The sequence below is a fragment of the Amblyomma americanum genome, chromosome 6, assembly GCF_052857255.1.
Source record: "Amblyomma americanum isolate KBUSLIRL-KWMA chromosome 6, ASM5285725v1, whole genome shotgun sequence".
NCBI lineage: Eukaryota > Metazoa > Arthropoda > Arachnida > Ixodida > Ixodidae > Amblyomma > Amblyomma americanum.
In genome coordinates, this window is record NC_135502.1 from 121,719,670 (window position 1) to 121,791,758 (window position 72,089).

At 44.3% G+C, this 72,089-nt stretch overlaps 1 protein-coding gene across 1 annotated transcript; it reads left to right on the forward strand.

The window, feature by feature from the left end:
- The first annotated feature begins 35,135 nt into the window (after positions 1-35,135).
- LOC144094057 (BEN domain-containing protein 5-like) lies at positions 35,136-47,020 on the forward strand. The gene is made up of 4 exons (XM_077627921.1): positions 35,136-35,221; positions 39,406-39,614; positions 44,015-44,240; positions 46,881-47,020. Exons 2-4 carry the CDS (start codon positions 39,408-39,410, stop codon positions 47,018-47,020), a joined length of 573 nt encoding a protein of 190 aa, XP_077484047.1. The 5' UTR covers positions 35,136-35,221; positions 39,406-39,407.
- The last annotated feature ends 25,069 nt before the right edge of the window (positions 47,021-72,089 follow it).

Sequence of the window (72,089 nt, forward strand, 5' to 3'; positions counted from 1 at the left end):
TGGCAGATGATAAAAAAGATCGTCAATAAGCGCATTCACATCAGTCAATTGTTCAGGGAAGGACAAGAAGAGGAAAAACAGAAAAACAGCAGCTGAGCATGCGCGCACATCACAATTCCGACAACAGTGCTCGGAACTTTGCCTCGGACTGACATTAAACGATACTTTTAGGCAGCCTACAACATTAATTGATGGCATGCGGAAAGAAAAACAGTTTGAGCACATTAGTACGGCGCTTTATCTCAAGTATTTTTCAATCGTGATTGTGCTTTCTGGATACAAAATGACGTGGTAGCAGATAGGTTTTGGGGTTAATAGTAGTGTTCTTGAAATAAATGCGGTAAAAGAATTCTAAATTTATTCGTAAACGGCTCTTCTCCAGAGTCCCAGCTGTGATTCTGCTTGACACTGCTACTTCGGCAATTGAAAATTTATCTGTTGGTGACAAACCACGCTGCACGGTTTTGAATGCGTTCTAGCATATCACAATAGGTTCTGACGATGGGGTCCTAGACTTCATAGGCATACTTTATAATTGGTCTGATGTTAGTGAATTATAAAAGTGTCTTGACCTTCTGAGAAGCATCCCAAAAATACCTTTTAGAAAATTTAGCATTCTTGATGCCTCTGCCAAAATATATTGTCGGCTTTCTCCATCACTATTCTCGTTTTAGCAAGGCATTCTCCACACCAAAACGGCTGGATATTGTACTATCAACACATCGTGTGGCGTGCAAATGGCTTGTATTATGACGAATAGTTGTTAATATAGCCTAGCCAACTTTTCATACCATAACTACAGCGGCAGCCAGGAATCATTTTTTCGAGCAGCACATTGTCCTTAAATTTTACAGCGGTGAACTGTGCAGCATTTTGTTTCAAACATGCTTGTGAAAGGAAGACTGTTTATGTTGCATGAAAAGAAAGGAATGACAAGGATGCTGAAGTTTGCAAGAATGCCCTGTTGACACTACAAACACTGCCACCCTCGCTTTATCTTTGCCAGCTAAAAAACTTATTTGAGCACAGTGTACTAAGCCAAACTTCAGTACATGAATGTCTCACTATACTAGGCATATCTAATTGCAGTGAAGATCTGCAGTGTATTCCAATGAGTCAGTGCATCACAGCGAAGGCTATCACAACAAATGCAAGTTTAGGAGCTTCACAAGCGCATGAGCTTGCCCAATCTATTTATACATGTAACTTAGAAATTTGCCTTTCAAAGATGTTTACCGCTGCAGGTCACAGCACTTCTGTGCCACGTAGCCCATTACAAAAGAAATCTGCATAGATAGCGTAATATGTAATGTAAGTATGGTTCAATATAAAAATGACTATCCTTGAATATAGAACTTACTATCCAGCCCATAGCTCTTGGATCTAAGCTTCACATATTTCTGCATAATACAACTAACAAAGCAATAGAGCGAGAGGGTTTTTCTAATGAAATGAAAAACCGAATATTTAGCTGGCATTCAAAACCACTGACCTGCTGCTCAGGGAGGAAGGGAATAAGAGAGGCAAAGATGAAGGAAAAGAGGTGTAGAAAATGGTTAATGTTTATAAAATTATTATACATTTGCAGAAATTTTCAGAAATGAAGTAGCCAATAATTTTGTTTGGTTTCATAAGGTTTAACACCACAAAACGGCGCAGGGTATGTTAGATATTTGGAAATTGGATAAACCTTTAAGTGTGCTAACATCACATAGTTCTTGCACCTCTAGTATTTCGTCTACATCAAAATGCGACCACTGCAGCAGGAATTGAACCTGCATCTTTCGGGTCAGCAGCTGAGTACCATAACCAAGGCTCCCATTTGGGGTGACATGCTTAGTTTAGTTTATCTGGGTTTACCATCCCAAAGTGACTCAGTGCATGAGGGATGTTGTAGTGAAGGGGTGACGTGCAACAAAGTGGTGACTAACAGGCTTTACAAAGTTCACTACACAGAGAGTAAGCATTGATGACATTTTATAGTTTGTATAGTCTGCAAATGCCATATATTTGCACAGATCATTCATTACAAGTACATGCGACCTATGACAGGCTCTGAGATCTAAAGCACGAAGCAATATGTTCATAAAATGAAGGCAAGAGCAGTTTCTTGCTGCCAGCAACCACTCCACTACCCAAAAAGACGGTCGGTTTTTAAAAATGCATGCCCTGCCTATGGCTGTTCACGATTTCAGCTTATATTTTGTTTTGAATTTATTGCAAACTCACGCAGCTCTCTCCTCCCTATCTTAGTATTAACCTTGTGATTTTTTTTTCAGTGGTTAACTGCACTGTTCTCAATGTTAAACTTCTTAGTGTACCACTTTTATGTCCGAGAGATTTGTAGTAGCAAGCCAGTTTAAAACTCTTTTTGAACATACTGCAAGGTTCTGTTCGTAACTTCTGCATGCATGCCAAAAGCCTTAAGCCCCAATTTACTCGCAACCATTTTCTGAAATGCTCTGCATTTGTGGACGATCTGGCTTAGATGTGCGGATGACCAACCTAGATGTAGTCTGTTGCCACTTGCACTAACTCACCGCCTTTCGTAAAATGTTCTCTTTTCATATTGTCTAGTATTTTAGCTGTCTTCATTTGCGCACTCAGCATTTACATCGTCAGTCATGAACTACAATTCCTCATCACTGACACTACACCAAAAACATCACGAAATCTGATGTAACTAAGCCGTTCTCCACAAGTCTGCGTTTCCAAAACCCATCCATTGTTAGACGGAGAGGGTCATCTCATTTTGCATTGTGACATCTCATTCACTCTATGTGTTGTTATACACAGTAAGCAACAATTGATTTCAGGTCACTACTGCCAAAACAACACTTACGGCAATCTTCATACGCTAGGACTTAAGAATTCGCTTTCTACAATCATCATCACGCAAACGCACTCACGGCTTTTTCGCCACGGAAGGAGGCTGGCGCTGTGCTGTGCTGTTTATTTCTCGTCAGCGTTCACATATGAACACGTTCAAAGCATTTCTATAATGTTTCCGCTCGACATACTCACAATGACGAGAGAGGATACTCAGTTTATTGTACCGTTGGTGACACGTTTTCGCTCGTCAGCTTTCTGCCAAGGCATGGCTTGGCGACTGTCAGGGTCTCGTCGGCATCGCTCGTTATGAAGCCTTTCACACTACTGAACACCTGGCCGTCGTTAGTGCTGATGTACTCATTCTAGAGTGAGCGCAGAGGTTTTATGTGCGTGATCGACCGGTGCTATGCCAACAAGTTCTGCTAGTTAGCCCACAGGACCCCATCAGAATCACTAGCAAGCCGTGACTGTTGAGAGACGATACCAACGACGTTCCAATACTTGAGGCTGCGCCCCTTGTTTTCACTTAACGCGGATGAAAGGTTGAAGTCACTCCTAGGTAGGGCAATATTATGTTGCACTCAGTACCTATGATTGAAACTTGCTAGAATGTGCCTGTTTGCGACCAGTAAAAAATCAAAATTATTATTGTTTAAAATTCTGTAACCCTCCCATCTAAACAGCAAGAGCTCAGCTGCTTCTTCAAGAAACAGGAAGAGAGATATCTTGAATATTCGAAAAAAGAGAAAGTGCAATGCATGTGCAATGGAGAGAAGATATAAGCAATACAACACTAAACACTGGGAGGGTTCCTAGAGTACGTGATTGCATGAATGGATGGCAATCAGGTGGTCAAATGTTATTAGAAAACTTGAGGAAAATGGTGGTAGCAGGTGGCACAGAATACAGTTACCTAAGTTCAACTGGAGAACCATTGTTCTGCACTAATTTTAACTACAGATTCACACGACCGACAAAACCACCAGCTCCAGGAGCGGGCTGCGCATCATGCGACACAATGCCAATCACCATTGCAAATGGCACCAGCACTGCGGACTTCCCATGAGGAAAAGAAGACATATTTTCGCTATCAACCATGAGCGGCAGTCAGCCGTGTTTTTAAGAGCAAACCTCTAAAGTACGGAAACATTGGCACTTTTTGTTTCACTGACATGAAGGTCCTCGTGAGAATGCAAGTCCCATGTTTGTTTCGCACCAAATGTATGAATTGCGAGGTATGTTTAACTAAAGAGGGGGCATCTGACAAGGGCTTCAGCCCTCCGCTATGGCAGCTCTTTTTTAATTCCCTTCTATATCTCTCCTTTACATCAAGGTTGAAGAGTCCGCCAAAATGTGAGACAGTTATTGTTACACTTCCTTCAATTTTCCTTCAACCAATTTTACATTTTCTAAGATGCAGTTTTAAGAAGGTAGAGGTACAAACTGTGCAGTATAACCATATTCCGTGGCAATAAACCAGCATTAAATTTGTGCTGACAGCAGCTTGCCCAGTGCATTGCAAGGATTCTATGTAATACAAGGATTGATGTCATCGTGTAATGTTACATTACTGACTGACATTTTGATCTCAGTATCATAAACACCGGTAAACGATTATTGTTGAGCACAATGTTTTTACAGGAATAAGTGAACATATATAGTCTTTTCGAGGACACATGTATAGATCAGGCAACAGGTGTGCAATGTCAAAGCACCTGAAGCATGCTCAACTCCTTTATGTTAACAGCAGCTGCGTCAAGAGCTACATGAGCGACTATTTCTGTACAAGTCAACAGTTCCTGTAAATATAAGCTGAGGTACTGCTGTGAAGTGCATGTAGAGTTTGCATGCATTCCTACACCTAGCTGCAAGGCTAATTTGAAAATATATTTCTAAATAGACAGGTAAGATATGCATCACTGAAAAAGAATAACTACCATGAACAGCTCAGTATGGATCACAGAGCCGAAAGCAGGAATCACGCATGACCCAATAGATGCTGGCTGCTGGCAACTGCAAATAAATACATCTAGAGCAACAGCTGTCAGTGGCTGTAGCAATGTCATGAATGACAAGAGGGGAAATTGTCTACTGCTTTAGAAACTAAAATTAGACGTCATATAATTAAATAACCAACCGATGAGCTAGCTGATGACAAAAGAAATGAACAGATTTTGTTATGCACCCACATACATTCTTTGAGGAGAGTCAGGTTGACTGTCATAACCGAACTGAAAGATGAGCCAGAAGATATGCTGGACACCAATTTGAATATCGGATGCACAGGTTTTCATTATTTCTCATCATGGTGCCTTGTACCAATGTCTAGGTATTAAATTGGACGTTGCGACCACTCTGCCTGGGATAAAAGAGAAGAGAAATAGAAAACGCATGCCTTCACTAGCAAGAAGCCTGATATCCCACGTCACAGCTTAGCATCTTAATAAAATTGGTGGCGCCTTTAACAAATCTGCATACAATTGAAAACTACACAAATTTGTCGACTGGCAATGCAAGCAAGGGGAAGAGAAACAAAAAATACCAAAGAACACTGGTGAGCGCAGTGTAGGGAGGTCTGTGGGCAGGTTCCGGGGCCTGGGAAGAGTTCCGAGCTCAGAGAATTGCCGGCAGCACAGCAGATGGCACGCAACCAAAAATAAATAACAAAGTGGAAATAAGTAACAAAAAACTATCGACAATGGCGAACGACTTGTATGCAGGCCGCACAAACGAGGGATATGGCAGAAAGCTAGAAAACCTAAATAAGTGTGCAGTCGCATCCACGACAGCTCGCAGGGCTCAGAAGGAGACGAAGCATCGAGGCTTACAGCACAGGAGTGAGGAAAGATTTATCTAACGTTGACATAACACTGCCTCAAATTTTATTCCGTTAGGGAAGCACAGACAAGGATAGTAATGACATGGCGAGGAATATGCACCAGCTGTCCACATGCGATCACTGTCTCAGGTGCAAGCACTAATCCGATAAGTACCAACCCTGAGCAAAATATTGCGCTGTCTGGTCGCAGCTGGCCTTGTGCGAGTGCTCCGTCGTGCAGCACTTCTTGTTGATTGTCTTTTACACAGTGCAAGTCCATGCTTTCGCGCTGAGTGTCGCAGCGCTAGAAAGCGACAGTTTAACTCTGTGTGATATCTGGTCCCATTTTTATTTACGACGGCACAAGAGCCCTAAACGCACATAAAGACAATGAGAACAACACTTGTCATGCAGGATGTAGGCCCTGCGGCAACCGTATGCACACTGCCTCCACTCACATCCCTATATAGCCACATACAAATATCGCGTGTGAATACCGATCAGTTGCAAAGAAACGCTGAGCGGGACTCACCGGTTATGCGATTCACCCAGGCTTATTAAAACCGCGCAGGGGTCTTCGTTGCCTTTCCAGATGAAAACTTCGCAGCACTACCTTTCTTCATGGCTTACACGTTGAAACTCGCCAATGTTAACAGGGCGTAATTCTTGTCGTTGGCCTCCAAAACACACTCCTGGTCACCTTGCTTTTGAATGAGTTCTTCACACGTGTCCGCCGTACAAGCACTCAAGCAATGCTTCAAAGAGGCAAATAATACATAACGAGAAGCGTCGCTTTCGCTGTCATGGCGCCGACGGCTGCGCTTTCGCGTCATTTAGAAACTGCAACCCGCCAGCAATTTTTTTTTAAACCACGAATAATTAAATTTTGTTCGCAACAAAGACGCTATATTTTTTGAAATTTATTTCTGCTATATTTATGAATATCAAAGCACTTTCAGTTACTTTTTCTGGCATGTCGTTTGTAGAAGCTGCGATCCTGTGATCCCCTGATGTGCTAACAGACGACGGATGAGCCGAATGTGCTAGCAGACGATGCTGTTGACGGAATGCAATTTCGTTTGTTGCCAGATAAAATTACTAAGTTGCCAAAGCAGAAACCAGGTGTTTCAGGCCAAAGCAGAAACCAGATGGTCTCCCATCAAAATTTAAAATGGAAAGCTGCTCCTGCAGTCACCTCTCCCTTACTGCATGCCATATAGTAATGGGTTACAAACCCATATCTATTCGATTCGATACGCTGTAATGCACTACAGAGTGCATAGACATTGCTTCGTCCCAGCAAAAACAAGTTTTCATCATTAGTATAGTCAAACATTGTGCGATACATCTCTAAGCACAGTGGGGCAGAAAGTCCAAGATCACGGTTGTCAGGCTTAAAATGTGCTAAATGCATGAAACATTTTTATAGGATACTAACGCCTTCTAGTGTTATAATTTCTAAGCTGTACCTGACTGTAGCTAGTCTGTCAGTGAGAGCAGCATGATATCTGGCCGTAGTCGTCACTGGAGATATTGGCACAATTTACGATTAGAAGTGCAGCTCGAGGTTGGTGGCTAAAAAGTTAAGGCACCTTCTCCTTGGTTGAACAGCGCTGGCGTCACTACACAAACCAAATTGTTGGTTTTGTTTATTGGGTCTCAATGTCCAAAAGTGAGGTTGCATAATTTTAAGTTTGGTTTGGTTTATGGGGGTTTAACATCCCAAAGCGACTCAGGCTATGAGAGACGCCGTAGTGAAGGGCTCCGAAAATTTCGACCATCAGAAGTTCTTTAACGTGCACTGACATCGCACAGTACACGGGCCTCTAGAATTTCGCCTCCATCTAAATTCGACTGCCACGGCCGGGATTGAACCCGCGTCTTTCGGGCCAGCTGCCGAGTGCCATAACCACTTAGCCACCGCGGCGGCTTTGTGTAATTTTAAGTAAGCTGCTCCTGTTTTCTTACGTAAAAGCACACAGTACAGATGCAAAACTTACTTTCCTGAAAGCATACATATTTTCAAGCACTTTTCACTAAACTTTCCCAAGAACTGCTTAGTATATCTTGCATAGGTTACAGCTAAACCTCAATATATAGAACCTGAATATAACGAATTTCACTGCGCAACAAAGTTTGATTTTAGTTTTTAGTTTCCACTGAAGTCCATGTATTTTTTCCCTCGATTTAACGAAGCAGTTTTATGCCGAAAAGATAATTTGGGCAAATTTCATCACTTTGTAAACTTAAAAATGTAATTTTTCTCAAAACGTGAAGGTTGCTACTGCTACCATCGAACAAGCATTGGCAGCAGCAGCAACCTACAAGTGCACAAAATGCGAACACTCCTGAGCGTTCGAGCGCCCTAAACAACGAAGCCTGCCGCGGTGGCTCAGTGGTTAAGACACTCCACTGCTGGTACCAAGGACATTGCGGCTGCATTTCGGTGGAGCCAAAACAATGCGCCAATGTACTGTGTGACGTCAGTGCATGTTTAAGAGCCCCCCAGGTGGTAATTTCCACAGCCCTCCACTACGGCATCTTTCGTAGCCGATGTCACTTTGGGACATTAAACCCCTCAAACCAAACAGCACCATCACACCTTCCCATGAAGTGCACATAGTCGATGGTCGCCATATCGCTGCCGTCAAGCGCACACACACAGTCAACTACACTGAGCACAAAGCATGCCAAACGAGCCGCACTCTATTTATTGAACCTCCGGCCAACTCATCCCTCTCATCAGCACGTGAGGGCAGATGATTGGTCGCAAGGTTTCTTGACGCAAGTAATGAACTTTGCAGCGCCGCTAGGTTTCGTATTCAGTGAAGGAACTCGCTGTGTGGCAGTCACTGTAAGAACGCGTGAAGCTCGTGATCAGTTTTTAGTGGCGGCATTTACCTCCACCTATCATTGAAGATATTCGCAATCTGTTGAGAAATTATTTCAAGTTAAATGGTAATATAAATGCACGATGTCATGGGGAGCACCTCGGCACCCCAGAAAATTTAGACTAAACCTATATAGAGAGATATTTGATTAAGAGGGAATGAAGCTTCACTGAACTACTCTCGCCGCTAGTTATGCTAGCGTTTCTTCTAAAATCGCTTGTAATATCTTCAAAAATGCACGTGGCTTATGGTTTATGGAAGTTTAACGTCACAAAGTGACCCAGGTTATGAGAGACGCCGTAGTGAGGGGCTCCAAAAATTTTGACCACCTGGCATTCTTCAACATGCACTGACATCGCACAGAACACGGGCCTCTAGAATTTTGCTTCCACAAAAATTCGACCGCCGCAGCCGGGATCGAACCGACATCTTTCGGGTAAGCAGCCGAGCGCCAGAACCACTGAGCCACCGCAGCGGCTCACGAATGCATGTGGGCAAATAATGCACCACTGAAAGACAAAAACCTTGACGCAATGGAGTTCACGATATAACAGTTTTTTCTGAAAAGAACTATTTTGTTATACCAAGGTTTAACTCTAATTTGTACGGCTGTAACGGCATGGGTTGTAGCATGGTGAGCTCCTCTAAATATTGGCAGGCAAACTTGACTTGTCAAATCATACCTGCAGCACAGCTGCAATTCATAGCTGCAAAAGAAGAGATGGTTTATGTGGGACAAAAAAAGGAAATTACACAACTGAATTGGAACATTTTCCTGTGGACACACTACAAAACATTCCAATCCCTACCTCGTTGCCTGCTTCAAAACCTCGTTATTAGCAATGATTAATAGACAGTTCGATACAAAAACAAATGTTGCATGCCCACTGGAGTTAACCGAACTTTCCTTAAAGAAATTTTCTAAAGGTCCTCTTAAATTGCACAAGAACGTGTTTACTATATTCGTCGATAGCAATTGCAGTGCATGCCAGTTCATCAGCCTTGTATTGATGATAATGAAAACAAAAGCCAATTACCGTGTATTTTCACTCACCAGAAAACAGATATTGCACAGATAATTACCGCCGCAGGTCACAGCACTTCTGCGCTAAATACCGCACGACCTTCTTGTGCCGCTTTGAAAGCTCCTCGGCAGAGCACCCTTTCAGCATCAAATAGTACCGGAAAGAATCTGCAGAGTTTGGACAATGAGTAATGTCAGTGTGTTTATAAACAAATAATAAAATATTTTAAAAACAAGCTTTATCGTTCTTTTTGTTGCTGGTTCAGCCAGCGAATGGATAAGATGACGTAAAACACGAGCTCAGGTCATGTGAGGCATACAGAAATTGCAGCAATGCCACTGGTTTCTTCCCTTTATTTCATGCCACCTCTTACGCAAGCCTACACAAAGCTGAAATGACAAAACCATTATAAGCAAAGAGATCCGTAGTTTCAGTACACCTCGCTAGATATCTGCTCACCTTCGTCATTAGCTACCTCTGAGCTGCTGAAGACAAAATGAGCCAATTTTCGGACATGCTTGATTATTCAGACTTTTCCGCGGCACCGCGACATGGCCCATAGAGCCAATGTACAAGAGTGCCTGAACTTTCAGACGCACCGCAACTGATTGCTTGATTTTTCGGACCTCATTCGCACTTGCCGCCAATACTGAAGCTGCCATACACTGTGTGGAACCATACAGTGGAACCTCATTAATTCATAACTGCAAGAATGATCGAAAACTTGATCAAACAAAACGAAATTCAAGCTTAAAGGGAGCCTCTTACTTGCGATGCTGAAGTTCTTCACAAATCGGCACATTGCACCCGCGTGGTTTCGAATTTGTACTGTTCTTGAATGTCTTCCGCCACAAGGACTTGAACAGTATTCAGAGTTCAAGGAACTCATCTGTGCCGAGTCTTTCGTCTCGAATACGAGAAGAGGTAGCAGCGAAGCGGCGTGGGAGGCGTACGGCTTCCTGGACGGCGAGCGCAGGAGGAAATTGTGGTGCATTTTAAAGCGATGTCAGCGTACCCGCGTCAAAACGCACCACAAACCTGGGTTTCCTACCATAAAACCGTAAACAACTGGCGTTTTGATGACAGGCAAGACGCCACGCATTATACGCAAACCACCGCAGAAAGCATATCGCTGGATACAATGCCGATTTTGGCTCCAGTCGCTAGGCCTAATTACGAGGCCAATGCTGACGGAGCACCTGCTTCGGCTGTTTCTCGATTGTTATTGTTTCACCACGTTCTCGTTCCGGGCCCATCGTATTTCGGGCGCAGCGCAGTTCCCACAGCACCGTGTTTGCTTTGTCGTTTAAGGTTTGTCCCAACCGTGTATTCATCGGCGACATGCCGAGGGCAGCAGAGCCAGGCCGTGCACGTGAAAGCGGTCACCGCCGTCGTCTGTGCACGTCACGCGGCGAATTTTAGTCATGAGGAGCTTTATAATGTGCGCAATGCAACTGACCCCTTTCTCCGGCTTATTGGTAATAAGTTCATACGTTTTTCAGTAAAATTTGATTGTGCGAACTTCCTTATTTTTCAGTCTTTTAGTGGTCCCTAGAGAGTTCAAAAAATCGGTCGTCAACTGTAACTGGCACCACCAAATTCTACGCCACGACTCTGAAAAGGTGGCAGCAAGTGGCACAGGCACAGTTGACAAAAGATCAATGAGAGAGGGGGCTTCTGTCCTCTACTAAGTGTAACACCCGATTCACAGGAGTGATTAACTATTCCAGAATCTCGTTGCGTATCATGCGATTTGATGTCATTGCTCTGTATGAATTATGCCTGAACCATGGACAGCGCATGTTGAAAAACAATACATTTCTCTAGTTTTAGCAGCAGTCTACTCCGCTTTTAAATACAGCAACTTTATCACATTTTCTTGTTACCGGGGTGCTTGTGTGTCAACTTTTCGCTGCATCTTTGTTGTTTTGTATGGCGCTGCCATGTTCATTCCGGGACACGTTAATCTAAAATGGGGCAGCCGACGATACTGATATTTCCTTGTACCGGTTGAACAACACACACCCTTCAGTAACTGCTGTGACAGGAATGCAAACAGATTGCGTTTAGTCCCCCAGTCTATTTTTACAGCAGATAGAATCAGTCTGACACAAAATATCTTGCTATCATCATGCGCCAACGCAAAATAGACTGCAGGGAACCATACGTCATATCTTTACGACCTCTATTTTGACCTCTCAAACCACCTCCCTCGCAAGAAGCTTGGAAAGCAGCGGCTGCAACAGCTGCCGCCTGATCGCATAGCCCACTGCGCATTTTTCAGCTGCCACTAGACGAGCAGAGCATCACTCAGAAGACTTTCATATTCAGTAAAAGCTCGTTAATTCGAACTTCACGGGACCGGGAAAAGAGTTTGTATTATCATATGTTCGAATAACGAATGGCCACGAAAAAACTGACAAGACTCATTGCATTATGGTAGTAAACGTACCGTATTTACTCGTGTAACGAACTCACTCGCATAACGAACCAACGCACCCAGATTTTTTCCTAAAAATTTGAAAAAGAAACGTCAATCGTTAACACTTCCCTCTGTTTCGCACCCTCACGGTCCACAACGCATTTCTTGGCAATGCGTCAAGATGCTGCGCAGCGATAACATCCCGGTGTGTTTACCTTTCGACATTAGCTCTAGCAAAGGGAAGAAGCGAAATTTGCAGAGTGCCAGCGCTTGTCCGGTTGTGCAAGCCTCATTTTCAATACATTCGCCTTAAGGGCGACCCGTTGAAGCGAACTTGCACTGCGGATTTTGAGCGGCGCGGCGGAACGCCGACGCACCGCCGCCGTGCAGCACCACAAGCGGCGGAAAATGGCCGGCTGCCGCCAGGATCTAGAAACTGCGTGATTTCATGTGCTTAGCAAAAGGATGAAAAGAACAGCGGTGCATTTACAATTAAACTGTTATTTATTCAATGACGACAATGAGGCCGAATTATTCTTTTTGTCCCTTTTCTGAACCAAAATAATTAACCTGTTTGAACTTTCTGCGATTCCTGACATCAACTGACGCGTAGTGGCTAAGCCTAGAAGCCTTGAAAATCCAGAAGCATTCTGAAAATCAGGCGCGTTTCATCGCTAAAATTTTGAGCTGCGGACATCTTCAGACAAAGCGGAACCTTCGTGCGAATTTTGTTTGGCAGACTGTAGCGGCAACGACGAGTTCGTGGGGAAGTGAGAGGCCGCTTCGGCAGGCGCAGCCATGTTGTAGAAGCGGGCGGAAGCCTGACGCCGTCGCGCCCTGATTGGTCCGCGCTGATAGCCCACGTTGGCCGCTTCCGGCCAGCGGCTGACCGCCGGGCGATGCTAAGAGCTAGCGTCATGATCGCGGCTGACCGCGTGATTCCGTTGGCGACTGATGGGTGGAAAGATGGACGACACTCGCGGAAGGAAAAAAAATGTTTTTCGCAGGCAATCTGCAGCGCCCGTCCGAAGTCATATCCTTTCATGGGCGTTGGCTGAGACTGCGCCGACAGTACTTATCCGTATTTCCGTCCGAAGTCACATCCTTTCATGGGCGTTGGCTGAGACTGCGCCGACAGTACTTATCCGTATTTCCGAACTAACAGCGCTAATTAAAGAGTATTTAGTGGCTAGTTTTGGAGGCTGCGCAAAAATGAGGGTAGGCAGCCGCCACCGCGACCGTCAACCCCTACCAGTCGGCGCCGCCGGCCGCCGCGCCGGTGATGGCGCCATTTAGACTTTACCCGCTCTTCCACAGTTTTATCTGGTTTCGTCTTCAGTCCCTGTTTAGGACGTGCGCAGCCTCTAACTATGCGGAGGTGCTTGTTTTTGGCCACGTGCTCTGTGCCAAGCTGCCCAGACGCGGCAGCGCGTAGTTCGAATTTTCCATAGCGAAAGCGACTCGATTTCGAATTAGCAGGCTCTTTTTATACACAGACCTCTACGCAGCTTGGCCAGACAAAGAAGTGTAGTTCGAATTATCCGAAAATGTAAATTATCGAGGTTCAAATTCACGAGCTTTCACTGTAAAGTCCTTTTTATTGAGTGGATTGGCTCTCATCAGTCTGACAACAATGAGAGTAATGCAATTAATTATTTACAAACCCACGGAATCACAAATGGGCCACATTCTAAAAAAAGGGGGGGGGGGTTGATGGTCACCTGTAATAGTGACTAAATGCATGCAGCTATGCAACAAGAACGAGTGATTTACCTGACAATGAAGCCACCTTTAGAGGAGAAAGCGGTGGATGTATTTTCGTCATCCCCTTAGAGATGGCTTTATTTGACAGCGTACCTGTGAGGCTCCTCTGGGCGAGGATTTCGTTGCCCCACAGGCACACTGCCAACTGTTTGCAGAATGTGGAGTAACTGCCCAATGCCAGCAGGCGATTCCACGCAGCCACTGGCACACAACTCCCATGCCCAACATGGACCTGAAGATGAACACAGAGCACAGATTGTTTAATACTGTTTTAAATGCCGAACTCACCCGACATGAAATGCCAACATAAACACACTTGCTAGTGCTTTGACTTCTGATTGAAGATAAAAGCCACTAAAAAATGTTCAGATTAAGGAACCAGTCTTAGATGCGTTTCCTGAGAAGCACTTTCGCATTTTAATTTCCGCTCAAAGTAGCCAAGACACATTGCAGGGGAGCAGACAACAAATTTTTGGTTTTCATGTTTTTTCTATCAAATACTGCACACTAGTTGCTTCCAAAAGTATGATCCATGCTGCAGTACTCATATGTGTATGGAAAAAATGGTTTGGCTTGGCGTTACGGGGTTTTAACGTCCGAAAGCAACTCAGGCTATAAGGAACATCGTAGTGGAGAGCTTCGGAAATTTCTGCTACCTGGGGTATTTGTATATTCCATAATTACATCAGCACTGCAGAACAACAGCCCGGACTAGTTTCATGGGCCCCAACAGTCAAGACACACTGGCTGCTACACTGTCTGCACTCATTACGTGCGCTGTACCGGCGCCTTTAAAATATTAACACACATAGCCAGTACTGCAATATTTAATATCAAGGTAGCAAGGGCTAAAAGTGAGCTCTCAGGTCAAAGCGGGCTGCTTTGTTAGAAACCTAGGCACCGCACCTCGTGACTTGCAACCCTTTGGCAAAGAAGCCAGTCTCAGAAAGAGGCGTAAAATTATGGCAAGTTAGTCAAGTTGGTATTTATTTTTGGTTAGCGAAGGTCTAAAAATAATATATAGCACAGCACATTCTGCTTTACATATCTGCAGCTGTGTTCCATGCTGTTTACAATACAATGAAAGACTGTAAAAATTTTCTTCTGCATGCTTGGAATCCTAACTGCTCTACAGGCCTTGTGACCTGCCCAAATCATGCTGTGAAGAACACTGGTAACTTATTGAATACTCTAATATTTTTATTCAGTTCAATTAAGATTTACACACTAAGAAATTACAGGACTATTCATGTATGAAGTTGTCAATGTTGTACAAAATACATATGGCACGGTGTAAGTTATGTGTTTCACCGTGGAAGCCTATTACAGAAGTAAACACCAAACGACGTTGAGTATGAAGAAACACATAGAATCAAAACATTGCGTCTGCGCGTGGAATGCCATGAAATAATAAAAACAGTAAACTCAAGAATAACTTGTGGTAAAAGCACACATAATGACAAAGGAAAAATGACTGCAAAGGGGTGACACTACTATCACTTGTTGATCAAAAACAGGTCTCTTTTTCTAGGAGAGCCAGAGGAGGCTCACTAGCACGGGTGTCAAGGCCAAGTTTGTGCATGTGTGCAGCTTCTAAAATCTCACGCTCAAATCTATACTTTCCCCTTAACCTTGGGGTAACAACCATTGCATTCCATGCAATGTCTGGGGAGATTAGCGCCAATTTCATCCTTCAGAGAGCGCAAATGCGGTCGCAGTCTATCATTGATACATTGGCCAGTATTGGCGAACGTAAACTCTGCCACACTGCAGTGGAATCTGGTACACCACCTCAGTGATGCAAGCGGCGCTGCACGGACCGTCCGCCACACGCCTGCAAAGTTGAGACAACTTGCAGGGGGCGGAGAACACAAGACGGATTCCCTGCTAAGCAGCCACCTTCTTCAGGTTATGTGCCATGTTATCCCCATAGGGCATAACCTCTAGCTGGTCTTAGTGAAGGGGGCTGCTTGCTTCCGCCGGTGCGTCTTGTCCCGCAGCTTCCACATCAGCGATTCAGCCACTGCCTGGAGGAGGGGTGGTGGAAAACTGTGGGATAAGATGCGCGGGAGGAAGCGAGCGGCCAGTGCAACTGCTCGTCACATGCTTTTGAGGGTTTCTCGAAGTTTAATTTCAGATTTCATGACCGCACACAACGCCATACACTCGTGTCGTCGTAGCCATATGTGCGCGAAACACGATCAGCTGTTTGCTCTACAGCCTGCAGCCTCCCAATAACTTCACGTCGTTTCTTCTGCTTCCAAGGAGCCATTATCTACTGTACATGTGCAAGCAACGATTCGCAGTAGCCCGCAAAGCAAGTGTGCTTCCGTGATCCGTGGCCTCCATCCCTTACGAATATGATGAACCTTCCTGTGTAGACTTTTCTAGCGGCCAGCATGCTGCCCGAGCATGGTAAACAGAAGAGGTCCAGAGTCCACGGCCATTATGAAGTCTTAAGAAATGCTTTTTTCTCACCTCTGAATAACACAGTACGTAAACAAAAAACTAGCGAAATACCACGCACCTCTCCAGCTTCATTCGTGGTCCCCACTGTGTCATCCGCTTGTTCTGTGTGCCCTACAGGTGCAAACTAAGACAGAAAACAAGAAAGACAGGTGGATAAAATAAACAGCAGCCTACAATACAAGGTTACTGTTTCGATTTTAACACGTCAAATTTCCACCCAGTAGCATACGCGGATCAAAAAAATAATCAGCCCAAATTTGAAGTTCTGGTTGCATAACAATTTTGCACTACACTGCAGTGGGAGCACTTCTCTCCCACAGGATCAAACGTATAAATCACCCTATCAGATTCAAGTATCTCAAACTAAGGCAGAAACGAACTACTTGCAACTATAAAAAGAGGCTGTGACGTTAGTATTTGGTTTCAGTTTTGGGGTTGTCTGTATGGAAACCTGTTTATCTTAGTCACTACCACAAACATTTAGGACTATTTTGTCTACACAGAACTATTCCCCACCTTGCCCACACTGAATGACTGGCCTTGATGCTATGAAGTTATCAGGGTAAGTTAGAATACCAAGAAATCTTTGAAAGCACCAACGCACATGCCCTCAGTCGCCTGCCTTGGCAAAGAAAAGAATGAGAATGAATTTTAATGGCACAAGGGCATCTGTGACCAAAGAGCGCCATGGCACAAGGCTGTTTCTTCTAGTCAAGTTGGGGTCAAAGACCCATTTCCCAAGCATTTGACCCTAAAGACGAGCACCAGGCAGGGCAAAGCAGCTTGTATTCATTGCATCACTGGTGGGTAGCCAGTGGCACTGGGATTCGAACACCATACCACCTGCATGCGAGGCGAGGCAGATGCTCAAACGACTAGGTCACCGCTGAGGTCGAAAAGAATGGGTAAAGAGCCTGTGGGAGTCTTCAGATTACCATATATACTCGCGCAATGAACCAACTTTTTTTCCAGAAAAGTTGACATCAGTTTGGGGGAAGAATTCATTATGCGGGAAAAAAGATTTTAACCAATGTTCTTGGAAGAGTAGAGATTTCACGTACCTCCGTCCGTCCTACCATCATCAACAAATGCACGTGGTCAGGAGCATTTGTGCCGCTCGTGTTTAGCGTCACTCACTTTGACGCGATCCGACAATTTTGTCGTAGCCGGCGCCACCGGCCAACTGCAGTGAGATAACGCGAACATGCTGAACACCGGCCCCTAAGGTCAAGCACGCATTTCTTATTCGAGGTTAAAAAAACACACAGGGCGGTAACGAGTGTGTAATGCAATTGTTTAAACCAGCTTAAAGGGGCCATGCTACGATGTTTCTTCAATTGACGTCTTGTGCTTCAGTAATTAATGCAAGAGCTTATGATTCAATTTCCGAAATTTGGCTGCCCTGGACGCGCTGTAAGTTACAAAAAATGCGATAGAAATTGAGACGGGAAGACTCCTCCCTTCGGCAGCGACCGCCATATTGAATGCGGTCGTGACGTCACCAGGGCATGCACGGAGCAACATCGCCTGCTCTCGTTGCTGCAATACGCGCAGCGAGGTCTCATTCCGCCCTGTTTTTTCGCGGGCGATCGAAGTAGCAGTCGTCCCTCACATATGAGTGACTGGTGCCGCAAAATCGATAATAACAGTAACGCAGTTTTTCTTCGTTATAGGTAGGGTCCGGTTCCACTATAGGCCGATGCGACGGCGATCGACGGTCGGTTGGCTGGTCGGTATGCAAATGCCGTCGCTGACACAGTGGTCTCTCACGCTAGACCGACAACGACTCCAGCACGATCAACTACCGCCTTTCGTAGTAATGTTAAGAGTCAGCTTAGTGGGAACTGGCATAGTGTGGTGGGGGACTAGTTGGTATAACATTCTATAAACTTAAGAATTTTAAAACCTATTGGACCTCATGCTAGCCTCGGCGACATACGCGATGTGCGTGACCAGCGAAGGTGTGCTTTCAATCGGTGCCTGCGCATAGAACCTATCGGCGAGGAAAGCGACACGGGCAGAAATTGCCGCAAGACGGTGCCGCTCGCCGCCGTCGCCTAGGCCTGTGCGGCCGAGCGAAAGCTACGCCCGGTTAGGCGACGGCCAGAAAAACTGCGCTTGTGTACATTATCTGTATCAAAAAAAGCGATACAAGCAGCTACATATCATATCTTCACACTTTCTTACTATTCAATGAGGAACGTTTGCCATATTCTTGAATTTCGATCGACGTACCACTGGCCCCTTTTGTTACGAGGCCTAGCGAGTACGCTGGATTCGTGTGTGCGATTCCGGCGATTGCGGAGAGCGAATTCGCAAGTTTTAGCGCCTCCAAATAGCTGTCGAGCGTAGTTCTGGCTACAGTGCCCTCAAAGCGACGACTGCCTACATCGCAGGGTGGGAGTGCAATTAGGAGGAAGTGCCGATGTATGACCGGGTATGCATAGCATGTGCATAAGGCAGCCGTCGGCGTAAACTGTGAAACACAAATCTGTTGTTTTCAATAATTCAAGTAATGCCCGACCGTATTTTTAGCTAAAGCGATCTAAATTAAATTTTGGTTACATAAGAGAAATCAGATACAATTATCGGGAAGCGCCAGTATCCTACGCGAAGCGTTTCCCAAGCAAGCGATATAGCATCATCGGCGCTTATGGCAGTGTTATCATGGTGTGTAAATGAGTAAAAATGCGATTTGTGAGCAAGAGTACGTAATATTTAAGATAAGAAAAACCCACCTAGCGTTTTATGCCACGTAAAGGAGCTGTACTGTTTGCGCACAGCCATGCAAATAACCTCAGCGCGGGGCTGCAGTTGTAATCGTCGCACTCCTGGGGCAAAATGCGCACGCACAGCAAAATGATAAATGGTGTACTATTATTTTCAAGCACTCATATAGACGGAGGCGATTATTCATCGGTGCGGGCAGTGAAAGCATTAGAGTCGCGTAGGGTTTTGCAAGCGGTTTGGTTCCTACAAAAGAATTCTACGAGTTGAAGGAAATGTATTTTCGACTTACAAATGCGTACATGCAGCGTAAAAGTTGTTGCAATAGGCACTTTTCTCTGCTCTTTTCGTGCCTCAAGGTTACTCTAGTGCCATCTTTTGGTAATCTGAGTTCATTTATGGAGCCTATGAATAGCGGACAAGAACTTGGTAGCTAGCTGCAAAACTCCGCGGTTTTCACAGCTCACCGCGGCATAGCCATGCACGGCACGTGCCGCTTTTCACATACGGGAGCACTTGACTGCTCAAACGAGACCACACCCATAAGATACGAATAGCATGCTTCTAAGCATAAATAATAAAGCGGCGGTGCTTCCATTTCTGTTTGTTCAGCAATCGGAAAACGGGTGCCACGAGCAAGTCCGCTCGTTGGAGTGTTCCCAAAAGAACACGGAAAATGCATTTTATTTCGCTAAGCTAAAATAAAAAACTTTTCGAGCGACCGCTGTCTGCGGTGTGCATGCAAGCACGTCAACAGCTCGCAGAAGACAATGCGGGGCATATATGTGCTCGTGACGTCAGCGATCACAGGTTGCCAGACCAGCAAGCGGTTCCCAAAGGAAACGAAAAAAATTCGTTTTAAATATATTTACCGCACAGAATCAACTGATAATTTGGGGAATTGTAATTTGCCTTCTTGGAAATTAAAGGCAATAAGCAGGGAATGCATAAAAGTAAGCCGTCATGGCCCCTTTAAAGCACACAGCGTCTTGGCGCTCTGCGAAGTTCCCCTAGCGCTCCGCGCCCCCGCTCCCCCCACTTGTCTGGCAGGAGCTTCCCTCAAAACACAAACAAGTGGGGCGGCAGGCAGCATCTTGGCCCACTGCCATGGTCTGTGCTGTGCAAGGTCTGTGCTGCGGGTCGCACAATCGCACATGGGGCACAAGGTGGCTGTGCCAGGACCAGCCACCTCCCACTGCACTGGAGAGGTGCATCGCTTGACCGCTGTACCACTGTGCCAGTAGTACTGCAAGAACTTTCTGCCATCTATGAATCTTAGGTAAAGAATGACAAATTCTGCATGTATGAGCATTAACCCACACAGCTTTCACATTCATAGCATGTAAGGAATTAAGTACCCTGGGTAGTTTCTTTTTCATTGATTTTTTTTTTCATTTTCTTGATTTTGAGTTTTTTCCTATTGATTTCAGGTTATGCAGCAGGCAGATACATTTTCGCACAGACTAATAGATACTTAGCACCCAGTTTTGTTTTATTCTTTCACCTCACACAATTTCCGACCTTTGCTAATGGTTGAAACCTCATCTGTGCTTAGAAACATAGCAGGCAGTTTTACCTTTGAAGCCTAGAGCTACAACAAAATCGAAACAAAGATAACGCCTTTCGTGGAGTCGAGGAAGTTTCAGCATTGCATGCATTCCATGAGCATATGCCAACAAGTCACAAGTGCTTTAAACAACACACGCATGCTGCTTTCCATATCTTGGATTGTGAAAAGGCTGACTTCTTCAGAATACACCGCAAAAATCCCGACACCATAGTTCTCCAGTGCAGCAAGGCACTATTCCTGAAGGCTATGGAGTAAAATCATGTTTCTTGATGTAAATATGCGCGAAGAAAAATCAGAAGCATGGCTTCAGTAATACAAGGGCACAGTATTGAGATGGCCGCATGTAATGCAGCTGACAGGCACTGCAACTGCAGAGGAGGCCAACCTACAAGGCGAAAAGTGGGGTGATACAGACCGCCTTAAGACAATTTTTTTCAGAAGTGAGCTTGCCAACTGGCAGCCGACTGCCCAAGCTGGGTCAATCAGATTACATTCGGCATAATAAAGTATACCTGGGTTTTCACTTGCAAGGCATTGATAATGATGAAGTCAGTATTCAGCGCAGTAAAATAAAAAAGTTCCATGCCGGGAACACAATAAAGAATTGCTATTCGCGCAATGAAGAGCCCCCTTGCCAAGTTTTCTTCAGCTTGTGCCAGCATAAACATACCTTTTGGCAGCCTTGCTTCGTCTGCTAGGTTCAAGTCAGGAAATGATACAGGGTCCACTATTAACGAAATATAAACGACCCTTTTGTGTCTTGCGTCAAAAATTTCTGCCCAGAAAAATTTTTGAAACAGGAACATAACATACCATTCTCAACAACAGTGTTTCCCTTTTTATTGCCGCAAAATACCCTGAAATTACTTTACTTTCTCTGACTGCAGGCAAAGGTCAGCCACAAAATCGACCAAGCGGCTGCTTGACAAGCTGGCTACCCCTTGACAGGAGATATTCAGGGCCTTACATGTGAATAATGGCACCACAAAAATGGTGTCACCATGAACACTAGTAAAAATTTCTATCAACGTAGGCAGCACTTCTCTTTATAAAGTACTATCGCAATGGCAAGAAATGTTAACAACACGGAACATATGCGCTCCGCTGTTCAAATTTCTTTTGATCGCGCTTTTACCAAGTTGGTAAGAAAAAGATGTTAATGTAATTCAAGAATGCATTAGAGACAACTCCAGTGTCCACTGAAGTGAAAGTAAGATGAAAAAATGCGAACAGTGGAGCACCCAGGCTCCGCTGTTCGCATTTCTATTCATGTGCTTTTACCCAGGCTCCGCTCTGTTCGCATTTCTGTCTATCGCTCCTGCACATGCTACAATTGTAATCGCAATACCAGCTCCAGTTATATTTTACGCTTACTTTTTATGAATGAGGGCAGTCCTGCCTTCAAAATGTGCATTAGCCCATTGTCACAGCGCCTCGGATAGAACAAACTGCAGCCATGCCTCAGACGAAACGAGGAGACACTGCAATTCACCCTTTAGTTGAAGCACTTGCGCGTCCAGAAGCACCCGGACACCGAAATACATCCCAGACGCCTTCTTTCGAGGGGAGAAGCCGCCGCGGTGGCTGAGTGGTTACGGCGCTCGGCTACCGGCCCGAAAGTTGCGGGTTCGATCCCGGCCGCGGCGGTCGAATTTCGATGGAGGCAAATTCTAGAGGCCCGTGTGCTGTGAGATGTCAGTGCACGTTAAAGAACCCCAGGTGGTCGAAATTTCTGGAGACCTTCACTACGGCGTCTCTCATAGCCTGAGTCACTTTGGGACGTTAAACCTCCATAAACTAAACTCTTTCGAGGGGAGGTGCCTTCAAAACAAGGTGCTGCCTCAAGAAAAACTACAAAGAAGACTGCACTGAAAGTGTAACAGCATGCCAAACATTTACAAAGTCACATAGTGTGTACCATTGCGGGGAAAAGTAACAGACCCCATATCTAAGTTCTGGTCCTTGCCACTGTGCATGGAACCACCACCTGACGAAACACTTCTGGTGTCAAAACCGGTGCAGAGGGCACGTTTCGACACCAGAAGTGCTTTTTCAGGTGACGCCCCTACGCACAGTGGCACGAGTCTAAACTTGCAGGAGGGGAGGGGTCTGTTACTTTTTACCCCAATGATCCATATGTCCTACACGGGCAAACCGTCCATAATAGAATCCTAGGTCTAGGGGTGCGATAAGTGGGCATCAGATGCACACGTCAGTGATCCACAGCGGCCAACAAAGTGAAAATTTCAATATGGTATGACTCACCGGCTGAAGGTCCGAGTTGAAAAATACACCAAGATGGCTTGGAGTTTTCTGGTGTTTCTTGGTGTGAACACCAGACTTGGCTGGTGTGCTGTAGTGTGCACACCAGACCGGGCTGGTGTGTTGTAGTGTGCACACCAGACCGGGTTGGTGTGTAGTAGCGTGCACACCAGACCGGGTTGGTGTGTTGCAGCGTGCACACCAGACTGGGCTGGTGTGTTGTAGTGTACACACCAGACTGGGTTGGTGTGTTGTAGTGTGCACACGACTGGGTTGGTGTGTTGCAGCGTTCACACAAGACCGGGTTGGTGAGTTGTACTCTGCACAGCACACTGGGTTAGTGTTTTGGATGCACAACAGATTGGGCTGGCGTATTTTGGTGTCCACAACATGCAGTGTTAGTGTGTTGTACTGCATGTGTTGTGGTGCTGCACACTGTTGTGGTCGTCAGTCGCACTTAAGAACGGGTTGGTGAATTTTTGCATGCAGAACACTGTCAATATATAGGCATTAAATTTGGACACCAATCAACTACATTCTGGCTGGCACACACAAGAAGTTATTGTGCCGTTGTGCGCACGTCAAACATCTACGCCTACACTGCAAAACCTGTAGTTTAGTTCAGTTTGAGGGCATACACAGCACAGATAGGTATTGGTAGAGTGCATCCATCCTAATGTGGACTTCTTGTCTAACACGTGTGTTGCATTGATCCCAAGGTGCACTATAGAACTATATGCCAACCCTTTTTTCAGGTAAAACGAAGGCCAGCAGTGTTTAACGCTTAAGCATGTCTTAAACTTTGCTTCACTGGATGTTATGTGCCTCAGCATACTACTTAAAACCGGCAGTAGAAATGAACCAGACACAAGGAGGAAACACAGACGTGTACGAAGCAGCTTCGTCCACGTCTGTGTGTTTCTTCTTAGTGTCTGGTTCATCTCTGCTGCCGGTTTTAAGTAATAATTCACCAACTAGATCAAGTCTACCTTATCAACATACTAATTCAAGCAGGACATATGCAGCAGAAAGTCGCCTTCCACGTCTGTAAAACAGTAGAGTACAATATGCATTCGTGTGATATAGAATATAACCTGATCCTAATGTGTTCTCATAAACATACATAAATAATAGATATCAAACAGCATAATTCTTTATTTACGTACACTTTAAATGAAGCACTTTCTTATACAAGTTATCAGATTGTACTTGGATAACCAAACAACACACATACATTTCAGCCTTAGGCCCAATGTGGCACATGAAAATTGTGATTACAAGCCGCAATCAACTTTAGTAATTACAAATAGGACTACACACATGACATAAGGCAGAACACTTGTTATCGTTTGGTTTGTGAGGGTTTAACGTCCCAAAGTGACTCACGCTATGAAGGACGCCGTAGTGAAGGGCTCCGGAAATGTCGACCCCTTGGGGTTCTTTAACGTGCACTTTCAACGCACAGTACACGCGCCTCTAGAATTTCACCTCCATCGAAATTCGACCGCCGCTGCCGGGGTCGAACCCACATCTTTCGGGTTAGCAGCCGAGCGGCATGACCACCGAGGCACCGCGGCAGCTAGAACACTTGTTCTGTATACAATGACCTACATCAGTGCAACACAGATACACAGGTGTTTCGCAGTTATTCAGAACAGTATAATGAACAGTAAATGCATCGAAAGGTTGCACAGCTTGCACACAACTTAGGAAGATGTGAATTTCCATTCCTATGATTAAAACCTATTGGCCACCTGATGACACACTAGTTGGATTATCAGGTGTACACATTTCCCTAAAATTATAGAAACTAGCGAATTTTTACTTCTGCTTCACAGGACTTTGAAATTCTGAAATGTACATAACATCACAAACTGTTCCACATACATCACATCTGCGGCAATATAGTTACTACCTAGGAAAGTATGGTACTGGGCATTAGGTACCTTTTTCACTTTTGTATGTTACGCAATACTTCACAAAAATGCAGAAATACTACATTTTTCAGTCTGTGTCCGTGATTACCACAAGCACAAAAATTACACAGAAATAAGTCAGAAACTAAATATACCTAACATGTTATTTTATGCACTTGAGTCGGGTACAACTGAAATATGCAGTGAAGCTCACCCACACTTAAGACCGGTGCACAGAATTCCTCCACGACAAAAAAGCGGTCCCTTGTTAAAACTTCTCCGGTCATCACCTAAACAAGAGGCTAATCAAGAAAAAGTACTAAGCTCTAGAACTTTGATACCTGGCTGGTTTATTAAAGTCAAACATTAAACAATAATATTAATAAAAAATTGGTTTTTGGGGTGGGAAAATATGCATAGTAATTGTCTCACATATCTTGGTGGACACCCAAACCGCATTATAAGGGAAGTGGGAAAGGTGGGACTGAAAGAAGATGCTGTAGTGGAGGGCTCCATTTAGAGTCCCTGAGGTTCTTTAATGTCCACTGACATGACACGCACAAGGGCGCTTTTGCATTTCGCTTCCATCCAAAGGCAGCGCAGTCGGGATCGAACAGCTGATTTCGTTTACATTTGTGACTGGCTAGCGAAGTAATACGGTACACCGCGGATTGTGGCCCAGTGTTAACAACTGTTGTTTTTTTTAGTTTTATTCAGCTTTAGCAACAAGCTAGCCTGCAGAGGTGTTTATGCAAAAAATTGGCAGCAAAAAAAGGTGAATACAGTTACACATGAACAGTCACAGGCATAGCATACAACCTGCTATGAAGTAGATAAAAATAGCATATCTGTCTCACTGGAGAGCCTCAAATTTCATGCAGCTGTACTCTGGTATCAGCAATGAAGTGTTGTGAGAGTAATTACTCAATACAAATGCAGAGGCAGATTATAAAGAATATTACCAATCAGTGGCAACCACTTCCTTTAAAGGGACTCTGATGGCAACAGGTTCCTATAATTAAAATCAGTTTCCCATTTACATAAACCAATGTAAATTGGCTTAAAGGTCCTTAAGTGTAACGTAGTTGATCCCAAGAGAAAGCAAGTGTAGCAGGTTGCGGCAGAAGGTTAGGGGAGTGGATGAGATTAAGAAGTTTGCAGGCATCGGGTTGGCAGGGACAGGGTTAATTGGAGAGACATGGGAGCGGCCTTTGCCTTGCAGTGGCTGCCATCAGGCTGCTGATGATGAAATTTGTCCCTGGCATTTGTTAGGCAGTTACTAATCACTTTCGTACAGATTCGGTACTTTCACAACATGCCTGATTGTTCTGTTGCACGAGCACACAAGGTGATACAACTTTCTCTTCACTAATCAGGCACAAACCAACATCAGTCGGAGGATGTTCGGCAGTGAACATGAAAGGCATAAAGGTTTCCTAAGTAAGCAATTCCTGGCAGAGCAAGAAAATATTATTTTCCACCAAAACGATTTTGATTACTCTCATGAACTTGCCACCACTTGATTCAATGTACTCGGAGCATGTTTTCTCTTTCCTCTTGTAATTGGCGCTGTGTACAGTGAATCCTCTGATACGTGCTCTGAGGTGTTCACTCAGACTGGACACAGTACCAATGGTTTGGGTAATCATATCGACCACATAACTTTCAAGTCTGGCAGGGTGTAATGGGGCACCCATTACACTAGACTGGTGCTTATTTTTTTGCCTTCCCGAGATCAGCTTTCGCTGCTTGTTCAGGAAGGGTGGCAATAGTACAAGACGGTTCAGGGACTTTTCAACCTCTCGCATGATGAAGCGTTCTGCGACTTGATGTGGCACACCTTTGGCCGCGGAAACAAGTTTCAGGATGTCACCATTCCCCCTTTCAAATGAAAAAGTAGAGGTGGCCCATAGCGGCCCAGTCATGCGCACAGATTTTGCAAGGTGCACAAGTTGACGCACATTGAACGTTAAAGTATGTTCACCATACGGAAGTGGCATTTGCTCAACAAATTGCATCAGAAGCCTATCAGCACAAAAGATGTCTCCCTCGTTATCACTTGATCCTAACTGTAAAAACAAACTCTTTGCGCGAAGGCAGAAATGGGTGAAATATCTCTGTGGCAGTTTATTGAGAAGGCAAGGCGCACTGTAATAGAGAAGCCAATATTTCCACTCGGTGGCCTTGCAAAATGAGCGCTCAGTGACTGGCCTTGGCAATCTCGTGAAAGAAATTGGCGGCCGAATTTGTAATAGGCGGTCATTTAACTCTCTGATACGGTTTCCAATATACCACACACTTCCTGGTGAACACAGCTAAAGTTCCATTAGCTGTGATGTGACGCCTTCCAATATGCAGTGCATATAATAAGGTGGAAAGCCCCACACGAGGTCCAATGTGCTGAGGGTTGCAACCGCTGACATTCCCTTCAAGCCATCCACAGGACGGTCTCGCTTGGCTGCAAGCTTCATTGCACTCAGTACCGTGTCATGGCATTGCTCTACCATATCCTGCCCTTCCATGACATACTTTAGTGTTCCTGTAAAAAGAAATGACAAGTTTGTCTTAGTAGTATGGGTAATAAACGAAGAAATACATGCGAAAGAACAGACAGGAGGGAATCACAGACATGTGCTGATTATGAAACGCTACAATAATTTAAACTGCATGTAATGACACCATATTTACCTTTAGTCAGGCGCAAGCCCACTTTACAAAATTAGGCCTTTCGTCTTACAGAGGACATATGTACAAAGGCAGTAGGTCAACATATAGAGCTTTGATACGTTATTTTTCGTTGCAGAGCCTAACTTCCTAGAGGTATACCTAGGCTATGGGAGATGCTAATGAAAAGCTCTGGAATATTTTAATCGCCAGGGAATCTTAACTGCATAGTCAATTTTTCTGATCTTTAATGTACATAAAACTGAAAAGCAGGCTTCTGCGAGAAGAGGTACACAAGTTTACATGAGTGCTTATGTAAGACAGAATTTCCAAGCGACCTTTTTTCCCTCCTGAATCCATACATGTGCAACACAGGTGACTGAACTGTTTTGATTCCAGTCTTCACAGCCTTTAAGTCTTGGATCATCAGACAATAAAAATACCACAAGATTTTAAACAGACAGCACCGACAATTTGCTCACATAAATTACAGCACTGTTTCCTCATTGCTAGAAAGAAGTGCCCTGCGCATATCTGTACTCAATTTCTCATGGTAAATACGAAGCTAAATGCGACTTCTCACCAAAGTGCAAAATGTCCTTCCTTTGTTATTATGCCCGCTAAAAAGTACACCATACATTCCACAACAGCCTTTTGTTTCACATAAGTTATGAGAAGTGTTAGAAGGCCCGGGATCTGTATGGACGAAAACTGATATACCCTGGCAGTTATTACGCTTCGTCTCTGGAATAAGTGAAGGGAAAGATGTCTTTAAAAGACTCAGCAGCACAGTTACAGCTGTCACAATCAAGCAACTTCGCCATGCTTTCCACTGCCGTACGATCTTCAAGTCTCTCTCTCCCCCCCCCATCTCGGCAACAATCCTTCACAAGCGAAATTCATTTCACTGCTTTTAGGCAGAAGCACACTGTTACATGTCATCGTCATGGCCCTACATCACCAGGTATTTTTTTTGTGAAAGGTTTATTTCCTAGCTTATTTACGCTGGCGCTTCTGTGCCTCTTGACATGAACCTGTCAGGAGAGAGCGCCGTGGGGTGCATCATATTATGCGTGGTGTAGGAAGGTGGATGCTTGGAAACGCGACCAGGTTTCTGCCAAATTGATGCGTCATATGCATGTAGAAATGGCGAGAAATGAAAAAGGGCTAACAAAAAATGATCTGCACAGGCCCAAACCTCACAGATTTAAATGGCCTGGCCCTAAAAATTCGAATATATTTTTTATATGTACCGAAATAAACAGTGCACAACACAAAGCAGAATGACCAGCAGACGATGAGACATTTGCTGTTCACTGGTGAATCGGAATGATGGACCATTAAAATGCGGTTTTTCTATGCCATCACAGAGCAACCTTGAGTAGCAAAGAAGTGGACGAAGAAAACGACTGTCCAAAAAGAGACCACAAATGATCTTTGATTAGAAATTTTGCTACCTTTCAAGGTGCATATAGTTCTAACATTTCGCAGGCATAGCTATAATGGCCCTATTTATGCAGTGGGCTTGTTATTTGGTATGTCCAAGCTTGGTTAGGGAATCATCAAGGTTAGGTCTGATAATGTGCAAGAAATGAATGAAACTTAAGCTGCCACGGTAAACTGTTCTTATAACAATACAAGACAACCTAGTTCAAACTGATATGATCCAGTACTTTTATACCTGATAAAAATTGATACCAACCACCTTGAATAGCAGTAGACAAACCTTCCACATGTGAATGCATTTAAGCAATGAAATAAATTGTGTTCTGTACAGCTGCACAGTAGTATGCAGAAGAGGCGAAGCTTATAATTTGACTGAAACAAGTCTTACCGTCAACAAGCGTTCCTTTTTGAAGGCACCAAAAACAGCCGTAGTACCCATTGTATTGCTTAGCATTCAGCAGTAAAGCACGAGCTGGCGATTCAACACAGAAGCACACAACATTCACTGCTGACTGCACAACTTTGTCGGCAAAGGACCACGTTAAGCTGCCCATAGTGTGGAACTTGTCGACAAAAGTCTTCAAGTAGAGGTGAGTAGGTGGGTGATCTTTGGCAAACCAAATGGCACCGATTAGGATGTTCTTCCAACGATATAGAAGAGGGAGCTCATTAAGCACTACTAGAATAGGCCAGATTGATCCTTTACTGGACTTAAATACTGGCGATCCATCGCTGTTAGCGGCAACAGTCAGGTCACTCCACTTCAAGTTCCTTTCACGGCGGACCTTTCTGTACAGTTGCCCATCTGTGATGTCCCTGTAGGCTCCCCGATCAGTTTCAGCTGTCAGTTTCTGGAGGTTGGTGCCAACTGCATCCCCAAAGTTTTTTAAGACACACTGTAGCTGATACTTCAGATCGACAGTGATAAAGAAGCTTCCTTTTTTCACCAGCTGTGCCACAGTCGTTGTAGCTGCACAAGTAGTGCTGCGCTGAAGATCCAGCCCGCAGCTTGATGTCAGGGACTGGCATGTTGGACTGTATGTGTGAACTTCGACCATCCTTGACTTGTGAAGATCCCATAATTTCCTGAAGCCATATTGTGTAGATGGGAAGATGTTCTGGCCTAGTACCGCATTCAACAGCTTCAACAAGCTGTCCACTTGAGTCCAAGGAAGGCCAGCAGCAACAACAAATGTCAATACCAGCAGCATCGCCTGCAGGAGGGTAGTGTCTTCGTGTGGAAGTTCTGACTCTGAGTTTACCCTTATAAATTCCGACAAGCCTTCATCAGGGTCCTCCAGCACATGGTTATCAAGCCCATCGGTATCCACATGGAGTCTTGGCAGTTGTTCATCAGACATGCTGTCATCAAGATGCTGGCTTGAAGGTTCATCATCCAATTTGGGATGACTTGTAGAAGCGTTGTCATGCACCTCATCTTCAGCTTGCTGCAAAAATTATCGAAAAAGCTTCACCAGCAACCGAAGAAAAAATATCAGTATTCAAGTGAATGTCTGCAATCTGTTCATGTATACGCTGAGTTGGTATCATTCCGCACGAACATCATTCCAATTCCTTCCACATTCAGTTGCCACATTTCAATTCCCTCCACATTCAGTTGCCCCATTCACTTGCCCATGCATGGGACAAGCATTAGCACAACGGAGTCTGCAAGAAACATAGGCAAATAAAATAGAACTTTTTATCGTAATACTGCATTTCCATGGTTCAAAAGCAGCTAAAATTAAACTATCAAAAATGACTCACAAGAAACCAAACATGCAATTTCGGTTCAGCTGCCAAGCACCTAACACCTTAGCCACCACAGCAAGTCTAAGTGCACATATCTATGTGGCTTCGCTTGAATGCAAGAATCGCCTCTGAACACATCGTTCGCTTCGCTGCGGGCACTCCGAGAGCGCTCTAAACAAGCTCACTCGCCTCTGTACATCAATATATACTTTTTTTCCCCGCAGGAGGCCAAAGTAAATATTTGTATCCGTGGGGGGGGGGGGGGGGGGGGCGCTGTGCATGCTGAACACGAACGCTGTTAAAAGAACTGGGAAGGTGTACAAAGTGAAATTGGGGGATGCCGGGCCCCTTTGGATACGTGCCAAGCACAACGGCTCACCTCTGAAGCTTCACCATTCGATATCTTTGCCGCTGGCTTCACGTGGTTTTTCGCGGAACTTTCGCAGACGACGTACCAGGCTCAAAATAAGCAAGGTACCGTTTTTTAGGAGGCATGCTGCGATAAAGTACGCGACCTGCTGGTAGATGAAAGCCTTTGGACCCAGTACCGCAGCTAACAGTAACTAAAAGCGCTGGCGCAAGTACACGTCCAGAAAGGCGGCACAGATGAACGGCAGCACTCAACGGAGCCGAGACATCACAGAAACAGACTGCGGCGACTGCGGTATTGGCTCCCGGAGGTGCGGTCGCGGCCTCCACAGTTACGTAACCACCACGCCGCCACTTTGCACAACTGAACTCTCAAAATCATAATATTTTTCATTGATACAGGCATAAATGACAGTCTTCGCAGTAGATGTAAATCTGTGCGCAGGACAGTTTTTATGAGTCACTAATGAATATGCATCCTTATAAAAGGGGCGCGATTACAGAGAGAGGTCAGGGAGAAAGGGCAGACGGTCTCATTTGCGCTTAACAAAACACGTGCGAACCAATTGCACCATGCATGGAGGACAAATTTCTTCCTCCATGGAATGATACATTGCTAGGACTTAATTTTCCCGTCGAAAAATGGGATCCTGCACGGTTGTCGCATGTGAAATTCCAATAAGCCCTGCATTTCGTGCCACACCGTATTCGGATACCTGCAACATTTCCGCTTCGCTTTGTTCGCAATCCCTTTCATACGCCTTTCGATATCGCTGATATTGCATGCGCCTTTCGATATCGCTGATATTTGATATGCCTTTCAATGCAGCTCGATATTATGCTCCACATGGGCTGTCAGCAACAAATGAAGTGCGTACAATACAAATCAAAATACGAACAGCAAAATGCGATCTGCCAAGGAATTAAGCTCGCAGTGCAGCTAAGTTAATGTAATAACTTCGAAAGCGCGTAGACAGTCCTATATATATAGTTCCTCTCCAAGAGCTAATATGTGTGTTGTTGCGTTGGAGCTTCTGTAATGTCGTCAGCTTTTCATTTGTTGTGCTTGGAAAGTACACCCCGCCAACTGTTAGATCGCCCCCTCCGCGAGTGGAGATGAAGATAAGCTCTCCCTACCCTTACATTTTCAGCCATTAATTGAATATAAATTGTGTGGGGTTTAACGTCCCAAATCTACACGTATTGACTATTATGGACGTTGTCGCGAAGGGCTTTGGGTTAATATCGACCGTGCGCGCTGGAATCGCACAAACGTGCGACATTTGATCGGAACGTGCGGCAGCCGCGGCCGCAGTTCCGGCCAAGGGTCGAACAACAAATAGAGGAGGGTATGGTGGAACCTTCGAGCGCCTTAAAGAGTACAGACACCTTATTTTCGTGGCATGTTTTTCTTTTTAATAATAATTCGGAGAATTCGCAGGAGCCGGATGGTTGGGGACCCTAGTTCAGGGGTCCACTGGTGGCAGCTGCGGAGGAATGATGCGGAGGATAGTACTATGCATGAATCCCCACGTGGAATTCGCCTACAACCACTAAATAATTAATAATAATATTTTCTCATGCTGTTTCGGTTTCAACAGCCCACGGATGATTGTGTTGTCAAAGTGTTTGCTTATAGGTCACGCGAGGCATAAACAAAACTACAATATATATCACTGCTTCTACATTTGTTGTCATTGCGACTGTTGATGCATACTGCATTTAGCATTGTAGTGAAGTAAAACGACGAATCAGCGATTATATCGCTGTTTTGTGATACACATGATTTGTAATGCACAGTGCAGACAACTGATACAGAAAATACGCACACAGATTGGGAACAGTACCACTATCAGTTAGCGCAATATCTGCACTATGAAGGATCAACTATACAGGCCCCGCTCTTATTGGCTGTATGCACACACGGCGTCACAGTCATCGCTATAGCTGGGCTGTTGAAACCCAAATTAACAGCAAGAGAAAGAAATTCGATGACAAGTTTAGTGATCGTGGGAGAACAACATGTAGTAATCCATGTATATATAGTAATGCCTTACGCAACATTCTAACGAAGAAAGCACACGCCCAAAATTTAACCAGCCACAACGGCTTTTAATTAATTGCATATATATCAGCGATCTTCATGCATTTCTTTTGCTTCTGCGACTTATCTGAATTTATTTCGGTTTTCTTAACACATATACTTGTTTTCGTTACTGTTAATTGGCAAAAGTAAGAAATATCTTACACAGCAAAGCTAAGTTAAGCGACCACAGAAAGATACACCATTTCAAGGGCCTGTAGTTTATGGACAATCTTAGATGGAAGGGGTGGGCGAGGGCTCATTTGGCGTGTGCATGTCTTGTGCATTTTCTGTATAGAACATGGGGTTCGGCATTCTCTTACTATATGTAACTTTATTGTTGGTGGAGGTGAGAGTGCGCCCTAAATTTCTATTAAAATCCATCCTCGGGTTTCTTGGTTTATTTTACGAAAAGTCTATAGGAAGCGCCTACTTATAGCTTTTCGTATCAAATGTACGCAGATTTTTTTTTGCCAGATAAGCTCTTCTAAATATAAATATCGACCAAAATTTGAGTTGGGGCATCACGCCTGCAGTTCCTCTATAGTTTCGAATATGGCAACGTGAAATATGTGATCTATATTTCTGGTTCATTGTAGGCGATTCTGATATATAATTACTCAATGGTGTGAAGCTGGCAGTGAATTGTTTGCAGTGCTCTACATAGCGGCCTGTATGTAGATATAGGCTGGGCGTGGCACTTTGGGCTGTCTGCAATTATTTCATTACCAGCTGGATTACCGAACTAGAAATCATGCCCATCCACCTGGAAACAGTTCGATTCGAACAGGAATCGCATATCTGTGTACAGAAATCCCTAAAAAAACGTCCGATAGATTAAATGGCTTATTTTGCGGTTTGTTTACGCCTGAAAACGTGGCGCGGACTGCCAATATCTTGCTTTTGCATACGTGGAGTTGGCATACACGCGCGTCTAGAGACGACCGGTCTTTCTAGACATTTATTCTAGACAATGAAGAAAAATGATAATATCTTACCGTACCTGTTAACTTGAGATCTCAGGAAGAATTAGACTGAACAAATCGTAATATGCTCTTTTATGTGTAAATCTGACAAGATTACAGCGCCATTCCTAGGAGCCTAAAATATAAGCTAGGCAGCAAGCCTAGGCGGCGTGGGCGCACTGAGGTTACGCAACTTTGCACACGTGGTACTTCCAGTACTTCATGGTTTGTTTTTGTGGCATTGATCTCCAGTGTGTAGAGCCAGCGTGTACTTACAGCCATGGAGTACTACGTGTACGTAAAACTCTTAGAGGACGACGTGCAAAAAATCGCGAAGTCGCGCAACGTAAAAGGGTTCCGCCTGGCCGATGTGGACGATTTTAGAGCGGGGGAAATCTTCAGCGTTTACTGGGAAGGCGACAAAAAAACTAGCGGAGGCTATTACGACGCCAAAATGCTCCACATGTGAGGTAAGTGAACTTTCCTGAAGACCCTGATGAAAGTTTTTTCCTCCCTGTGCCGTGAACTATTGCCGCACAACTTCTGCTCACGTGGGTTCGCTCGGGACACACGATTCAACACAAAGGGCGCTCCTTCGTCATGTACCGTGTCAACGCTGTTTTCCCTTTCATGTTGTCGAATCTGCACCGACTAGCCCAACCACACGTTGTGAGCGTTGTTTCTTGAATATTTTTTCTCCTCTTCTGCTTTCTTTTCACCGCCTGTGTGCCGGAAGTGTAATGCATGCTTGATGTTCGATGTACCGAAATCCCATGGCGATTTGTTTTTTGGGGAAAGGGCAGGATGGTTAGAACTGTTTTATTTTTAGTTCTGTGCGTTTACATACACTGTAAAGCTGTGCCGCATTTGCCGCTCTGGTGTTGTAGTATTACGATGTAAACTGCATAATATCAGCGACTCCTATACGGCATTCTGTGAACTCATGTTGTCTTCTCATCTTTTTCACACTTTTAAAAATGCTACCTGATCATTGCGAACAGGCTGATCATTAATCATGTGGTCTCTTGAAAATACAAGCATACGAGTGTTAGACGTAGTATCATGAGTGTTGTTGTGGCCTGGTCATTACTACAACATCTGTTGATTTTCTAAAGGTGCAACTTCATCAGTATAGAAACAACAGTGTTCATTCAAATTTGTTTCAGAGTCCAAAGAAGAAATGGACGCATTTATTGCAGATAAACCGCAGCGTGCAAAGCTGAAGCGCCAGGGACCACCAGAAAATGTGTGTATGGACAGTTGCATGCTCCCTTCAGTACTTATCATGTTGGCAGTATGTATAGGAGGTGTTCGCATGGCGTCATCCGGAAGGGGAGCTAGTGGCCGGCGCGGCGTTCGCCATGTTTGGGGCCGCGCGTGCGGTCACCGCACCCAGCCGCAGCATTTAACTCGCTGGTGATGTGATATGTGCTTGTATTGGCGCCTTGCCAGAGATAATTTCTGTCCGACTGGTAACACCATGTGACTCAGTGGGTACTTCGTAAACTGTGCGTAACAGAAAAGAGCGGGCACGCTAAAAAGTTTCTACGCTGTGAAAACGTCGACCCGTAGGAATGCGGAGGTGCTGGCGTGCCGTGCGACGTATAGGACTGTTGCTGCGCAATGAATTCACTGACATCGAGGCCTACATTGTGCACAGCTTAAGTTTACCGACAGGTCTAATCATTAAAGCATACAAATCTAGAGGATGCAATTGCATAGCAAGTGGGCGAGCTCAAGAGCCGAGCAGAGGGAGCCGACGGCTGTAGTGCGGCTTTTGGAGAGGAGAGTAATAATGACGTCTGTTTGTTTAGCTACGCTAGCTTGTCTCTATCTGTCGAAAGTGATGCGTTACTACAAAATGTAGCAGAATCGCTGCACATCGCATTAATGCGAACCGGCCTAGATTCCAGGTCTTGTGCATTCGAAGCAGTGCTACGCTGCTACATTCAAAACTGCAAAACATTCTCGTTAGGTCTGCCGCTCGTGTTGCAAGCGCATGACAGCATTTTCTCGACCGTTCTGTTGCGTAAATAAAGCAGCTGTGACGCTTTGCCTTTATGCTGAAACACCGTCTGTGAAGCTTCCGTAGCTCGCGCACTGCCGCCGCTGGAAAGATGAGTTTCTGAGGCGCCAGATTCGGAATCTGAGTAATTAATAATTTGCTGTTCATCCATGATGTGACCTGCATGAGTAGGTGACAGTTATCAACTGATATTAAAAGGTGCAAGTCATGTACATTCTTGCGTGCAGTGCAGCTGGCCAGTTTTGCTGCCGAGTTGTGGCAGGCGCAGCTTGGTTATGTCGTGGCACAGAAGAATTCTGCTGCAGTCTTCAAGCACATTATGTGTTCCACAAAGAAAAATGGACGTTGTCGCATTTAACAACGTACAGAGGGGTTATGGATCACTAACAATTCAGGCCGGGTACCTCACGGCGAACCGCGACAAAGCGCGAGCTGGCGTGAAACGACCGCAAACATGACGCGCTTACGATGACGACGCTCGTGCCGTTTGGTAGCGCGGCCTCAGTGAATACCTCCTATACATAGGTTTCATGCGATGTCTTGGGCGCCAAAATGGAGCCCAAGGCTGAGCTGCAATGGAGATTGGGCAGGTAATGAAAAATGGATTATAAAAATGTGCAGGTTTCTGACATCCATCTAATCTCAAATATGGCGGTAGCTATGACCTCTGTGCAACCCAGGTATATGCAATTTTCATTGATGCCACTGCTGGGCCCTTTGCTGTGCGCCTGCTCGTTCTGAATATGTTTACTTTTTTGTCTATTTTACGGGGTGTTAGCTAGTGTTGAATTATTGAAACATGTGCAAGTCTTCGAGCAAGCTGCATGTAGCGATGAAGGTGCATGTATGATCACAGCGTAATAAAAAGGTGATGCAGTTGTAGGAAAAGCTTATCTGAGTGATGTAATCCATTTTTCTGGGATTTGTTTGGTTTGTGCATCTAAACTCCGAAATGCATGTGGCAAAGTATTGTATGACATAGCTGTTTGTTCTTACGGACAACTTAAATTGCTACTGTAAAGAGCAACCAAGTAAGAACCAGCTTTAGCTTACATTCGTGAAGGACTTGACATTGAATATACCAGCTTTACAGTCGCAGCAAAGGCATATTAATTGCAGTCCTGTCTACAGTCATGTGCACTCCTTGTGGCGTTGCTATACCTAACCTGTATCATGAGCATGAACTGCCAGACGCAAAAGTTTGCAGGATCTGCAAAACTATTCCTGTACCATCTGCCGTAGAGGTGTGGTGTCGAGGTTCTTGTGAGCCTCAACACCATGCTCTGTGATGGCAGATCACGCAGAAATGCAGTTTTGCTTCGCTCCACCACACATCTTAGATCCCCCAAACTTCTGCGGCCAACAGTACGATGCTATGGATGAGAAAAATCCTAATGTACTTGTGGCAAGTGGATGAAACAAATTGAGGAGGCAGTGGTCAAAATGGTCAGAAAAAAACAAGTATCCTGATTATATACGAAGTGTAATGACTTGTGCATGATATATATTTGCTGGATTTATATTGGTTATATCCATGCTTCAATTCCAGTCAAGAAAAAAGGTCAAGGAAATGAGACTGGCTGCCAAAAAACGCGCAAATGAAGAAATTTTGGCAGTACAAGAGAATAGAGAGCTGAAAGAAGAACTGGAAACCGTCAAAAAAAGAAAATTTAGAGTTGCGGCATTTAAACATGAAGCTGCAGGAACAACTTTTGAAATGTCTTTCAGCTCCAGGTTAGTCTTGTGTGGCAGTGTGCACCCTTCTTAAACTAGATACCACTTCTTGCGGCCTACAAGTGATTACTTTTTTCCTCGTAAGCTACATTGTTCTAAAAATACAGCAGAGCATTATAAAAACGCACGTCTTTTTTGGGAAAGCTAGTGTTAAAAATTTTTCATGTTTATTACAATGCTCATTGATTGTAGAAATGCAGTTTTAAACTACATGTTTTTAACGATTGTAATGTCTGCTTCGCAGTGGATATGTGAACTTTGGCTACATATGTACCTCATGTTCTTAGTGGAGCTTAGATAAATGACCTGATGAGAAACTATGACGAAAGAAGAAGAAATGATAAACTTGCTGGGCAGGAAGTCTAAAACCATTAACGTTTTTGTCAACAGCTGCTCGAGTGAGCAACGAGGCAAGCATTGCCATCCTTCATAATGCCGCTGAAAGCAGGCCACCGAGGGCGGTCACACCTGTGCCCTCACTTCATTCAGCTGAAGTGCAGAATGCGTGGTCATCAGCTGAGGAAGGTATGGAAAGTCACCAGGAGCACTCCGGAATCATATCTAATATCTGTAATTTCAGTGACACTGTTGCAGAGTGCTTAACCTACCACCATGCGCATTTTCTTCAGTGCACAGCAAGTCTATGGCCTGTTTTTCAAGCTGCAAAAATAACCTGACAGAATGAACAGGGAAAGGTAGAAATGAGGAGCTCATTACAACATACAGAGGAAGAAAGCGAACATTCATTGAAACCAAGGAAAGCATATGGGAATGCTTTTAAATTATTATTAATGTTGTTAATGAGACATTCATAGCGTAGTAATGTTTTCACCTGAGAGCTGAATGACTAGGAAGTAGAAGAAACGATAACCACATGCTGCCTGTGTGATTCGAGCCTATGGTCTTCGCGTGTCGCTTACAGAGACCTGCCAACTTGGCTACTGTGGCCACTGTGCCAGTTGTCCTTGTGTTGCATGTGACTTAAACGTGAGAGTGTTCAGCAGTGCGACTCCCAGCTGTAGCAGTGGATGTGCAACGTCCTGTAGGTGTAACGTTAAGAGACAGAGAGTAGTGTGGATCGGGAACAAACGCGACTATGGTGTTCTAGTTTAAATGATGAAGAATTGAGCAATACTTATTGTGTGGACGACAGGTGATGAGTGGTCCATTGCTACTTATGAAGTAGATTCCAAGTAAAGATAAACATTGCAGATGAGACCAGCAAATATTTGGGAGAGGATGAATGCTGCTGGTAGTACTAAATTGGAGGTCAGTGGGCAGTGCCTTTAACCTACTTTGAACATAAGCAGGATGATGTTGACCGCCAGAAATAACAGAATTTCACTTCTCTTTGTTGAACATTACACGCAAGCACTAATTGGTAGCTAGCTATCTTGCCATAAATGCTGCTCCTGCTGTGCTGTGCGTCTTGGGTTGCTGTTCCTCATTTCAAGAGGCCTGTGTCAGTTTGGCAATGGATAAAATTGTCTATATTGCATGTCTGTGTAACAAAAGAATAATCTAATTATTCATTTGGCATTCTTCAAGGCTGAGGGCAATAATTGCAGCATAAATTGTATTAAATGCAGCTGCTACTGTACTAGACTAACTTGTGTTTTATTCCTTACTGGGTGAACAGCAACCTTGTGTTTTGCCGTCCTTGCATGCAGATATGCAGGCTTTTCAAGGAGCCGCGACATCAGTGATGTCATCACAAGAAGCGGACTTTGCACCAGTGCCTGCTGGAATGCCTGCAGCAGGACCACTGCCGTTCTTGTGTGTGGACATGCCGGCGGCTTTTCAAGGAGCAGTGCCTGCTGGAACATTAGCAGGACCACAACCAGCCCAGGGTGTTTGCACGGTGACAGAGAGTGGAAAGGTGAAAGCACCTAAATTTGCTGTCTTGTGAAATGTGGCTTTGAGAACTGCTTGCTGTTTCATCTGTGGGAGTAGTATAGTCACCAGGGTTCAATGTTTATCAAGTTGATACTTGTCCGTACTGACTATAGCAGCACAAATAGTACTGCGTGACTTAAAAGCACCAGATGGCACTGGCATTCACTTGCACATGAAAATCTTTATTCAAGGAACAAAGGTTATAAAAAAGAAAGTAAAACAAACAGGAAAAAGGTCACAAGCCAAACTGAGCAGCATTTGTCCTGCTGCAAGAATTCGCTGGGTGCTCATAAAGGAAGCTTCTAGTCCACAGGTAATTGCTCAAAGAAACAAAATCGAAAATGAAACCAACTAAAAACCAAGCGGTGTCTTTGGGGGTGAGGGCAGCGCTTGCGGTAGGGCACAGAGTTTGAGGAACTCTGGTATAAGGAGAGAGTAGGTGGTTTTTGAGGAGGTGGGAGTTCATGTGCCGGTCCACCACATCGGGTACTGCTGACATTTTGATGCATCTAAAAACACTATGGGATGCTGGATAACAGCTGTTGTGGTTGATCGGTGGCTTTGGCATTCAGCTGCTGGTCTCAAAGATGCAGGTGGAATCCCAGCCACATCAGCTTTATTTTGATGGAGCCGAAATACAAAAATACATGCGTGCTGTGCATATCAGTGCACATTAATGTGAACTAGTTCATGGCAGTGCAAAAAAACTACCGTAGTCGTGCAGGGAGAGTTCAGCAGTACAGGAGCGGTGCAGCACTGCTTCCAAACAAATGAAATCCAAAGTGCAGAGTTCATGCAAAATATTGCCTCTGCCTTGCTGTCATGGTTTCTAAGGTATTTCAATTCTCTGTATACAGTTTTGTTTGCTCCTTTATTAAAAAAAAAGATGAGAACTGCAGCTTACTGGCAACGACCATAGAGGAATTTTGATTGCAAGTGTCTTTTCCGTCTATTGCATGGCATTTACACTATTGTCGGCGCCTTTGAAATGTTGTTTTTCCCACATGTCATGTCGTTACCTGCTACCACATGTCATTATCTACTGCCTTGGGGCCCAGTGCAGAGCATTTGGTGGCTTACTGCTCTGGTGTGTCGGTTTCGTTCATGCGTACTTGCACTCAGTGAGTCTGTCATCTGTTGCCATGATAGTTTTGCTGAACTGGGTCTGTGCGGCATTTGCATTTGCTTGAAAAGAACAGTATGTTGCCAAGGTCGAAGTGGCAAAAGGCAACTTGCAACAACAAGGGAACTAGTTCAAACAGTGCGGGTGAATCGAACGGACGTTATATCTGGCGCCTAGATGCCTTTATGTTGGCTACACAAGTGCGGCCCTTACTCGCATATGTACAGTATTGGATACTCTTTCACGGGTATTGAATGACTTCTTCAGTACACATTTTCTTCGATTTCACTTGAAATTCTTTGCAAGTGGGTGTCTGATATTTCTGTGTCTGCTTTTCAGCTGTGCACCCTTCCACAGCATTGTCATGCATAAACAGTATAGATGCTTCACAATTTTTTTTTCAAATTAGGCTAGTTGGTATAGCGCACAGAATTTTGACTGCACAGGTAAGGACAGAGAAGTGGAAGTGCTTTTCCTATTCACTTCTGTACTTTGTCTTTACCAGTGCTTTTAAAATTCAGTAAGCTATATGCGTTTTATATTCGTGGTTTAATGACAGGTATATGGGACTAGTTTTGGCTAGGCTTAAAGGGAGAAGCCGGTATTAGAAAAAAAGTTTTGTTAATGAAGTCACAATAACGAATTCTTCAAGAGAGATGTATTTTTGTGAGCTGATTTCAAATATGTCATTTAATTTCATGTAAAACAATTCCTTCAGTGCGTATATAATTTTTATGCATGTATTTTGTTAACAGTTTACAAAAAATTTTGCTGCGGGAAATTTTCTGATATGTGCCATTGGATTCTCTTTGTAACAAGGACTGCAATAAGGGAAAAATTATTTTCCTGCCTACCATAGAATTTAAGTTATAGGGTATTGAAGCTGCCGTTTAAGAAATGCGAAGAAAAGTGTGTCCTCCCGTTTCTGAAGTGGCAGCTTCAGTATCCTATAACTCAAGTTCTATGATAGCCAGGATGACAATTTTACCCTTATTGCATTCCTTGGTGCCAAGAGAACCCTGTGCCATACATTTCAGTGAGTGTCCCACAGCAAATTTTCTTCAAAGCACTTTCCAAAATACTTGCATAAAAGTTACATAAGTGCTCAAGAAATTGTTTTACATAAAACAAAATGACATATTTAGAATCAGCGTGCAAAAATATATGTTTCATAAAGATTTAATAATTATGACTACATTATTCAAATTTTGTTTTCAAGACCGTGCTCTCCACTTAAACAGTTGCATGTTTTTTTCTTGCCTCTCATGCAGTTACTTTATAGGTTCAATTTGGTCTGCAAAGGTACCCAATATAATATTAATGATCACTAAAATTTTTCCATGTGAAATTTACATATTCATAGTACTGCTTTCAAAAGATGCACTGGTAGCTAAAACATCACTGACATGTTAGGTGTCAGTGCAGGTTGTGCAGCAGCAGTGCCTGTGTTGTAGCCACCTGCCCCATAATGATAGCAACAGGAGAGGCATGTGCATAAACCACGCGAGGCCAGCTCAGTATTAGACAGAAACTACTCTTTGAGGGTGGCATTCCACCGTGAAGGGCATCTGGTTGCTTTGGAAGGACATATTTTGTGACCGTTAAACTCTTACAAGGGGCGCATATCGTGTGAAATAAGCACAAACAACAGTGCTTTTTTCATCTGCTATTCTTATTTTTTAGCATTTGTTATTGGACGCACACAAAATTCTGCTAAGCCCAGTGAGGTAGAGCCATTTTCTGAAATTATTTGCCAATAGCATTCTAAACATCAAATTAGATAAACCAGTTACAAGCACTGCATGCAGTTACCTTTGACACTGTACTGCTGTTCAGCACTGCCACTCTATGGCCATTGCACTGTTATGACTAAGTGTATGTTCTGCAGTTATTCTAAACTTTTAAATTATTCTGACCTTGGTGATGTGGCAAGTGCTAACACTTAGTCTCAGGCACAGAGGAAGACCATTTATGAGGTGAAACACCCGTCAGTGCAAGCGAGCGCAGGCGACCAATAAGGTCACAATTGTATGCGCCGACGGGGCGGTATGCAGTGGCGGCGCCATGTGGCGAGTTGTAGAAGCCGCAGTGAAAAAAATGCAGCGCCCGGGCAGGCGGCTCCGGCGCGCTCTTCGGCGGCGCCCGCTCAAAGCAGACGACAAGCAGACGACACGGGTGTTTGCTTCAGCGGGCACGCCGTGACGTATTTCTGCGCCCTTAAGTCAAACAGCAACAGTTTCGTTTCGTTTCGTTTTAATGTGGTTTAACGTCCCAAAGCGACTCAGGCTATGAGAGACGCCGTAGTGAAGGGCTCCGGAAACTTCGACCACCTGGGGTTTTTTAACGTGCACTGACATCGCACAGTACACAGGCCTCTAGAATTTCGCCTCCATCGAAATTCGACTACCGCGGCCGGGATCGAACTCGCGTCTTTCGGGCCAGCAGCCGAGCGCCATAACCACTCAGCCACCGCAGCGGCTGACTGTCGGTGTCTGTTCGAGGGCCATAATACTAACAGTGCTGCTATGTGCAGTGCGGCCTCCTTTGGAATTTGCTAGACTAAGATGGGACGCAGGTGTTTTGTTCGAAATTGCAAAAGCGATTACAAGTGTTGCAGGGAAAAGGTGAGCGAGGTAAGAAATTGTTGCCGCTTGTTGCCTTCTCGACTGACGTGTAGTCATAAATGCTGCGCCGTTCGACCCCTGCGTTCTCCTCTAGCAGATGAAACTTAGTGTGGTCGCATACTTGACGAACGTGAAGGCATGTTTGCCTTCGACGATTGCCAGCAGCGCTTATGCCCATCCAATGAAAGTCATCGCGCGGGTGTCAAACGAAGCCTTGCATACAACCAGAAGCTAGGGATCATCTTATAGCGGTCATAGAAAAGGACGCGTTGTATTTTTTACTGTGCTCAAATGGTTGAAGCGTAGCACCTGTTGCTCTTCGGGCTACCAGCGGTAAAGAAGCGCACGAGAGTGCCCTCAAAAGTAGTCAGGCGCACGCGACTGAACGGGAGCAACACGCTCGACCTGTTGCCTTGGGAGCCGAAATGGCGGTAATTTCTTTCCAAGCCGCCAGCATGATAGTGGCTCTGCGGGCTTTTGACCTTTTCTGGTCGCCGCAAACAGTGGAGTTTCCACTCCTAAAGGTTTCTTGCTCTGTGGTTTCAGGTCACAATGCACTGAGTGAACAGTGATAATTTGTGCATTATTGTGTGTCCCTTTCAGTTTTTCATGGCATTTGTTTTCTTTTCCCTGCAGGTGCACCTGGCCAATGTATTTGAGATTTCAAAGGAAGCATATGACACTTTGATGGCGCTGCAAAAAGATTTGCTGTTTGTAAAAAGAGCGGCAACCACTTTTTGGTCTAGCGAAGTGCTTGTGCAGCGCAGCTGCACAGGAACACTATCCGACAGTTTCATGGCAGAGGGTGATGACAAGGCCCCACAGAAGCCGCTGACACCGCTGAAGGTGGACACAATAAGGGGTAATTACTGAAATCTACTGTATTCTACGAGGGTTAGCACATGTGCATATTGTCATATTGCATTAACATATTAATGGGGACCATCTTGGCCTTGGCAATAGCTCTCGTGAAGGTAGTGAGTATCAAACAGTATTTGACACATATTTAAATGGATCGGTTCATTGAATAGCTTAAAGCTGAGTGGTTATGGCGCTCGGCTGCTGGCCCAAAAGACGCGGGTTCGATTTCGGCCGCGTCGGTAGAATTTCGATGGAGGCGAAATTCTAGAGGTCCATGTGCTGTGCGATGTCAATGCTCGTTAAAGATCCCCAGGTGGTCGAAATTTCCGTAACCCTTCACTGAGGCGTCACTCAGAGCCTGAGTCTCTTTGGGACGTTAAACCCCCATAAACCAAACCACTGCATACCTTATGGTTCTGCACGAGAATTCATGTGCATTCCACTACTTGACAGGCACAAACAGAAGCATTTGGTAGAGATTAGAACTTCCTACATAGCTCGGCTCCAAAATGAGTGCATACATGAGCACCCCACATCTGTCGCAACAACCAAAGAATGTAATCTTGTTTTCTCATTCTAAAATAGGCTGTCATCACATGACAATGTTAGCTGGAAAGCTAGGTTTTTAAGATCAGTGCATTTCTGAAAACCTTTCATGCAGCTGCTGCTGGTATCATCGTTATGCTTCTTCCTGTCCTGTTATTGTTTTATATATTTGCAGTAGCTAAGGCACTACAGTTGCCGTCCGATTTCTCGGACTCGAAGGGACACCAAAAATGGTCCGAATACTCGAACAGCCCGAAAAATCCGTGGAGTACAAAATAATCGCTTCATTGAGATAAAATCGGCTTAAAAAAGTCACTGATTTTACTTTGCGGAAAATTTCTCTGGCTGATGGCGATTTACGCCTGTATTTTTGCCAAAGTTGTACTTTCACTGTACACGCTAGACAGCAAGGTCACGCCGTTTAGTTGAATACTTCCCACGCTTCTTTGACGGACCGGGCGGCACCATGCTGTCCACAACCCGACTGTGCACCACACCGCTCATCAAACACACGCAAAGACAATGAACTTTACGTTCAAATCGGTGGAACCGCCGGACGCAATCACAAAACGGTGAATAGATGTAACTTCGTGAAAACTCGCCACTCGGTCGACGCGGTCGGATTAACCTAAGTGACAAAACAGCGAATGGCGAACGTACGAGACCTGCCGTGGTGGCTCAGTGGTTAGTGTGCTCGGCTAGTGAATCGGAGCATTCGGGTTCGAACCCGACCGCGGCGGCCGCGTTTCGATGGAGACAAAACACAAAGGTGCCTGTGTGCTGTGCTATGTCAGTGCACGTTAAGATCCTCAGCCGGTCAAAATTCATTCGGAGCCCTCCACTACGGCTGCTCTTTCTTCCTTTCTTCTTTCAGTCCCTCCTTTTTCTTTTCTCCTAATGCGCGGTTCAGGTGTCCGCCGATATTGCGAGATAGATACTGCGCCATTTCCTTCCCCCAACAACCAATTTCCGCCGCGGTGGCTCAGTGGTTAGGGCGCTCGACTACTGATCCGGAGTTCCCGGGTTCGATCCCGACCGCGGCGGCTGCGTTTTTATGGAGGAAAAACGCTAAGGCGCCCGTGTGCTGTGCGATGTCAGTGCACGTTAAAGATCCCCAGGTGGTCGAAATTATTCCGGAGCCCTCCACTACGGCACCTCTTCTTCCTTTCTTCTTTCACTCCCTCCTTTATCCCTTCCCTTACGGCGCGGTTCAGGTGTCCAACGATATATGAGACAGATACTGCGCCATTTCCTTTCCCCAAAAAACCAATTATTATTATTATTATTATTTACAGAGTATGAGACAAGCGATAACTGCCCGCGACAAAAGCAAGTTGACGGCGATGACAATCCGATTGCTACCTCGAAGTTTCAAAGATCGCAAGTATTTCTAGTGGTAAAAATGAGGTACAGAAAGTATGTCAAGCCAATCCAACTGCAGTGTAAATCCACCTCAATCCAAGATGCGCCTTTCGTGCCGGCGAAAAGCCAATAAAATAACATATCTTGGCCCACAGGCGACTGAAATTAGTCGGAAAATCAAACTTTGGGACTTTTGAAGTCCGAAATATACGTCGCGAATATGTATGCGCTTCTATGGGGTGACTGATGGTGCCTCATCGAGGTCCGAAGTATCCTACAAGTCCGAATTATTGGAGTCTGAATTACCCGTCGGCTACTGTGATTATGGGATGGTTTAGCAGAAATATGTTCTTGGGAAATGTATGCAGTTTGACCTGTTGTTCACTTGCCGCATTCATAGTAATGCAGCTGATGCCCTTACTTGGTGTGCCTTGGCTTTGTGCACAGGACCACACCACGTATGCATCTGCTAGGGCACTGTGCGCTGCCTGCGTTGTTACAATTGACGAGCACTTTCTTTTGATCACCGTTGTCATTTGTCTGCTTTACACTTGGCTTGAGCATTAAGGTGATATCCTCATTTTGACGGTGTAGGCAGTGCAAAATGTCACAGCAGCGGCCGCACTTGCAGCATGGCCACTCATGGTCTTTGCACGTGCACAGGCTTTGGCAGCTGCAAGAATAGTAACATAGCTTGTGCTGTTTCTCACACTTATGCATAATTTCCTTGCAGTGTACTTCAGGCATTATGCCCGCAGCCGGGGCTGGAGCGATGAGGCAGCCACAAAAGTGGAGAAAAACATCAGGCTGTGGCTGTCGCAGAAGACATGCGAACTTCGCCGCAAGAGGCCTGCTGCTTCAAATAAAAGCTAAGGAAAAAAGGGAACAAATTTTTTTTTTGTTACGCTCTTCGAGTTTCTTTTCGCAAGCACACAAATTTACTGCTGACGTATGCACACTGTTATGTGTATCCAAATGCACTGCATCGATATCAAGGCGCATTCAGTTTACGGTTTTACATGGCCACTCTGCGTACGTATAAGTCTCCTCTTCGAGCTCTAGTGATTGTAAACAACTGCGCAAGCACTGCCAAAGCTGGTGGTTTCACTGTGCTTGCATGCCCAGTTTATATTAGCAACAGTACTGAGGGACAGTTTGGGGCAGCTGTCGAGGTCACACTTTCCACTTCACATGTGCAGTTGGCGTCTTGTGGAACTCCACGTTGCCTGCATCACCCACAAGCGCTTCTTTTCAACCTGTTTTCTCAGTACCAGGTGAATTCTCACATGCTCCACAGGGGGTGGCACATATCGTAAAAGAAGAAAATTGTTCCCAAAGGCGATATATCCACAGCGCCGGCTCGTGTACAATTGAGCACAGTATACAGCAGCTGTGTAAAGAAACCTTAAACCCAGTCAGCGCGACACCCGCTTGAATCGCACTAGAAAACTTTAGACCGGGCCACACCAAAAGCACCAGACCAGGATCACACCAAAAGCACCAGACCGGGTCACTCCACAACCGGTGTCTGAATTTCTGGCGTGGTGTAAGCACTAGACACGGTCACACCAGAAAACACTACACCGGGACACACCAGAACCCGTGTCTGAATTTCCTGCATGGTGTAAACACCAGACACGGACACACCAGAAAACACTACACCGGGACACACCAGAAAACACTACACCGGAACACACCAGAAAACACTACACCGGGACACACCAGAAAACACTACACCGGGACACACCAGAACCCGTGTCTGAAAATCCGGTGTGGTGTAAACACCAGAAACGGTTTGGTGTTTTTTTCAACTGGGCTGCCATGTGCCTTGCACTGGATTCCCAACCAGCTTTTGCGCTGATACCATGTCTATTGCATGAAGACAGCAGAGAATTCATGAAATGCTTCATGGCATATGTGCTATGGCAACATTGCCATTGCATCGCTACAACTTCTTTGACAACTGGAGGCTGGTCTGCTGCATTCTGCATGCATCTATGAACTCCTCTCTCATTCAATGGTCGACTGCATGCAAAATTCAACTTTGCAAAAACTCTTGACACTTCAGTGACTACCGTTCTTGTCGAAATCAATGAAAAAGATAAGCATTTCTGCCACTGCACGTTACCAGTAAGCTCTATCAACTAGACTTGGCATATTCAGAAGTACTTGTATTTGGGCGTGTTGGTTCATATCTTTTCAGGAGGACACAGGGGCGCAACAAAAACACACGGACATAGAAGTAGACAGGGACGAGAGCTTACTATCAACAGGCTTTATTTGACGTAGACCGTTAATTAACTTTCGCCTACCCAAGCGCCACTGTGCGATTCACAAGCACGTGGGTAACAGAAAACCCCAAAAGAAATCGAAAGGTAGGCGATTACAGAAATCTATCTAAGATAACCGTTTCAGATCGGCGAAGCATTACAGACGAATCACTGATGCAGTTATCTCCTTTTTTTCTGATGTAATAGGCTTCCACCAGTTCCCGTTCAATCTGATCGCGGCTTCTCAACAATACTCTACAGTCCGATAATCGGGGGAAAACAGGCGACCTTAGTCTTCTTGGTGCATTCTTGGCAATGGTCCGGGAGATGGGAGCCTGTCCTCTTTAAAGAATTTTTGTGCTCCAGAAGGCGCTGGTTGAGGCAGCGTCCAGTTTGCCCAACGTAAACCTTCCCGCAAGTGAGCGGGAACACATATGTTATATGGCATAGTGTTCAAAACAAGAAGCCTAATCGGCAGTGCTGTGGCGATTTCCTCATCACATGTAGTCATATTCATAAAGTGAGCTGAACTGTATAGTAGCATTATGTCACGAGAACTTAACGCTTTTGGGGATAGGTGTTCGGCTTTGATTAATCCGATCATTACAGTGTCTCGAATGAAATATCGTGCAAGCCACTCTACATAGAACAGCCCTGCTAACAGTGCAGGCTCCGCATTTTTGCACTAGTTGAAAGGCAGCAGTTTATGCTAATTTTGCACCAAGATGATAACATGGGAGCGTCTCAAGAGTGTTAAAATTTGGTACCAGCCAGCTGCAGCAAGGGCGACGAGGGCTTAGCCTGTGAAGCACTGCTGCCATGGGCACTCTGACTTGAAACCCAAGAAGCATGGACGGACTGTAATTCAAGTAAGCATAATAAATGTCATAAACATCCTATTCATACAGATACCAGTATAATACACTATAAACAAATTAAGCACACAGAGCAGCGTTTACCATGTGCACTCAAAAAAGAATACGTTAAAAAATATCTGAAATTTTGGAAGAGCATGAATTATGCACGAAAATATTTCGAAAAAATTTCGGACAAAAACAAAAAATTTGGGGATTCTTCATCTTCGTTGACTTCAAGGGCATGACATAGCAGTGTTTAATGGGTCCCATGAGACTCTCCTTGCAGATTGTCATTCGTGTTCATGCACTTTGCTACTCTCGTAACCTCTAATACTTTATCTCGCGCCGCTATATCTCGCACATTCATAAGAATACAATCGTAGCCTGTCACGTTATTTGCAGATTACCCGTCGATATAGAGCCTCGCTTTAACCAAGCCATATGAATGTGCTTGCATGGCCAAGGGGCAGAGTGTCTGACTCTGGATCCAAGAGTCCCGGATTCAATTTCCATCTCGCACCCTCATGTCAAAGGAGTTGCTCGAGTTGGCAGCTCCTACCAACTCAGTTATATCACGTGGTCTCGCGACGATACACAACCTGCTGACCAATCAGTGCCCTGCCATGCTACTTGTCAACTACCATGCTCATGATTCTTATGCTGACTTTACCGCTGCCACATTAATATAGACAGGTAAACTAGATAGTTCATTCAATATGACACACCTTTAAAATAAAATGAAGCGCACCATTCAGCACAGTTGCTTGTTCGACGTCACAGATTACTTTTAACGTGGAAGCTGGTCCTAGAAACTTATAATAATGAAGTCAAATTTTGACATCAGGGAATATGTATGTGTGTGCTGGTTTATAATATACAATTCAATTTTGATGCGAAAGCAGTCCTTGAGTACTTATATATTATGTAATTTTTAGACAGCATTCATAAAATATTGCTGCAGGGAACTTGCTGAATACATGCCACTAACTTCTCTTGATATCAACCTATGCAATAAGGGTAAATTATCCTACCTATCATAAAAGTTTAGTCGCGGGGTTTTCAAGTTGCCAGTTAACAAATGCGAAGAATTGTTGTTATTCTATTACTGCGACTTCATTATTAATTTTTTCTAAGACCCTATTCCCATTATAGTTGTCCATATTAATGTCAGAAGTGGGCACAACAAGGATTTACGCTCAATTTACATAATGCAGTGGGAAGCGTAACCGCCATATCAGATACTATAATCTTTTGAACGGCAGACTGACGGTGGAAATTATTTGTGATAGGCAAGGTTTCCATGAGCTTTCAGATTCCTCGCGAAACATTCTTAGAGGCCGTTCATCCCATAGGCCAGGGCAAAAAATTGCGACATTAGAGAGATATTTTTAAGTACTGCGTACTTCATTCTGGTGTACAAAAAAAGACTGCCAGCTTGCAACCACTATCATGATAAGCTCCCACATTAGAAGTGCGTTTAATGCACGAGGGTTAAAAAAATAGTTTTCTGACAGCCAGAGCAGGAGAGACATCTTGTAAGCGTGTATCTAAAGCAAGTAAACAACACCATACATGAGACCAAACCAATAAATTAGGTCAGTCAAGCGTTCAAACTCGAAAAGAATTAATTGCAGGGTAAGAGCACCATTTATAGAACCGCCGGAGCCTATAGGACAAAGAAGCCACAAACAAACAACACAAACATATCCAAAGCAAAATGCCATGAATTTGAGGCAGTCTTCATGGGCCCATCAGGAACCTAGATCCAACATAACAAAAAAATACAGTCAGTGACGAAACAAAACAGTTAAGGACGAGGAAGGCTAAAAGCAGCAGTAGCAGCAGGAAGTCCACGAGAAGGTGTAGCGGCGCTGGTATCGCCAGCGGTGCTTATGAAGACGAAGCTCAGAGCGTGACCTGGCTCAGGCAGTACAGAACGCTTTCAGTAACATACCTGCCCAGCAACTTCAACAGCCCGCTCCGCCGGCTCACCAGCCGCGGCTACCGGGACTCCAAGTATATGTGGATCACCTACCACAAAGGCATGTGTAGCAGATGGCAGCAGAAAGCCGGGTGAATGAGATAAGGAAGTTTGCAAGATAAGTTGGCCACAGCTGGCACAGGATAGGGTTAATACAAAATAACACTGGTGGCCTTTCTCCTAAAGCAACGTAGTTAGGCAGATGGTGTACCTTTGTGTAAATTGTTTGCATTGCAGTTCACATTGTTGTCTTTTACTAGCAACTGCTTTTGCTTTGGTGTTCGATTATTCTCTTGCCATTAACTTCAGTCTTTCTTTTCTGGACTCTTTTCACCATCTCTCGCACTCATTCTTTGCGGCTGCGGTGGAATCAGACAATGGTTTGCTCACAGTGATCATGTTTTAGGGGCACTCCAAGAAGACATTTTGCTTCGGCGATTATTGTTGTTTTTTTACACAGTTGGTCATGTGGGCACTGGCCAATGTAAAAGGCACTGTAATCTAGATTCACTAGCAAATGCTCAAACACCTGCTGACTCGCTATGCCATTCTGCGTTGCAAACGAGGTTTACGAACAAGCTGCTCTAGGTGGTCCTGAATGCGCAAGGTGAGAACTTGGCTGCCCATGGCCACATTCCAATACACAAGAGTCTAAAGAGAAGTCACAAAGGGAAGCATCAAATTACAGAACAGACATGCCAGGTTAAGAACACTGAAGAGGTGATAACTTTTGAGTGTAGAAATTGTACATAAATGCTCCCTATTTTCGCATACCTACAAATTACAATGGTAGAATATAGTGATAGTTCACAGCTGTCTTGATGCAACCTAAACACTCTGCATGTGGTTTTCACATGGCATTCTTGTACTGTGTGAATCCTACTAATAGTGAGCACCTGCTGCAGTAAGGCAGCCCACTTTCACTGTTACCCAAGCATATAGCTTCGCAAAAGCTGTCACTTTATGACCAACGGTGAAAGCCTACGTGAACTAGGAGAAAGAGGGCACCCTTTAAAGCGTGGTGTAAAAAGCGAACTTGCTATATCAAGCAAACATTATTCACGTACCCATAATAAACATTTTGGCACAAAGGGCCTTCTGCAGCTCGGCAAAGCTCTCGAGCTCCTTCACACGTGCCTCCAAGTCTGCAACCTTAGATTGAAGGCTTACAGCTTTTCTTGTGCCCTCAGTCCCCTCCATTTCACTTGTTTGTTCCATTAGCTCGTCCTAAGCACTTCTTTTTGCCAAGACTCTAGCCCAAAGTTCAGCTTGAACTGAAAAATAAGGAAGAGCTTAGTCAAATCCTTGGCCCTTTTCTAAAAGAAGTGGATGTAAACTCTTCGCCAGCGCGATGAAATACTGATCCATAAAAAGAATGGCTTAGGCTTTATGATGTTTAACGTCCCAAAGCGACTCCTCTATCATCTCGTCTCCATCGAAATGCGATCGCAGCCGCCGGGATCAAACATGCGTCGTTGAGGTCAGCAGCCGAGCACTATAACCACTGGTCCTAAACCTTTTCCCAAGCATTCCAGCCCACATAAAGCCAACTGCCAGGGCAAGGGACAGCTTTTTCCCCGAGAAAACTGGCACAAAAATTTGACCAACAAAAACTTGTCTCTTAAGACTTCACTTTAAAAAGTGAATTGCAACCATAAAAATTAAAAGGATAAGTCATTTCCACTCCTGTACAGAAGCCTTGTGAACAACGAAGTGATTAAAGCGGATTAGATTTAAAAGAAGAGGGTCAGGAAGCATATGTACACTGGGGTTGACCATAAATAGTCGCTACTATTTATGGTGTGGTACAGGGTGGGTACAGTTCTGTTTCAGGCTAAGATGAGGGAATAACTTTTTTTTAGCTGGCAGTGTGCGCACCCCCTCCCTCCACCCATCAAAAGTCGTAGGCAGATGACACAGTGTTTGGCAAAACTACTAAAACACACTGTTTTGTTTTCAAAGCCATTATGCTGTTTTCGGCGCATCGTAACATTTCCACCTCGCTAATGCAAACACAGCTGATTGAGCAGAAAACGATAGGGCAGACGGGCTCGTAGTGACATACAAGTGACGGCTATGTCGTCAGCGTCATTTTAGTTGCATGCACGCATCAAGCCAAAACCAACAGGAGGCGAGAGGGCACGGTGACGGTAGCTAAATATAGACATTGGGCGGCCCATAGAGCAGCAGCTGAATAGCACAGGGTAACAACTCGCGTTTCACTGTTCACTTTGCACGAGCGTTCCTTCCTATCGGTCTTGTCGTACTTTTACTCTACTGATCTCGAAGCTCACAGAGCTCTACCTCATTGCTCCTATGTCGACTTCCCGAATCTCTGCTGACTCCCGCTATTCTCATTAGTCAACACTTTATGTTACGAAGCTGCTTTTGCAGGCAATTCCAAGGCTCGCCAATAGGTGCCCCTATTTCTGACTGTCGCAAACCTTGGTAGACAAAGTAAATCCTTCCCCTTAGCTTCCAGAATGGCAGCAAGAATCTCTAGTGCACTGTCAACGAGAAAAAAGTCCTCCAAGCAAGAAATCTACTGAGCAAAGCGGAGTTTTGGGCCAGTTGGCAAGTCATGATTTGCAGGTGGGCTTAGCGTGAGACAAACGAGGACAACAGAGAGACACAGGACGACCGCTAACTTGCAACTGAAACAGAACCAGAATTACGAGCTCAAGGAACTGATTGTGCATGACGGGGGCTGGATAAAGACAAACTGAACCAAGATAATCTGGGACTGAATGACGACAACAATGGCACAGGAAGAAACTGGAAGCACCTCTTCCACCTTCAAGCAGCAATACCCAAGAAATTACTCGACATTTAGAAACAGATTGCTTTCGCAACATGACAATAGACGCGTCACTCACGCACTTATCACTTCCTAGCTCATGAATAAATGACGCCTCGAGAAGCTCCCCTGCTAGTTGACCTTTAGAACGACCAAGAACTTTTTTTTTCAAACAGTGGATGACATTTGCAGCTCAAATAATGCTTAGACAGGTTGTTAGATTGAGACAACTTAAAAGAAGTGGCATGTTCTCTTAGGCGTTCAGTGAGGCAGCGACCGGTCTGCCCTGTTTAGACACGGCCACAGCTCAGAGGGACCTCGTAAACAACACCAACTTTACACGCAACTAACTTGCATGGTTACAAGTCTGATGCGGCAAGCCAGTTTGTGATGGCTTTGGCTCACCAGTGCACAGAGACTTGATAGTTTTTGAGATGCCTTGAAAACAACATCCGCACCAAACTTGCTTGCTATCCTCAGTGGATAGCTGGGCGTGCATTAAGATCCTCCAGCTAGTATTTCTGCTTCTGTTTCTTTCAGTAGCAAGTTAGCGCTCGTCCTTTGTCGATGTATTGTCTCACGCTAAGCCCATCTGCAAATCAATAAATGTATAATAATAATTGGTTTTTGGGGAAAGGAAATGGCGCAGTATCTGTCTCATATATCTTTGGACACCTGAACCGCGCCGTAAGGGAAGGAATAAAGGAGGGAGTGAAAGAAGAAAGGAAGAATAGGTGCCGCAGTGGAGGGCTCCGGAATAATTTCGACCACCTGGGGATCTTTAACGTGCACTGACATCGCACAGCACACGGGCGCCTTAGCGTTTTTCCTCTTCAATAAATGTACTGGAACGACATTTTTCTGCTGTCGTGTGACCGACAACACCTGAAAGCCATGCAGCGGGCAAAACGTGGGACCCGTGCGTTAATCTCCTAGACTGATCAGTAATCCAAAAAAAGCAACATTATTATGAACATGGACACAGTACACATGTGCGTAAGTTCCTGGTTCAAAGATATTTGCGGTTAATGTGAACTAAGCGCATAAAGTCCAGCAAGCACAGGAAAGCCAGTTGGATGCACCTCCTTCCGCGGCGGGCCTTCCTTTGAGGAAGACTTGCGCCAGGCCATAATTTTGTTTTGGCGCCATGTTCTTATTTCTTCTTCAATCTCTGCTATTTTTACCGCATTATTTAATAATTTAATGCCAAAATCATGTTCGGCAATGCCGGAGAGGATACTAACTCTTACCTGTCATATGGAGAAAGGTGGCCTTGTAAAATCCGCCCTTGGTCGTGGTGCTGCCCTCCCTAAACACATCATAGGGCTTCCGGTTTCAAAGTCGTCGATATCATGCGGTGCAAAATTTCGATCGTCGGCGCCCCATACGTCGTAACGTTTCTCTTCGCTTTCGTTCTGGACAAGAACGAACATTTTCTTGCCCCAACAGAGTCAGCTACGCGAGCACTCCAGAGCACACCTTCACACTGTGTTAGGACTAAACAACTGCCACGGATTCTCCGAAACGGTATGGATACGCCTAGTCGTGGCCGGAAACCAAATGTCTTCGTATTTGTCGGAAACCAAGCCGCACCACTTTTCCATGTAAACAAGCATTTTTCTGTCATGTTGATTTCCGTTTAATTCTGGCAGCAGCGGCGACGGCGTACGGACTGGACCAACCAGATTCCTGTAATTTTTCAGGTTAAGGCTCGTGCTGCTCAAGTGAGCTGCAAGTTACCAAGACCGTGTTGCTCCCTGCTTGATGATCGGGCGTCTATCAACAACGCATTGCACACTTGCCTTCTGTATGATGGTTTCACCGTGACTGATTCGACACGCCTGCCATCTACGCAAGTTTAAAGCAATCAGCGGACCATTATCGCTTCTTCGGGGGGCGTTGTATTCGTTGAAGCATTTTGGTCATTCTGGAAGCAGCGGCGACGGTGTAAGGACTGGACCTAACCAGCTTCCTGCAATTTTTCAGGTTTGTCGAAATCTTACAAAGTGTCCTAGACACAATGCTGATAGTTTCGTCGCTGCTGCTGCCACAAGTGTTCACTTTGATGTCGTAGAATTTTCTTCGCTGTGCTGTTTTAGCTATTGGCTTTCGCCATTCGGCAATGTCGGGAACTGAGCAGGGTGCCCTAGGGAATGTTGCAAAAGCTCTGGCAAAGCAACTAAGCACAATCAAAGAAGTTGTGAAGACTTACCGAACTCGTAGTCAAGCTAGATGCATTCGCCACAGAAATAAGAAAAGATGTAGCCAAGGTTGACGCTTCAAGTACTGAAATCCACACTGAACTTGGTGGCATTCGTAGCTCCATTGTGTTTATGAATGATGATTTTGAAGAATTTAAGAGGGATATTGAACGCTACAGGGAGGAACCTGCTGAAGTGAAGGCCGAAGCTGCGCAATGCCGCGCGACGAACGAAGAGTTGAAGGAGGAGGTTAAACAGGCAAGGAAGGAGATAATACGGCTGAAACAATATAGTAAAAGCATGAACCTTGAAATTCAAGGCCTTCCGGTTGCAGCTAATGAGGACCTAGCCAAGGCTGTTGCGGACATTGCAAAATGTCTGGGCACAAGTGTTACTGACGGTGACATTGAAGTAGTGCATCGTGTGCTTTTGAAGGATAAGGAGAGACCTAATGTTGTGGTAAAGTTCGTCTCAAGAACTGCTCGTGAAAAGTTGTTGTCAGCTGCACGGAAGGAAACTCTGAAAGCAGATAGGCTGAGATTTGACGCAAGCGACGTCGTGTACATAAATGAGCATATGTGTGTCGAGAACCAGATGCTGCTGGGTAAAGCACGAAAGCTCAAAAAGGAGAAAAATTGGAAGTACGTGTGGGTGTCACAAGGAAAGATTTTAATGCGCAAAAGTGAGAACTCTTCAATCCTTCATGCTACCTGTGAGGCTGACCTGGCGCAGGTCGCTTAAACGTTTTTGTTGTCAGCACATGGACCGCCAAATAGAATGTTACTTGACAAGTATAATAACTGGAAACATATCAATATGACTTCTCTTGCTTCTGTTCTTCGTTATAAAGATTTTCACACTGACATTTAAAACAGCTGCTTACTGCTTCATCTCCACCCTTGTTTCTGCCAGCGATGCTAGACTAACCATTAATGAGGTGTGTAAATACGTGTGTGATGGCTGTACTGGGAGGGCCTGTACTGCCTGTTTCGTCAATGTAGATTTAAAATTTAGTGACTTTTATGCCGTGCGCCATAAAGTGTACAAGTTGTGCACAGACATGGTCAAAAACGTTTCTGTGCCGTGCTATAAGTATGCCCATTGCAGTTTACATTTGAAGATTTTCAAAGTTTGGTTTTTTGAACTCTTTTGGGATTTTATTATGGATATCGTTATTAGATTGCAACATATCGTATCTCCGAGATCATGGCATCAGTGGCGTCAGTGATTTTTTGACATCTTACGAGCTGAGCCCCCGTCATCAGCCAAAAAGCGGTGACATTTCGTTTCTGCATATGAATGCTCGATGAGCGCGAAACAAAAGCGATGATATATGTGCTTTTCTTTCCGGCTTTATCTTTACATTTGACGTTGTCATGACCTCTGAGACATGGTACGAAAGCCACTCGGCTGTTCTTAATCTACCTGAATGCTCCACATTTTTCCTTAACCGGAGCTCTAAGAGAGGTGGGGGGGATGGCGATGCTGTCTAAAACGTTGCTAAAATGCGAATTACTTGACAATTTCTGTGTTGTAACCGATGATTACGAGGTACTTACCCTAAAATCTAATTCCTTGCTTTTTACTGTCACATACCACCCACACAGAGGAAGCAGTAACAAATTCCTCCATTTTATAGACGAGTACTTCAGCTTGGTAAATGATCATAAATATACACTTATATTAGGCTCGGACTTGAACATCAACATGGCTGAAAATTCAGCACTTCATCAAGAGTTCTACACTATACTAGAGGCCAACGCATTTTTCAATATCATAAATCAACCAACAAGCATTACGCCCGAAATATCAACGTTACTAGACACCTTCGTTACTAATGCATGTGATGAATTGTCAGTATCCGGTGCACTGGAAGTTGATCTCAGTGATCACCTGCCAATTTATTTAAATACGAATCTCACAGTCCTCCCAACAAAGATGCAAAAAGGTTTGCTATGCGTGTTCAAGACATAACTCTGACTACTTTACGAACGTTTTATGATAAACTGTCGCTAGTAAACTGAAGCAGCGTCTACGAGGAAACCAATGTTGATGACGCTTATGGTATTTTTATTTCCACCCACAAGCAGCTGTATTGTGAGTCTCTTCCATAGAAAACAACAGTCCGAGCTTCGAAGGCGCGTAAGCCGTGGATAACTAAGGAATACCTAAAGGCGATAAGAATTAAAAACAAACTTTATAAGTGCTTTCTTAAAACAAAAAAAATTGGCGACCTGAAGAAGTTTAAGACTGCGAGAAATAAAACTAACACTATCAATCGGCAAGCCAAAAGAAACTATATGAGTAACCAATTAAACGACAAAGTAATGAAGCACTAAGATATTGTTTGGGGTAGGCTCAATAACTTGCTGAACCAAAAAAGAAGACTGTAGTAGATGAAATAGTCACACATCGCACTGACTTGTCCGGTTCTCAACTAGCAGATGCTTTCAATAATTTCTTCGTGTCCATTGCAGAGGGCACGCAGCCCAACCAATACCTCAACAGCATGAGTCAAAAGGTTAGCGAAACCGCGTTTTGAACCCCTGTTAAAACTAACGAAGTTCTGTTGGTCCTAAAGTTGCTGGAAAATAGTAAAAGTAACTTCATTGACGACCTCCAAATATTTCCAGCGAAGTACACATCCCACATACTTGCACCGATATTAGATTGCATTATAAATTTGGCAATTTCCTCAGGAACTTTTCCCAAAAAGCTGCAGATTGCTAAGATTACCATAATTTTTAAAGCAGGAGAAGAAATTAATATTATTCCTTAAACTTGAGCACTATGAATTTTGTGGCACATAACTTCAGCTTTTAATAACATATTTAGAGCACGACCAGCAGCGAGTTTTAATTAACAATTCTTCATCCCACTTAATATTCATTCATTGCGGCGTTCCGCAAGGCAGTATTCTTGGACCTACATTGTTTAACATCTATATTAACGACATTGTGAACATTGACAATAGCGCTAAATTTATAATGTAAGCAGATGACGTCAGTGTGTTTTTTAGGGCTAAAACAGTTAATGAGTTCACATTAAACGCTAATGAAACTCTGCGCAGTTTGGTCGAATGAAGCGCTGAATCTTTATTGAAAATAAACGCTACCGAAACTAAGTCTGTACTTTTTAGACCTAAGAACAAACCACTAGAACATTTACCTACACTAACGCTTGGTTCTCAAAGCATTGAAATAGCGGCGTCAGTAAAGTGCCTAGGTGTGACACTGCAGTGCAATCTTTCCTGGGACATACACATCGACAATCTGGCTAAAAAACTCGCAAAATGCGTAGGCATGTTATACATAGTACGCTCTTTACTACCTCTGAGTGTTAGACTTCTATTTTATAATGCAATATTTCTATCTAACCTTTCATATTGTAACCTGGTGTGGGGTACAACAGCATGGTCAAATAAATATAGGTTACAGAAAATACAGGAAAAGGTCATTCGTATCATTGCAAATGTCTCGTATACGGCTTGCACTGAACCACTTTTTGCATCATTAAAAGTAACCCAAATTAATTACCTATAAAATTTATTGCTAAGAAAACGAAATGAAAGAAAACAAAAAAATCATGTCGCATTCTTTGATGGCACAGCTAACTTACGGCCCAAAGCTAATTACTACCCAAAACGTATCAATGACGTCTCGTATGTGCCATCCTTTTGTACTAATTACGATCGTCAAATGCTCCAACATATATATCCAACATTTCTTAATCGGCGCATTGAGTCCTGAGGAACTGATAATACGGTCTTTTTTTCTTGCTGCTAGTTTTCTCATCCTTTCTTCATTTTTCTTTTCTTTTTGTTATTCTTCGTTTTGCATTCTTCAGCGTTCCTGAGCGCTTGTTAATTCTGTCGACTTCACTTATTTATTATTTCAAGAGGATGTTCACTATTTTTTTATTGAATATGGTTTTTACCTATGAACTGTAGTCTTTTTTATTGTCCTGTCCGTGTTCTGTTGCTGCCGGTTTTTGTGCATGGGGGTGCACCCTTCTGTCAAACCAGTCAGAGGCCTGATGTTAAAATAAAGGTATTTGAATATTTGAATATTTGAATTTATTTTTTAATTAAAATGTCCGCGACAAGAGGCATGTGAAAATAAAATATAGCCTAATACTCATGTGCATATACACGTTAATATGTACTGAATAAATAAAAAATAAGGGGTCAGATACTTCATACCGAGTACTGGTAGGTCCAAAAAGCCCGAGAGTGGCTCTTAAGGAAAGTGAAGTATTAAATGCAAACTTGCAATTGAAGCACAAAGTACGCAGAAGATATATTCAGGTGCCCTGTATATTCGAGTCTATAATAGGCCAATAGTTTTTTTTAATCACAAGATATAGAACTCTTAGGTCGGCTTAGATTCCAAGGGACCAGTAAAACGCACGAGCAAACTCCGACAGGCCGTTTTAAACACGCATCCCGGAAATCCTGGTTGAGCACTCATTTCAGTAGAGCAGCACTACCAACCACTTAATTGACTGCACAGAAGATTAGAAACTGTACAATGAGGAGAGTGATAAGGAGGACAGTGATGGCAAGGACAAATGAGCGGGAGTAGGTTCACATGAAAGAAATGCCATTTTCGTGCTGTCCCTGCTGAACGATCCGATCTATTCGACCCTTAACTTTCAAGCGTCAATCGGCTTAAATTCTTGGCCGCGGCCTAGATTCGAATAAATATACTGTATAGCTAACTCGATCAGGCAAATGGTACTGCACATATTCGCATGATTTTGTGCATGCTGTAAAGGGCAAAAAAAAGTTGATGCCCCGAATAATGTTCAGGCGTATTAATAGTGTCAATTGCAAAAAAGAGAGACAAAAACAGAATTAGGCCACCAGCTGATCGACGGGATGCAGTCTAGCAAATTCTATTCCATTAGCTAGAGTGTACACGTACACTAGCTATATAATAGTTGGTTATTCATAACTCAAGTGCTGTGGCATAAAAAGGGGTGGCACAAATAAATACGTTGACGCTGCGTCTTCCGTGTTTATTTTTGTGTGTTATACGTAATTGCATCGTTATGCACTTACTACAATAATTTTTTGCTCAATTTGTAGCACGCACTATTGCACGTACCAAGGCGCACGATCCTCCGGTTGTGATAATACCGCCTTGAAGGTATATTGGTGAGTGCTATCAAAATACGGAAAGGGACGAACACACAGGACGATTCCGTATTTCGCCGTATTTGATAGCGCTCTCCAATGCCTTCAATGATGCATTTCCAACTTGTTCCACTAGCCGCTCTTTTGATTATACCGGCCTCCCAAATGAAAACCTAGGTTACGCATTGAAGGACCCCAGTTGGGGTTCCTCTTTCGAGCGACGGTCGGTGAACAGGCTGTGCGGAGAGTGAACAAAAAGCCACCAGTATAGACTGTTGACACAATATATCATCTGAGCCCCTGGCCAACTTTTTTTTCACAGGGAAAAAATCAGAACTTTGTTTTTGAGGAAAGAAATGGCCTCACATCTCAGTGCACGGATACCCGAACAGCGCCGTAAGGGAAGGAATGAAGGGGGAATTGAAGGAATAAAGGAAGAGGGAAGTGCTGCAGTGGAGAGCTCAGGAATAATTTCGACCCTGGGGATTTTTAATATGCACTACAATCGCATAGCATACGGGCGCCGTTTGCGCATAGCATACGGGGGCCTTTTGCGCATCGCCTCCATCGAAACGCGGCCGCTGCGGATGGGTTCGAACCCGGGCAGCATTTAGTAAGCCCCGCCACGGTACGTGGCTTAATAGTTCAAATCAAGCGACACCTGAGGTGGCGGTTCACTGCGTTCGATCCTGAGAGGAGGACTGAGAACTCGTGTTCGATTCCAGCCACGGTGGACTAGAGCTCGTTTAGAAGGTTCAACACAAAGCCAACGAGTGAGCCCTCCACAATCCAACCCAATCTAATTCGTTTATATTTAGTCTACGGTCGCGTTCACTTTCCTTTCTTCCTGGCGAGCAGTCGCATCTAGCCAACGTGAGGCCGGCAGCACCGGCAAAACTTTTGCCCATCGTACGTAAATCGATAAGTACTCCTCGTCGCAAGTGGTACCGTCAGTACTTGGAGCCCGGGCAGCCGTGGGATGTGCCGAGGCAGACGGCGTACAACGATGAGCTGAAGAGAGCTCGACACGCTCACGCTAGCAACGTGGATAGTGTGACACAAGGCGACGAGTCCGACCATGCGCACGGAAGCCCAAGTTCAGACAATTCCAGCCACTCAGGAGACGATACTAGCTGTGTTGATGGCTATGAAGCGCCCGACGAACTTTTTATTGCCACGAACAGGCAATAGACAATGTTGATCACCCTGTCGGATCAAAACCAGTGGACATGTGCAGCAACGGCCGCCCTGCGAACGAATACGAGTCGACATCGCTCACTGACGTCGGCGAGCGTAGCGAAGGCGGCACTCCCAACACAGATGAATGGGCATCTTTCAGTGAGGCGGGCGAGAGAGGCGATGGGGGCCTCCCGAACGAAGAAGAGCCAGCGTCATTAAGTGAATGTGATAAAAACTTCAGACGCTATTTCGAAGAATGCGCAAAAAAATCCCTGCCCAACCAGGCCACAAACAAAGCACAGGCCATCCATCTAATTTTGACGTAGGTTGTGCACGCAGGCGTCTCTTGGACCCAAGGAGAGGGGCTGTTGAAGCTCATCAACACGCTTTGTGGCAGTGACGTGTAGCCTGACACCACACACATGTTTAGGAAGATGTGGGAGACAGAAGTGGACTCCTTTCGGGTCCACTTATTTTGACAGGTTTGCTTTCGCTACTTTGGAAGCAAAGGGAGGACGGAAACAACACACACATTCACATTCACGTATTGCAAAACCACGCAAACGGTGCGGCGGCTGATAGCAAGAGGCGATTTCTTTATAATTTTCAACCTGAAGGAGCAAATCTACGACATCATTTCACAGTACTCTGGGTTACTGTTTCAGCGATTGAAGCAAATGGCCTCGACTGTACCTTCCATGTATGCAGATATCACAGATGGGCTGCTCTATCGAAGCACAAGAAGCCAACTGAAGGCAAAATATAGTTACCTGACAGTCACTATGAACACAGATCGATCACCAGTTTTTAAATCCAGTAAGGCTAGTGTATGGCCTGTTCAGCTACTCATAATTGAGCTGCCTTTCAACATTCGGTTCCATAATGTAATTGTGGTGGCGCTGTGGTTTGCGGAGACCCATCCCCCTCAACACTAATTTATGAAGGCGTTTGTCAGGGCGTTTAATGACATTGGCACCATTGTGTGGAAGCATGCCTCTGAAACTGTGCTGCCTAGACTGACTGTGGCATGCTGCTGTGTCGACTCGCCAGCCAGGACATCTTTGCTTAGCATGAAGCAGTTAAATGCATATTTCGGGTGCTCTTGGTGCCTGCAGAAGGGAACTCCTGTCGATGGTAAGACATTTATTTTCGGGAATCGGGCTTGTATTCATTATAGCTTGCATTGTGGTCTGCCAAAAGCTTTTAAACTAAGGATCCTTTGGTTTTTATGCTGAGCGTCAAAGCTTGTTTACCCTGTATATCAGTAATTGCTATATTTTAAAAACTAGTCATTTTATTGTTTTAGAACTGTTTTTTCTTGGCACAGATACGTGTAATGTGTGCGAGGCGGCCACCTGCATGAGCGGCATTGGCAACATAATCTTTTGTATGCACAGTGCCTGACATCGTGCCATCTGCTCTTGTACACTTCTTTTCACACTTGTAGCAATACGAAGCTTAGAAACAAAGTGCATGTCATGCGAGAAACTTTTACTGTTTAATTTACTATTCTTTGCAGCCTGTGAGCATAAATGACTGTTGTGGTACACTTTCCGCAACCTATGTCTGGGCGTATAGTTAGTTAAACCCGACACCATTTTGCTTGGTAAAGACGGTTAAGTGACATGAACTATTGGTGTGACCAGTATGGCAAAAAAGAAAACAGGACATGTAGAGGCCATACGGAGGAGATTTTGGTTCTGCTGAGCAGGGTTCAGAGTATATGAAAAATCAATTAGTTTATTTTATGTTGTCATGTCTTATAAATTGCAAAATACCATGTATTGAAAATGCTTATTAATGCAAGTTGACATTCATCCTGTCATTGCTTCTTGAATATTACGTTTTCATTATTATAGGGTGTTCAATTAACTGCTTGTGTATAGTCTGACATTCAAGATCCAGATACAACATCCTTTGACATAACGCAGGACACAAAATACTTTTCATGATAGCAGTCTTGCATTGCTAGCATTGCTTTCATGTTTAAGGCATCTCAAAACTTCATGTAGTACACGTGGCCCTGATGAATGGTATTAAAACCTCACAAACAGGCTGGTGCCAAATTTAGTGCTGTGATGTAGCAGTGCAGATATTTAGAGGAGCTCTAATAAAGTTGCGTTATGCCTGGGATGTTAAAGCACGCTGCTTCACGAATTTTGTCCACCAAGAATATTTTTAATGCCGTTTGTAGAACCTGAGTTATCTGTAGTTGAAATTTAAAATTTCAGCGTCTTCGCACATTTTCTTTTCCTCTTGTCACTTTTTGCACGCTGGAGGGTCGCCGCTCCTCCACAGACCCCAATTCTGTGAGCGGAGCTTCCTGACCTGCCGGAGCTGCGCGGCTTAGTGGCCGTGGTCACGGTAGCGCCTGACGTCTGAAAGAATGTAATAAATAGTCAGCTCTCAGCTTTCGTACGCAGGTGCAGACGATGGAGGAGGATGCGAACATGAAAAAGTCGGCGGGAAGGTCTCGTAAACTTTATGCTGCGTGTAGAAGTGTATTTTTGGGTCAGGTTTTCGTGAAAACCCAGTGCACTGATTGAGCGAGTTGATGCACTCTCCTCGGAAGGTGCTTCAGAGCCCCTTTATTAAAGTGGCTGCAGTGCACTGCATGAGAGATAATTTTGTTACTCTATTGATTGTGAATCAATGTTGTAGCACGGATAATCGTGTATTCATATTTACTGAAGTTTTATTTCACCTGAGCAGCTGCTGGGATTTTATTGATAATGATAGCCTGGTTGTCTGTACTCACCTGGAAGGCACAGCAGAGAATGAAAAAAGGCAGATTGGAAGGAAAGCAGACAACTGCGTTCGCTTTTTTGCAGTCATCTGTTCTGTTTTTGCACCATGATGCTGTAATTTTGTAAATACTTAAATCCTGTGCCTGTCTCTTGCAGGCACGATTCGGTATATCCAAGGTGAGCCAGCAGCACCACGCACGCACAATAACATGCGCCAAGACATGCAGTCTGCCCACAGACCGCACCAGACCCCGCGTGGGGTGAAAGGACTTTCTCTGCTTGTGAGCCTCCAAGGCTTCAATCTTGCGTGGGGTCTGCCACCCGATTATTTGCACTGTGTTCTTGAGGGGGTAACGAAACAAGTAACCGAGATATGGCGGACTGCTGTTGGTAAAATTTTTTATATTGGCAGGCATGTTCATTAAATTGCACATCGCATTCAGCAACATTAGACTCCGATTAACTTCTGCCGATTGCCTAGACCAATTTTAGAGCGTAAAAATTGGAAGGCCACTGAGTGGATGTTTGGTTACTGTATTATGCTCTCCCTTGCTTAAAGGATGTGATTCCTGAAAAGCACCTAAATGATTTTTCATTGTTGTGTCAACATATTTTTTCTGCTGATTCAGACCTCTGTGAGTAGTGTCTACCTCACTGAAGCAGAGCAACTGCTGTCGTCATTTGGGAACAGGTTTTCCTTCCTGTGCAGAAAAAGCAAACCCTCATTTAATGTGTATCAGTTGCTGCATCTTGCTAAAAGTGTGGAAACGTTTGGGCTTCTGTGGGGAACCTCCGCATTTCCATTTGAAAATGGCAATGGACAACTGTTAAGACATGTTACAGCCGCAAAAGATGTGCCATTGCAGGTGGCGGAGCGTTGCAGGGAAATGTGGCTCAAGAATGCAAATAGGTTTGTGGGCCTGTCATCAACTCTTGCAGAGAAAAAACAAAATGTTAACGGTTCGTGACATGCAAACAACTGGTACACATGTGCTAGGAGCACCACTGCGATCGATTCACCTGGAGGACGCCGTCATCGGTATGTTCATTACTCAGTATGGAGAAGGGTCGGTCATGTCACATTATGATCGAGTTGAGATAAATGGCATCACCATTCACAGTATTCAATATAATAGGTCTCAAAAGACTTGTTCTTACTGTGTGATGATTAATGACAATGATTGCCTTGTGATAGACACCTGCTCTTTCAACATAAATGCCCTAAATGTTGCACTCGTGTGCCAAGAGTTGGTAATCTGCCAGTCAGTCTTCCGAAATTTCACTTACATGCACTCCTGTAAGCGTGCTCCTGCGAGTCGAAATCTCTGTCTGTACTCATCTGATGATGTTGCTGCCCAGTGTGTGTTGCTTGAAATGAAGAATTTTTGCTATGTTTGCGATATTGCAAACAATTACAACATAAATTGAGTGAAATAAGGATTTCAGTACCTCGGTACTGCCAGCTTTATATGAAGAATAGATGCCTGAAAAATTCTATTACTGGAGTCAAAATTTTGAAGTCATGAAAGAACATGTATTTTGAATCATAATTACAAATATGCTGTTTATATAGCAACAACTTTAAAAACTTTAGAGCTCAATTTGTATTATGCAGCTTTAATTTTACTCTTGCTGCATTCCATGTTGTCAGGGGAAGCCAGTGCCATGCATTTTATCAAAATCCTTGCAGAAAAATTTCTTTAAAGTTTGTGACAAAAAGTTTACATAACATATGCGTTCACTAGGACTTGGTTTACATGAGGTTATATGGCCTATTAGAAATCGGCACACACAAATACATGCTTGTGAAGGGTTAATAATTGTGACTTCAATAATATTTTTCCTGGACCTTTTTCTCCATTTAAATAGGTTTTTGCGGTTTGTTTCTGTCTATTTAATGTTCCGAAGCGACTTAGGCTAGAAAGGACGCCACTGTGGAGGGCTCTTGAAATTTCGACCATTTAGGGTTCATTAGCGTGCACATAGATTGAACTGTACACTGGCCTGAAGCAATTTTCCTCCATCGAAATGCAACCGCTGTGGCTCGGATTAAATCCATGTCTTTGGGGTCAGCAGCCGAGGATCATAACCACTGAGCCATCGTGGCAGCCAATTTAAATAAGCAAATAAGAGTGCTTTTGTTTAAGAAAATGTGCTCGGCTGGAGCTCTTTGTTATGATGACGATGATGTTTTTCTATAGCGCCAGGGCGTCTTGGCCAAAGGGTGATATAGCGTAAGGTGGGGTCGAAGATTCATTTTCTGAGCATTTCACCCCTAAAGAGCAGATCACCAGACCAGATGTAGACCCATTGCTTTTCCATCAGCAGTCAGCTTATACCTATGTGTACTCATTGCCAGTAGGGACTGAGCTGCACACCTAGCTCTCGCATATAAGGCAGATGTTTAAACCACTTTTCCACTGCTGTGGTATAGGTGCCTGGAATCTTGTGCCTGTATGTACTGAACCCCATAGGGGATCGAACCATGCACCCGTCACATTCAAGATGGATACTGAGACCATTTTTCTACTGCTGTGGCCTTGGTACCCAGCATAGGTTGCCAAATACTTTGCATAATATGCCTGATATGATCAACTGCAAGAGATTGCACCTGCCAGAGTAGTGTTTCCGTTTCATGCTGTAGCTCAGTGCAAGCCCATCACAGAGGCATGACATTGCTTCCGCACACAGCTGTACAGTCAGTCTTCGCTGGTGTAAAATAGCAGAACACTGGTGAGCCATGGGGCCAGATATGGGCTAAAGACCTTGATGTTTTAAGCTAGACCATTCACAAGCACTATCCTTGTGCATGTGGTGCTTGATCAGCGAGGGTAATTAATAGGTAATTTCCAGGCATAGAAGTAACCCACCTAAAGTGATATGTAACAGAGTCAAAACCTACTTTTAGTAATCCTTTTCACCACAAAATAAGCCACTAAAATATGACTGTGCTGTTCTTGGTCACGCAGAACTCAGAGTTGCCTATGCTTTCCATGTTCTGCTTCATTTTTGTCTTTGTCATTCATGCAGAGATATGATTGCACTGGTCAAGGATAGCTTCAAACCGGCTACTGCAGTTTCTACAAGCCAGCTGTTTTTAGTGTGTCTGCATTGCTCTTTTCCTCAGAGGTCTCATTTACATGAAGTACCATATTGCAAGGATCCCTGTGATTCTTCCTTTTGTGGCCCTGTGTCCTGCCTGTTGGCCCCCTTGACTTTTGTGCAGACTCCTTAGAAAATATTGCTGGCTTCAACAAGTTCTTAGCAAGGACATGCTGTCGTCAATTATTATTCTTTGTTAACTGAAAATGTGCTTAGGTTACCTCACATGTAGTTACCGCACATGTAACCAGCATTTTGTATTGTTCCTGTACAATTAGTTTGTGTTTCTGAAATATGTTTACTTCTTCGACAGTGCATACATATTGTCATATGCATATGGCATTTTGCCGCATGCATAATTTGTTGATTAAAGTTGTGGTTTTGAAAAGTTTTGATTATACCGCAACAATTGTGGTGTAATGTTCTGCACTTTGACTAACCCTGTACAGGAATGCATGAGTGCTGCACTGTACATATATTTTTGCCATGTGTAATCACCAAGCATTGTAGTTAAGTTCACCACTGTATCCTTGTTTTTCGGTGACTATTTCGTGCCATCACTTAGGACAGCAATTAAATCTGATAGGTGAAGTATAACTATAACAAACACAGTTTTTGTTTTTCACATGTTCATTGGGCAAATATGTAGTCAGCGCCGCTGGTGCCTATGGTGGTTGGTTGGATAAAGTTGTTGACTGTATAATGCTGAGAACTTCACCTATGAGCAGTTGTCACAACAGCGTTTTGTTTGGTGCTCATATTGAATTTTCTGCAGTTGACGAGGGTTGTGTTCACTGTGACCTTTAGTAAGGTTTGGATGTTCTGTGTTGTTAGAAAGCCTGACAATAAATAATTTTTGTGCCTACTTACTGTCCCAACAATAATATTATGGTGTTAGAATGCACAACTGCAAGGTGGCCTGCAGTGAGCAGTCATGCCTGGCTATGCAACTCACTTGGGTAATACTGAAAACTTTTTCAGGAGATGTAATAGTCATGCAGCTCCAACAGCAGTATCTCAGTGCCCCTTAGTGCAGAGTGTTGCGTGTCAAATTATAAGCACTATTTGGAGGGCATTGATTTTGCAGTGAGTGAACCAGTTACCAATTCGATGCTGTAGAGAGCATCAGTTGCAAAATGGCGTGAGAATGACAGTCCCACTGCTCATAAGTGAGGCATTTGCAAGGAACATCATGATTTTCAAGGGTGCCAGTTTTTTGGCAGCCATAAGGAATGGGCAAAAGAATATAAAATTGACACCTACAGGCCCATTGCGTACTTAAACCTAGCCATTGAATGCAGCACTTTGCGAATCCTCTGTAAAACCTAGATCATATAGCGGATCGATTCACCGAATTATTACATTGAATCACTATAGTCCTGATAGTAACATGTTGTTGAGTATATGTTTGCTGCAGGACGAAGGCCTCTCCCAAATTCTGTCCACCTAACCCCATCCTGCGCCAGCCACAGCCATCTTTCTGCGCACGGTTCTTAATATATCCCACCCGCTGAACGTTCTGCCGAATACACTTGGCTTCTCTTATAACAGAATCCGTTACCCTTAATGATCATTTGTCATCTTGCCTATGCATCACATTCCTCAAGCCTATTCTACATTTCCACTAGGGTGTCAATCATCCACATTTGTTCTCTGATTCACTCTGTTGTCTTCCTGTCCTTTGTCAGTGTACACATATTATTTTTCTTTCCATTAAGCTCGCTGTATTGTTCTCAATTTAAGTTAGACCCTTTTGATTAGCCTTCATGTTTCTGCCCACAGGTGATCACCGGTAGCAACGTACAGCTAGCTATAGAAAATTTCTCGTGAGAGATATTGTTATAAACAAGCCATATTTATCTGACTATACCTGTCACACATGCCCCATTTTCATTTTTTTTAATTCACATTCATATATGGTCCAGATCTGCACTTATAGCAGCCCAAAGTGGACTTATTCCCTTACCACTTCCAGTGTCTAACAACCAATTTTAAACTGCTGTTTCTTCAAAGACTGACTTAGCAGCATGTTAATTTTAGACCCTTTTACATATATGCATTTTTTAGACGATTTATTTCTCTAGTACAAAACTATTTCAAACATCACATCATTGTTAATTTTGAGCTCTCAATCCTCAGTGATAGCATGGTGACAAATCTGCAGCAAAGCTGTACAGTCCTTCCACAGGAATCTGTCGCGCCGCGAAAGAACCCGCGGCAGTAATCTGTCGCGCGACAGAATCCGCGGCGACACTTCGGTCGCATATATTGCCAACAAAACTCTTTTCACAGAAACTCTACAGCACTCAAGCGGCACCGCATCCCCCCAAAAAAGCGACGCATAACCGAAGCGTGCTAAGTTTCGTATTGAACGCGTGTGCAAAAGTACAGTCAGAGAAGCTTAGAGTTCAATTAGGCTAAAAAGTTGCATGGGAACCTCTAGCTGGCAGCTAATTTCACTTTCTGTAGTCTCCTGCACACTACCCATGTGTTATAAAAAAGTGTAACACCAACTGTACGAAGTGTGTTCACGTGGTTTGCTTTGTAAGCTGGACATTTAGTCAGATGGTACAAAATACATTGTAGAAATGTGTCCACAAACACGACAATGTACAAAGCATTACCTATCAGCCTCGTCCAACAAATTCTAAATTAGCAAATGTACATAATAATTGACGTTAGAAATGTTTCAAGCTCGCGCAGGAAAAGAGTTGCTTATCATGTTCTGTGAAATGCACTAGTACCTACCGCTCTAGACCTCAACAGCTCTGTCGAGGCGCGCAGCTCTGGGTCGTTCGGCACGACTCTCTGTCGCACGACAGTACCTGCGACAGATGTCTGTCGCGCGACAAAGCCTGCGACAGAAATCTTTGTCGCACGATACGCGGCAGCAGAAATGTCTGCCGTGCGACACACCGCACTAACACGTTTTTGTCGCGCTACAGAAGGCACGCCACGATCCTTTGTCGCACGACACAAAGAACGACAAGAAAGCTTGTCTTGCGAAACAAAATTTTGTCGCGCGACAGATGCGCGACAGGAAATTCTGTCGTGTGTTTTGATCGGGCTTCCATGAAGAAATAGGACTGCTTACCATTCGACGAAGGTGCGTGGTAGTGCTGAGCTGCTCTACGTCTCCACATCACGGCAACGCTCGTTCTTTTCACTAACGCCAACTTCAGGACAACTATTGCTACATTGAAAATACATCCTGGCCCAAGAACACGCGCACATAATAACTTCGCCTGTGCCTTCTGACTTCGAATCTTTAAAATGTGAGTGAGCGGTACCGTCTTTGCCAATCTAGAACAAAAAAACACATTCGGCAGAGTACCTTCTTCTGTCGTGATACGTCATATACGGCACTTCGACAGCAGTGAACGGACCTATGCACTTTTTCAGTCATATGTGAACACCAAAAACGCTTCAACTCACTACGGTACCTAGAAAAACGCAGTTTAAAACGTGTTCTTGTGATCCGCTGAGGCATGCACACCACGACGCCATGACCAAAAGGCTGGAAAAAAGTCAACAAAGCGCCGACGGTGCCGGTGGCCGTTGTCACATATATTAAGGAGCCTAAATTAAATTTTAAAAGAAACAGCTGTGAAGAAGACGACGTGAATTAACCGAAGAATAAACAAGATGAAGAAGAACTCGGTGAGGTTGTG

What these genes read in the sequence shown, in the direction of transcription:
- LOC144094057 (XM_077627921.1), top strand. Translation starts at nt 39,408, where the DNA reads ATGCAGGCTTTTCAAGGAGCCGCGACATCAGTGATGTCATCACAAGAA. An exon ending in CGGTGACAGAGAGTGGAAAG is followed by an intron (nt 39,615 to 44,014) that starts GTGAAAGCACCT and finishes TTTTCCCTGCAG; the next exon opens with GTGCACCTGGCCAATGTATT. An exon ending in GAAGGTGGACACAATAAGGG is followed by an intron (nt 44,241 to 46,880) that starts GTAATTACTGAA and finishes ATTTCCTTGCAG; the next exon opens with TGTACTTCAGGCATTATGCC.